Below are 72,089 nucleotides of genomic sequence, written 5' to 3' on the forward strand. Positions count from 1 at the left end.
CCCTAAGTCCCCCTCCCCGCTTGCCTACCTAGGTAGAACCCCCTGGTGTTATGGCCTACATTCCCCAGAGCTCCAACCCCTCTTCCCCACTTGGTAGAGCCCCCTGATGTCATGTACTACCATCCCCAGAGCCCAAGTCTCCGCTTGCCTACCCGGGTAGAGCTCCCTGGTATAATGCCCTACCTTTCTCCCAGTGAAGGCAACAATTTAAGGGGGCCTGGACACCTTCCCCAGAGCGCCCTCCCCACTTGCCTACCTAAGTGGAGCCCCCTGGTGTCATGCCCTACCTTCCCCAGAGCGTCAAGTCCCCATTCTCGCTTGCCTACCTAGATAGAGCCCCCTGATTAATGGCCCACCTTCCCTAGAGACATCAGCCCCCCTCAATGCATGCCTACCTGGGTAGAGCCCCCTGCTCTCATGCCCTACCTTCCCCAGAGCCCACACTACCCTTTGTCTACCTAGGTAGAGCCCCCTGTATCATGCCCTACCCTCCCAATAGCCCCAAACCACACTCCCCGCTTGCCTACCTAGCTAGAGCCCTCTAGTGTTGTACCCTACCTTCCCAAGTGCGCCCAACCCTCTCCCCACTTGCCTACCTAGGTAGAGACCCCTGGTGTCATGTCCTACCTTTACCAGAGCCCCACTCCCCACTTGCCTACCTGGGTAGAGCCCCCTGGTGCCATGCCCTACCTTCCCCAGAACCTCTGGCAACTTGCCCCTTGAAATACAGGAAGTAGCAGCAGCCACCAGCCTACTTTTAAGATATCTGGATGATGCCCCCACCTATGACAGCTATATTCATACATCACATATTTATTAACTGTAAATATGTAAGGTGTTGGGGTGCAATTGACAATCTTGAAACATTTTTACTTACTCAAATAACAATAATATTTATTTAACAATGCAAACAAATGTTTTAGAGTGGAACTATCTGCATGGAACTGGATAACCAACACAGTTATATAAATACACTTTTTACCTCTTTTTATTTTTTTATTTTAAATGACTTAATAATCACTTCTCAAGGTATACTTTCACATACATCTTTTACCCATTGGACTACAAAGATATAAGAAGGGCGCCTCAAAGCACCCTCTGGTTGGTTGCTTTTTGCCAGATACCATCAATGCGTTCCAGTATTTTTTTATATGGGTTTTTTTTTTTTTTTTTTTTATATAGTTTTTATTGAGGTACTAAGAATAGGCAAACAAGCATCACAAACAGACAGAGAACATTGTAATACAATAGATGATAACATTACTTTTCATATTAATATACAATGCCTATATAGAGGTTAGCCTTCCCTAACAAAACCAAAAGGCCACTCATGGACCTTACATGAAAAGGCAAATCTGAAAACAAGGGAAGATATTATTTAATAGGGGGACCACTTTTGGATCCCACTGGGAATACCTCAGATTTTATTTTTTATATTGCTAAGCAATCAGGTAGCATACTATAAATAGCAGGCTGTTATAATATCCAGGGACTCTGTGGAACACCCATGGGCATAAACAAAGTAGTGGTCAATCCAAAGTACTGCCATAATTAAAGTATAACTTGTAGATAAGGGATAAACTCAAAAAGATTAGCAACCACAGAGACAGAGTTATGAAGACATCAAAGGTTAGGTCTATCTACAGTAGCAGAGCAGACTGGGGGACAAACTGTGGCGGTATTAAATAGGGGTCATACATAAGTGCCTGAGGTGTCCTATATTGTTCACAACTAGCACAAAAGGCCATGAGGATAAGGGTATTGTCTTCTTCATGTCTCTAAAGTAGTATTGACAAGTTGGTATACAGGTCTTTAGCCCACTTAGCCAATTATTTATTCATGTCTCCAGTATTGCAGCTAAATGTAAGCCCTGCATATTATGATATATAAAGGACCAGAACATGTACGTATGGCTCTGCACCAGACATCATTCCCCATTCACACATCTAGTCAATATTAAACAACTGTTCCCTGTGGTTAACGTGTATAGACCAATATCTAGCTTATCAGAAATAAGTAAAAATATCATGCAAGCTGTGTAAACATTATGAGTAAGCGAGACAGCAGACCAAATAAACTGTTATTATATACGGATGGGGGGGGGACAAATACGGAGAAAAACCAAGCTACAGAATCTGACCCATCCCAGGATGAAATATTTGATATAAGGACTAAAACAGTTACAGTCCCTCAAAACTCAGGCTTAGGAGCCGCCATTAAAGTTCCTGCGTGGGAGATTTGGACCGGACAATTAAACCTAATGAAAGGGTAAGTTCCCATGCCGGAGTGAATATAAAGGAGCAGTTTCAATGATCAAGAGATATCACAACACTTCACTTGTATAGTCTTCCATATCTCTGTTGCGTACTTGAGCAGTAAATCCTTGAAAGCCCCCAGGGTCAAAAGGCCAGCAAAAGTGAAGTGTGTCCACACGAACAAAAGATTGGCAAAAAGGTCTCTGAGAGATGTCCCGTTCTGCTGCTCTATCTCTCAGCCGCTTTCTTTCCAGAGGGAGGCTATGGTGCGCAACAGAAGATTTCACCGCCATGACACACATCTCTCGAATGGTGCTCATCTCTCGGTAAGCGGGCCTCTTTCCAGATTTCCACCTTTCCCCAGCTGCAACTCCCAGGCCGCACCGCTCCCGGCACATCTCACCAGAATCACTCATGAGTTGCGAATAATGGGTCATCTCTAAACTTGTGGTAGCAGCGGCACCTGCTGCACTCAATGTCCCAGCCGCGGTTTGCTGGAGCCAGGAGACCTGTAATTGTCTCGCACTTGTGACCGGGACAACTTCTGGCCTTTTTTATATGGGTTTTGAAAGGTTTGTTCATGGATACATCTAATAGTTGCAGGATTGATATACAACCCCCAGGAATCACTGCTTGCCTTGTTTCTGTGTAGCTTTGCCTTGACAAATTTGAAGAGGTGACTACAAAACTGGTCCCAAACAAGCAATGATGGTGGCTTAGAAATACTTTGGGGTCTTTTGAGCCAAACTTCATCTATCCAAGCATGTGTGCAATTTCTGTCCGAGGACTGGATTCTGATTTGCTTATCAGTTGAAGAAGGCAGCTAAGTAACGGTGGGGGGAGTTCGGCTGCCATATTTACTGGTTATTAGAGAGGTTAGCGATGCTGATTAGGAAAGAAGCAAGGCGGCAAGGCAGGAGGGGTATAGTGCAGGCGCAACTTCGTTTTTTTTTTCAATATACAATCATGTTAAATGAAGTGTTGACTGTCCCTTTAAATAAATTAACTACAATTAGATAAAATGAAATACAATTAAATAAACTAAACTATAATACAAAAACCCCCCACTAAATTACAGAAAATAAAAAAAAAATTACAAGAAGTTTAAACTAATTACACCTAATCTAAGCCCCCTAATAAAATAAAAAAGCCCCCCAAAATAATAAAATGCCCTACCCTATCCTAAATTACAAAGTAATCAGCTCTTTTACCAGCCCTTAAAAGGGCTTTTTGTGGGGCATTGCCCCAAAGTAATCAGCTCTTTTACCTGTAAATAAAAATACAATACCCCCCCCAACATTACAACCCACCACCCACATACCCCTACTCTAAAACTCACCCAAACCCCCCTTAAAAAAACCTAACACTAACCCCCTGAAGATCTCCCTACCTTGAGTCGTCTTCACCCAGCCGAGCCAAATTCTTCATCCAAGCGGGGCAGAAGAGGTCCTCCATCCGGTTGAAGTCTTCATCCAAGCGGCATCTTCTATCTTCATCCATCCGGAGCGGAGCGGCAGCATCCTGAAGACCTCCGATGCTGAACATCCATCCTGGCAGACGACTTCCCGATGAATGACGTCCCTCGAATTCCGATTGGCTGATAGGATTCTATCAGCCAATCGGAATTAAGGTAGGAAAAATCTGATTGGCTGATTCAATCAGCCAATCAAATTGAAGTTCAATCCGATTGGCTTATCCAATCAGCCAATCGGATTGACCTCGCATTCTAATGGCTGTTCCAATCAGACAACAGAATGCGAGGTCAATCCGATTGGCTGATTGGATCAGCCAATCGGATTGAACTTCAATTTGATTGGCTGATTGAATCAGCCAATCAGATTTTTCCTACCTTAATTCCGATTGGCTGATAGAATCCTATCAGCCAATCGGAATTCGAGGGACGCCATCTTGGATGACGTCATTTAAAGGAACCGTCATTCATCGGGAAGTCGTCGGCCAGGATGGATGTTCCGCATCGGAGGTCTTCAGGATGCTGCCGCTCCACTCCGGATGGATGAAGATAGAAGATGCCGCTTGGATGAAGACTTCAACCGGATGGAGGACCTCTTCTGCCCCGCTTGGATGAAGAATTCGGCTCGGCTGGGTGAAGACGACTCAAGTTAGGGAGATCTTCAGGGGGTTAGTGTTAGGTTTTTTAAGGGGGGTTTGGGTGGGTTTTAGAGTAGGGGTATGTGGGTGGTGGGTTGTAATGTTGGGGGGGGTATTGTATTTTTATTTACAGGTAAAAGAGCTGATTACTTTGGGGCAATGCCCCGCAAAAAGCCCTTTTAAGGGCTGGTAAAAGAGCTGATTACTTTGTAATTTAGGATAGGGTAGGGCATTTTATTATTTTGGGGGGCTTTTATATTTTATTAGGGGGCTTAGATTAGGTGTAATTAGTTTAAACTTCTTGTAATTTTTTTATTTTCTGTAATTTAGTGTTTTGTTTTTTTGTGTTGTAGTTTAGTTTATTTAATTGTATTTAATTTGATCTAATTGTAGGTAATTTATTTAATTAATTTATTGATAGTGTAGTGTTAGGTGTATTTGTAACTTAGGTTAGGATTTATTTTACAGGTAATTTTGTAATTATTTTAACTAGGTAGCTATTAAATAGTTATTAACTATTTAATAGCTATTGTACCTAGTTAATATAAATACAAAGTTGCCTGTAAAATAAATATAAATCCTAAAATAGCTACAATGTAACTATTAGTTATATTGTAGCTATATTAGGGTTTATTTTATAGGTAAGTATTTAGTTTTAAATAGGATTAATTTTTTTAATTGTAGAAATTTTATTTAGTTTCATTTAAATTAGATTTAAGTTAGGGGGGTTAGACTTAGGGTTAGACTTAGGTTTAGGGGTTAATAAATTTAATATAGTAGCGGCGACGTTGGGGGCGGCAGATTAGGGGTTAATAAATGTAGATAGTTGTCGGCGATGTTAGGGACGGCAGATTAGGGGTTAATAAAATTTAACTAGTGTTTGCTAGCTATATTAGGGTTTATTTTATAGGTAAGTATTTATTTTTAAATAGGAATAATTTATTTAATTATAGTAAATTTAGTTCATTTTATTTAAATTATATTTAACTTAGGGGGATGTTAGGGTTAGACTTAGGTTTATGGGTTAATAACTTTATTATAGTAGCGGCGACGTTGGGGGCAGGAGATTAGGGGTTAATAATTGTAGGTAGGTGGCGGCGATGTTAGGGAGGGAAGATTAGGGGTTAATAAAATTTATTATAGTGTTTGCGAGGCGGGAGTGCGGCGGTTTAGGGGTTAATACATTTATTATAGTGACGGCGATGTCCGGTCGGCAGATTAGGGGTTAATAAGTGTAGATAGGTGGCGGCGAGGTTGGGGGGGCAGATTAGGGGGTAATAAATATAATATAGGTGTCGGCGATGTTAGGGGCAGCAGATTAGGGGTTCATAGGGATAATGTAGGTGGCGGCGATGTCCGGTCGGAAGATTAGGAGTTACATTTTTTTATTATAGTGTGTGTAATGTGGGGGGACCTCGGTTTAGGGGTTCATAGGTAGTTTATGGGTGTTAGTGTACTTTATAGCACTGTAGTTAAGAGCTTTATGTTCCGGCTTTAGCCCATAAATCTCTTAACTACTGACTTTTTTTTGCAGTTGGAGTCTTGGCGGTAGGGGCTGTACCGCTCACTTCTTCCAAGACTCGTAATACCGGCATTAGGCAAATCCCATAGAAAAGATAGGATACGCAATTGACGTAAGGGGATTTGCAGTAGCCTCGAGTCGCGGAAAGAAAGTGAGCGGTAGACCCTTTCCTGCCTGACTCTAAATAACAGCGTTAGATAAAAAGCAGCGTTAGGACCCCTTAACGCTGCTTTTTAAGGCTAACGCAGAACTCTAAATCTAGGCGTTATTCTCTACAATGTCACACATAATTCATTTATGTAGAGAACAGCAATATCATCTTATTTTAAGTTGTTATGCTACATTTTAAAGCACTAAGTTTATGAATAGCACTTACTTACAGTAGCAGCACCTGGTACACTGTAAGCAGCTCAAAGTACCCTATAAAAAACTCCTCTGTAAGCAACTCTCCTGTATGCAGTAATATTCTTTCTGCAAATGACTATGCGGTGCAGAATAAAAATAAGCAAGAACCACCTGAGCCAAACAGCTCCCAACTTCTACACTTGGCAAAAATCCAGCTCTACTATGAACGAGCATTTTATTGCGCAATGGTTGTCCTGAGTATTCTGAGTTCTGTGTGCTTCAATTATATGTCCTGGAATACAGGTCAGCATACATATATTGCTGAGTTATTCAGAGCTGGTAGACCATATTATAGCCACTAGTATATATTATCTTCCCATATATAGGACTCATATCAACAGCCTTCTCTACTAAGCTGAGATGTCCCAGTCAGCAGGTGAGTCAGATGGCTGTCAGTTAGATATAAATAAGTATTTTCTTTTCTCCTGAGAACTTGGTTTTAAACTTCTTTTTCTGCTGTAGTCCTGCTTGTTTTTCTCACAAGGAGAGAACACTCTTTGCACCATGTGAGGGACATAAAACTTCTGGAGTACTACACATATAAACTGATATTATATAGTATACAATAATAAAAAGAAAGGGAAGAAAGAAAAGAAAGAAAGATAACAGATAAAAAGTTTTTTTTTTATATATCTTTATTTTATTATCAGCAATAGATCATTAAAGAACAACCAAAAAGAAAATTCATGAAAATTCAAGACAGTACATTATGTATACTTTCAATTTTAACATTACATCAATCAAACACCACAACCTTATTCTCTATCATCATATTGCTGAGATTTTCACTTTATTCAAGGGAAGGAAAGGGAGGAAAAAAAAAAAGAAAAAAGGGGGGGGGATAAAAAGAAAGGAGGAGGGAGGGGGATTAATTCCGCTACTTCCCACCCATTCTACTCATCTTACCAGGCATCAAGTACTACTAACTCTGAGTTTCTAAACGGAAAAATCATGTAATCTATTTCAGTCGTCGGGAATATTTTAATAAAAGCTGACCATTTTTTAAAGAATTGTCTAATATCTGCATCATTATCTATATTGGTGTCTCTTTGTTCCAGCATACACTGCTTCTTAAGGCAGTTTCTAACCTCCGGCATCGAAGGAATCCTATGTTTTTTTCCAATTTTTGAAAATTAAGTATCTGGTAGCTAGAATTGACAAAATTATTAATTTTTCCTGGGGTTGATATTCTTCGCTAACTTTTATACAAAACATAACCTGTGTCAATGTGAGAACCAGAGGGGAAACTTTCAATGAATTGTTCAACCAAAATTCTAATTTATACCAGAGTTGTCTGATTTTCGGGGCATTTCCATAGCATATGCACAAGGTCTGCTGCAGAAAAGGAACATTTAGGGCATTTGTTAAAGTTTACATTATGTAATTTATAACCTTTTTCAGGCGTAAAATACGCTTTGTGCATTTCTTTAATATGTGATTCTCTCCAGGTAGCAGAGAGAGTAGCTTGAGATACTTTACAAATTGATTTTTTTCAAGAATTTTGAGTCTATATTATTAGAAGATATCACGCGGTTCCAGTCTACCACTATTTGTTCTAAACGAGGTGCTTCCTTACAGGCATTTAGAAGAAGATAACAGGGAGTAATTGACATATGCCCACTTTTAATTAACAAAAGCCAGCTATCCAATTTTCCCAAGGCCCAGCACCAGCCTATATCCTTTACCAATTCTAAGACATCGTGCCTTATTTGCAAATCTGCAAAAAATTCCTTGTTAGAAATGTTAAACTCACTTTTCAATTCCTCAAATGTTTTTACACATTTTTTTCCTTGTTAATAAGTTGCTGTACCCTTTTAAGACCCAAATTAGACCATTTTTAAAATATTGTTGAATTGAGGCCAGATTGAAATTTTGGGGTCCCCATTATTGGTAGATACTGAGAGGCTTTGCAATTAACTTTTAACAGGCTCCCTATTTTCCACCAGGCCTTTATTGGATTCAGGAAAGATTTAAGCCTCCTAATTTCCACGGGCAGCTCTTTAGGCTCACAGTGGATAAGCCCTACTGGAAGAAATGGGTTGCTAATACTTTCTTCAAGTGAAGCATTCAAGACATAGTTTTTAGAAAAAATCCAGTCTGTCACTGTACGCGCCAAAAAAAACAAGTTATACAGTCTAATATCTGGTAGAGCTAGGCCTCCAAATTCCTTTGCAAGGGATAGTTTAAATAGAGATATCCTTGATCTTTTCTCCTGCCATATGAATCTTCTAACTGCGGTATTAAGTGAACGGATGTCTTTTTCGAATACTTTAATTGGGATGTTCTGTAAGACATATAACAATTTTGGAAGAAGAACCATTTTATATAATGCTACTCTTTCAGAGATTGAATTTGGTAAATTTTGCCAAATTTTCCATTTCTCTTGTATACTTGCTAAGATTGGAGTTATGTTCAATTTGTAAAGATCGGCAGGATTGACTGGAATTGAGATTCCTAAATATTTAAATGATTCAGAGACCACTTTGAACGGAATATCAGAAAAAGAGTTGCTGTTCTTTCTAAGCCAATATCTCTCTGATTTTGACGAGTTCACCCTGTACCCGGAAAAGGATCCAAATTGTTGGATTATGCGTAAAAGTTTAGGTATATTTATCTTAGTATTGGCAATGTATAATAATATATCGTCTGCGTATATCGCGATTTTCATCTCATGCTTATCTATTTTGATGCCCTCCAGGCAATATCTAACCATTAGTGCTAGAGGTTCTATGGCTACGTCAAAAAGAAGGGGCGAAAAAGAGGGCATCCCTGGCGCGTACCCCTCCTGAGTATAATTTTTGAAGATAGAGCAGTGTTAACTATCAACCTCGTTCGGGGTTCCTTGTACAAATTTTTTATAAAATTAAGAAAATTATCCCTGAATCCAAATTTGTCCAGAGAGTTAAACAAATGAATAAAATACACCGAGTCAAAAGCTTTCTCAGCATCAATTGAAACTATTGCAAGATCTGGGGTACCCTCTGTATGCCCCCTACAACTTACCTCCAAATTCCAAAAATATTCTGTTGTAACCAAAACCTCTCTGATCTTAGATGAAGAGTTCCGTTTATTGAGAAACCCTGCTTGGTCTGGATGAATAATGTTTGGGAGACAGCTCTGGAGTCTACGAGCTAGAATTGAAGTCAGAATCTTGTAATCCGAATTCAGAAGAGCTATAGGACGGTACGACTCCTTGAATGCGGGATCCTATCCCCCTTTAAGCACTAAAGTTGTTTGTGAAGCAGAGAAAGAAGATGGTATAAGTTTACCCTTAATATAAATGTCATTGTAAAGTTTATAGAGATATGGGACGATTTCTTAAAAAAGAATATTAAAAAACTCGTTTGGAAGCCCATCAGGCCCAGCTGCTTTATTTAATGACTGAGAAATAGTTTTTCTAATTTCTTCCTCCGTGATCAGATTTTTAAGATTATTAACTGTTTCTGCTGAGATTATGGGGCAGTTAATTCTGCTTAAAAATTCTTCAGATTGAGCTTCATCAGCAGTTCTCGAAGAATAGAGGTCCTGATAGTAACTTACGATTACTTCAGAGATATCTTCCATTTTCGAGAGAATCTTCCCATTATGTTGAAGTTTGTCTATCAAAGAAGACTTTTTTTCTCTTTTGACCAACATGGCTAAAAGTTTGCCAGATTTATTCCCATAGCGGTACATTTTGGCTTGGAATCTGAAATCTCTTTGTGTTTCTAAATGTAAAACCAAAGTATCCCTTTCATTCTTAGCTTTAATATACTTAGCCCAGTTTAAGGGCGATTTCTCAAGAAGGTAACGGTTATATGAATTAACCACAGAATTGATTGCTTCTTTTTCTCTTACCTTCAGTTTCTTGGTTAACATAGCAGTATATGCTATTGTTTCCCCTCTGAGAACTGCCTTTGCTGCTCCCCAAAAGACTTCCAGGCGGTCAATATAGTTAAGATTAAAATGAACATATTCTTTAAATTTATTAATCAGATACCTTTTAAATTTTAGATCGTTTGCCAAATAGTAAGGAAAAATATATTGTGCAGATGTGTCTTTTGGACGATTTAAATGCACATCCAGAAAAATAGGCGAATGGTCAGACAAGACAATAGGTGTTATTCCTGTCTTTATTTTTATTGTACATAACCGTTCATCAATCAGAAATAAATCTATTCTTGATAGAGTTTTATGCGCCTTAGATAGACAGGTATACTCCCGTACATCAGGATTCTGAAGCCTCCAAATGTCCTTCACCGCTAAATTTTGTTTCATTTTTTAAGAGTTATCTCTCTTGTGTTTTACTTGTTTAGAGCTCTGCCTAACTCTATCTAAAGGGCATTGTGGGGCCATATTATGATTGTCCCCTAGTACCAGATATCTTTCAAAGTAAGAAATTATTTTAGCTTGCAGAATATTCCAAAACTCAGGGTCAAAAACATTTGGTGCATAAATATTACATAATGTGTAAATTTGTTTAGCAATTTTGATTTTCATCATTACGTATCTCCCCTTCGGATCAACCTTGAAGTGTATAATTACAGATTCGACCCTCTTCCCTATCAAAATGGTCACCCCTCTTTTTCTCCTAAAACTAAGTGCAGCAATTATGTCTTTAATCCAGGGAGCCTTCATTTTCATTGTTTCCACCAAATTTAAATGTGTTTCTTGCAGTAACACTATATCTGCTTGCATCTTCCTCATATGAGAGAGAATAGCTTTCCTCTTTATGGGGTTCGAAATACCCCCCACATTCCAAGACACTAATTTAAATTTATCTATTTCTTTTAGCATTTGTCTAAGGAAGAAGAAAAGTTAAAAAAAAAAAAAAAAAAGGGGAGGGGAAGGAAGAAGCACCTCTGTGCTTCTCTCAGCCCAAAAAGATCCCTATATCTAACCTGCATTTCTTTAAAGTAAAACATAAAACAAAAACCACCTAGAAAGGGCCTCTTATACTAGAGAGTCTAATTCAGTTAGAAATTTTCCGGCCTCTTGAGCCTTATCAAAAAAATGCACATCTTCTTTAACAAAAACTTTAAGTTTTGACAGATATATTATTGTTGCTCGATAGCCCTGCTGTATAAATTTTGTACATATCGGTGCCAATTCTCTTATTTTTAAAGCTGTTTCAGCTGAGAAATCCTGAAAGAGGAGAATTTTGGCTCCTTCAATATTAATAGGTTGTTTTTTTCGAAATTGCTGTAGTATATTAATTTTATCCTAATAATTCAAAAATCTTGCTATAACTGGTCTGGGTCTTTTATTACCTCTATTATCTGTCCGGGATGGGCCTATTCTATGCACTCTTTCAACTACTACCTGCGTATGAGGAATACCAAGAGCCTGGACTAGGGTTTCTGTTATAAACAAAGTTAAATTTTCAAATTGTTGGCCCTCAGATATTCCAATAATCCTAATATTATTTCTTCTGGACTGGTTCTCAAGGTCCTCCAATCTCATCTGCATTTTATAAATTTTTCCATTTGCATTTTCTATGTTAGAGCTATAAGAAACAGTTAGGTCCTCAAGATCTGAGACTCTTTGCTCTATTTCTTGAATCCTACTGGAAAATTGTCTGATTTCCTGAGTAAGTACCAAGATATCCCATTTAAGTTCGGTTTTCAGAGTATCAAATTTAGGAGTCAGAGCCTCAGAAATCTTAGTGACCTAATTTTGAATATCCACAACCTCATTTATAGGTGTTAAGTTTGCTGTGACAAGGTGTGTATCTGCAGAGATATCAAGGGTACCTTTAGATTTCTTGTCTCTGTGTCTGCCCGCCATGGCTGGAGAAGGAGTCTTAGTGTGTGAGTGTTAAGGAATCTATCCATGTGCCGAGTGCTTTTAGGAGTGATTAAGTGCGACGTACAATACTATGAATTATATTAGTGAGGGAAAAAAGAAGAAAAAACAAAAGAAAACAACCCACCGAACCTATTAGGGACTAGTGATGTCGCGAACAGTTCGCCGGAGAACAGTTCCCAGCGATCTTAGCTTGTTCGCGTTCGCCGCGGCGGGCGAACATATGCGATGTTCGATCCGCCCCCTATTCGTCATCATTGAGGAAACTTTGACCCTGTATCTCACAGTCTGCAGACACATTTGAGCCAATCAGCAGCAGACACTCCCTCCCAGACCCTCCCAGCTCCTGGGCAGCAGCCATTTTAGATTCATTACAATCCTGCATTCTTAGTGAGAGGAGGGTTAGTGCTGCTGCTGGTGATCCACTACAGTCCTGAAGGACTCATATAATCTCTGCTGTAAGGACAGGACCCCAAAAAGCCCTTTTTAGGGCTAGAACATCAGTCTTTTTTTTCTTCTTTTTTTTTAATCTATTTGCATTTGCCTGCCTGTCAGCCTGTGTGTGAGGGTCACAGCATATACTGTGATTAATTGCTCTGTGCCACCACTGATATCTGGTGTAACATTAGTGTAAATTTAAAAAAAAAAAAACTTTTACATAATTTTGCTAGTGTAATCTAATTTCATTTTCCATCAGGCCTGTGTGTCAGGCCACAGCATATACTGTGATTAATTGCTCTGTGCCACCACTCATATCTGGTGTAACATTAGTGTAAATGTAAAAAAAAACTTTTACATCAGTTTGCTAGTGTAATCTAATTTCATTTTCCATCAGGACTGTGTGTCAGGCCCACAGCATATACTGTGATTAATTGCTCTGCGCCACCACTGGTATCTGGTGTAACATTAGTGTAAATATAAAAAAAAACTTTTACATCAGTTTCCTAGTGTAATCTAATTTCATTTTCCATCAGGCCTGTGTGTCAGGCCACAGCATATACTGTGATTAATTGCTCTGTGCCACCACTCCTATCTGGTGTAACATTAGTGTAAATTTAAAAAAAAAAACTTTTACATAATTTTGCTAGTGTAATCTAATTTCATTTTCCATCAGGCCTGTGTGTCAGGCCCACAGCATATACTGTGATTAATTGCTCTGTGCCACCACTGATATCTGGTGTAACATTAGTGTAAATTTAAAAAAAAAAAACTTTTACATCAGTTTGCTAATGTAATCTAATTTCATTTTCCATCAGGCCTGTGTGTCAGGCCCACAGCATATACTGTGATTAATTGCTCTGCGCCACCACTGGTATCTGGTGTAACATTAGTGTAAATATAAAAAAAAACTTTTACATCAGTTTCCTAGTTTAATCTAATTTCATTTTCCGTCAGGCCACAGCATATACTGTGATTAATTGCTCTGTGCCACCACTCCTATCTGGTGTAACATTAGTGTAAATTTAAAAAAAAACTTTTACATCAGTTTGCTATTGTAATCTAATTTCATTTTCCATTAGGCCTGTGTGTCAGGCCACAGCATATACTGTGATTAATTGCTCTGTGCCACCACTGATATCTGGTGTAACATTAGTGTAAATTTAAAAAAAAAACACTTTTACATCAGTTTGCTAGTGTAATCTAATTTCATTTTCCATCAGCCCTGTGTGCCAGGCCCACAGCATATACTGTGATTAATTGCTCTGTGCCACCACTGATATCTGGTGTAACATTAGTGTAAATTTAAAAAAAAAAACTTTTACATCAGTTTGCTAGTGTAATCTAATTTCATTTTCCATCAGGCCTGTGTGTCAGGCCACAGCATATACTGTGATTAATTGCTCCGTGCCACCACTCCTATCTGATGTAACATTAGTGTAAATTTAAAAAAAAAAAACTTTTACATCAGTTTGCTATTGTAATCTAATTTCATCCATTAGGCCTGTGTGTCAGGCCCACAGCATATACTGTGATTAATTGCTCTGTGCCACCACTGATATCTGGTGTAACATTAGTGTAAATTTAAAAAAAAAACACTTTTACATCAGTTTGCTAGTGTAATCTAATTTCATTTTCCATCAGCCCTGTGTGCCAGGCCCACAGCATATACTGTGATTAATTGCTCTGTGCCACCACTGATATCTGGTGTAACATTAGTGTAAATTTAAAAAAAAAAACTTTTACATCAGTTTGCTAGTGTAATCTAATTTCATTTTCCATCAGGCCTGTGTGTCAGGCCACAGCATATACTGTGATTAATTGCTCCGTGCCACCACTCCTATCTGATGTAACATTAGTGTAAATTTAAAAAAAAAAAACTTTTACATCAGTTTGCTATTGTAATCTAATTTCATCCATTAGGCCTGTGTGTCAGGCCCACAGCATATACTGTGATTAATTGCTCTGTGCCACCACTGATATCTGGTGTAACATTAGTGTAAATTAAAAAAAAAAACACTTTTACATCATTTTGCTAGTGTAATCTAATTTCATTTTCCATCAGTCCTGTGTGCCAGGCCCACAGCATATACTGTGACTAATTGCTCTGTGCCACCACTGATATCTGGTGTAACATTAGTGTAAATTTAAAAAAAAAAACTTTTACATCAGTTTGCTATTGTAATCTAATTTCATTTTCCATTAGGCCTGTGTGTCAGGCCCACAGCATATACTGTGATTAATTGCTCTGTGCCACCACTGATATCTGGTGTAACATTAGTGTAAATTTAAAAAAAAAAAACTTTTACATCAGTTTGCTAGTGTAATCTAATTTCATTTTCCATCAGTCCTGTGTGCCAGGCCCACAGCATATACTGTGATTAATTGCTCTGTGCCACCACTCATATCTGGTGTAACATTAGGGTAAATTAAAAAAAAAAAAACTTTTACATCAGTTTGCTACTGTAATCTAATTTCATTTTCCCTCAGGCCTGTGTGTCAGGCCCACAGCATATACTGTGCCTAATTGCTCTGTTTTCCACCACTCATATCTGGTGTAACATTAGTGTAAAATTTTTTATAAAAAACTTTTACATCAGTCTGCTTGTATAATCTAATTGCAGTTGCCAGGCCAGCCTGCCACTCCCAGCCTCAGTGCCACCACTCATATCTGGTGTAACATTAGTGTAAATTTTTTTAAATTTTTTATTTACATCAGTCTGCTAGTGTTATTTAATTTTAGTTGCCAGGCCAGCCTGCCACTAGTGCCAGCCTGTGTGTCAGGCTCCCAGCATATACTGTGCCTACTTTCATCCTCAGTGCCACCACTCATATCTGGTGTAACATAAGTGTAACTTTATAAAAAAAAAACTTTTACATCAGTCTGCTAGTGTTATTTAATTTTAGTTGCCAGGCCAGCCTGCCACTAGTGCCAGCCTGTGTGTCAGGCTCCCAGCATATACTGTGCCTACTTCCATCCTCAGTGCCACCACTCCTATCTGTTGTAACATTAGTGTAATTTAAAAAAAAAAAAACTTTTACATCAGTCTGCTAGTGTTATTTAATTTTACTTGCCAGGCCAGCCTGCCACTAGTGCCAGCCTGTGTGTCATGCTCCCAGCATATACTGTGCCTACTTCCATCCTCAGTGCCACCCCACCACTCCTATCTGTTGTAACATTAGTGTAAATTTGTTGCCTGCCTGCCTGCCTGCCAGCCAGGGTGTGTGCCAGGCCCACTTGCCAACTAGTGCCACCAATCAGATTTGTTATAACAGTATTGTAAATATTTAAAAAAAAACTTTTTTGACTGTGAAACATCATTCACCTAGTGTACCCAGTCAGGTATGGTCCTCTCTGCCCTGCAGCTCTTTCTTGGCAGGTATCGTACCCTCTGCCTGTCTGCTTCTAGGCAGGAATAAATCCCCCTGCCAGGCTGCTTCTTGGCAGTAATAGATCCCTATGCCTCCAAATAGTGGGACCAGGGCTATCGTGGCTGAGACCAGGGTCAAGCCAGCGGCTGTATCTCCCCCAGCTGGGCTGTTCTCAGTGGACTCCCAGGCAGGTAGCCTCCTCTCTGCCCTGCAGCTCTTTCTTGGCAGGTATCGTCCCCTCTGCCTGTCTGCTTCTTCTAGGCAGGAATAAATCCCCCTGCCAGGCTGCTTCTTGGCAGGAATAGATCCCTCTGCCTCCAAATAGTGGGACCAGGGCTATCGTGGCTGAGACCGGGGTCAAGTCAGCGGCTGTATCTCCCCCAGCTGGGCTGGTCTCAGTGGGCTCCCAGGCAGGTAGCGTCCCCTCTGCCTGTCTGCTTCTAGGCAGGAATAGATCCCTCTGCCTCAATGCACAATTCCAGCAGGTAGCGTTTCCTCTGGTTTCTTATAGGCAGGAATCGATCCCTCTGCCTTGCTGCTCCTTTCAGGCAGGCCAGCTCTTTGCATACAGGCCCAAAGACTCTGTAACAGAATGCAGGGTCAGAGCCTCTGCAACTGGTATACCTGAAAGAATCAGACAGCACAAAAAGGCAATCCCGGACCCCAACCTGTACTCGATTATGCAAAAGGAAGTAACCTTACCATGGGTCCTAGACGCATGTTTTATTGTTATACTCTGTCAGGGAAATTATATAACTATCAATCGTATCAATCAAATATATATTGCATCTATTGATCTCTGTAATTTGTATCTATCAAATGTATATTGCATCTTTAGATCTATGTAATTTGTATCTATCAAATGTATATTGCATCTATTGATGTAATTCGTACCTATCAAATGTATATTCCATCTTTTCATCCATGTAATTCGTATCTATCAAATGTATATTGCATCTTTTGATCTATGTAATTTGTTTCTATCAAATGTATATTGCATCTTTTGATCTATGTTATTCGTACCTATCAAATGTATATTGCATCTATTGATCTATGTAATCTATGGATCTATCTATATCAAATCTATCGATCTCGTAGCCGGACTGTTTTGTGACAGCAACTTGTGTTTCGGCCAAATTTGAAGTAGGAGGACAGACCAAGCATCTTCTTCCATCTCCCTGTTCCGAAAATCAAGGCCATATAGACCTCCCCCGATAGGGGGAGTAACAGGTATTAAACTGCTAAGAATAGTACTACTTAGTGCTTAACACACCACGGGTCCCAGACCGCATGTTTTATTGTTATACTCTGTCAGGGAAATTATATAACTATCAATCGTATCAATCAAATATATATTGCATCTATTGATCTCTGTAATTCGTATCGATCAAATGTATATTGCATCTTTTGATCTGCCTTGCTGCTCCTTTCAGGCAGGCCAGCTCTTTGCATAGAGGCCCACAGACTCTGTAACAGATCTCTCTTGCAGGGAGAGGTGCAGCCAGAATGCAGGGTCAGAACCTCTGCAACTGGTATACTTGATTGTGCAAAAGGAAGTAACCTTACCATGGGTGTCAGACCGCATGTCTTATTGTTATACTCTGTAAGGGAAATTATATAACTATCAATCGTATCAATCAAATATATATTGCTTCTATTGATCTCTGTAATTCGTATCGATCAAATGTATATTGCATCTTTTGATCTATGTTATTCATACCTATCAAATGTATATTGCATCTATTGATCTATGTAATCTATGGATCTATCTATCAAATTGATCGATCTTGTGGCCGGACTGTTTTGTGACAGCCACTTGTGTTTCGGCCAAATTTGAAGTAGGAGGACAGACCAAGCATCTTCTTCCATCTCCCTGTTCCGAAAATCAAGGCCATATAGACCTCCCCCGATAGGGGGAGTAACAGGTATTAAACTGCTAAGAATAGTACTACTTAGTGCTTAACACACCACGGGTCCCAGACCGCATGTTTTATTGTTATACTCTGTCAGGGAAATTATATAACTATCAATCGTATCAATCAAATATATATTGCATCTATTGATCTCTGTAATTCGTATCGATCAAATGTATATTGCATCTTTTGATCTGCCTTGCTGCTCCTTTCAGGCAGGCCAGCTCTTTGCATAGAGGCCCACAGACTCTGTAACAGATCTCTCTTGCAGGGAGAGGTGCAGCCAGAATGCAGGGTCAGAACCTCTGCAACTGGTATACTTGATTGTGCAAAAGGAAGTAACCTTACCATGGGTGTCAGACCGCATGTCTTATTGTTATACTCTGTAAGGGAAATTATATAACTATCAATCGTATCAATCAAATATATATTGCTTCTATTGATCTCTGTAATTCGTATCGATCAAATGTATATTGCATCTTTTGATCTATGTTATTCATACCTATCAAATGTATATTGCATCTATTGATCTATGTAATCTATGGATCTATCTATCAAATTGATCGATCTTGTGGCCGGACTGTTTTGTGACAGCCATTTGTGTTTCGGCCAAATTTGAAGTAGGAGGACAGACCAAGCATCTTCTTCCATCTCTCTGTTCCGAAAATCAAGGCCATATAGACCTCCCCCGATAGGGGGAGTAACAGGTATTAAACTGCTAAGAATAGAACTACTTAGTACTTAACATTAACAACACACCACGGGTCCCAGACTGCATGTCTTATTGTTATACTCTATCAGGGAAATTATATAACTATCAATCGTATCAATCAAATGTATATTGCATCTATTGATCTATGCAATTCGTATCTATCAAATGTATATTGCATCTATTGATCTATGCAATTCGTATCTATCAAATGTATATTGCATCTATTGATCTATGCAATTCGTATCTATCAAATGTATATTGCATCTATTGATCTATGTAATTCAGATCTATCAAATGTATATTGCATCTTTTGATCTATGTAATTCGTATCTATCAAATGTATATTGCATCTATTGATGTAATTCGTATCTATAAAATGTATATTGCATCTTTTGATCCATGTAATTCGTATCTATCAAATGTATATTGCATCTTTTGATCTATGTTATTCGTATCTATCAAATGTAAATTGCATCTTTTAATCTATGTAATTCGTATCTATCAAATGTATATTGCATCTTTTGATCTATGTAATTGGTATCTATCAAATGTATATTGCATCTATTGATCTATGTAATCTATGTATCTATCTATCTATCAAATCTATCGATCTTGTGGTTGTGCAAATGGACTGTTTGCGGTGCGTTAAACGGGGAGTTTGGTCTGTCACTGTGAAGCGGGCGTAACCCTTATACTACCTGATCGATACAACATCATACCTGAGCACGTTATTCAAAACAATTTAGGAATGTTAGGTGATTTATGCCCTTTATGGCTTAAAACCAGACTCTGCATCAACTATGTAATTTTCCATGGGAGTTTTGCCATGGATCCCCCTCCGGCATGCCACAGTCCAGGTGTTAGTCCCCTTGAAACAACTTTTCCATCACTATTGCGGCCAGAAAGAGTCCCTGTGGGTTTTAAAATTTGCCTGTCCATTGAAGTCAATGGCGGTTCGCCCGGTTCACGAACATTTGCGGAAGTTCGTGTTCGCCGTTCGCGAACGCAAAATTTTAGGTTTGCGACATCACTATTAGGGACTACTCTACCAGACAATGGCAGTGCTAGCACCGAGACAGTACCATGCCAGGCAATCAGAAGTTAGCCTATCCTATTAGACAGATATAGGCACACTATTAGTTTTCCCAAGTTTGCTATAATATATATATTTCTTGCCTAAAAAAAGTAAACTGACTGCAATAGCAAAATTATACTTTTATGGCCAGTAAACCTAGTTGCCAAAACCTGAATTGATTTTAGAGTCCACAGTTTCCGAATCAGTCAACTGATCACAGATTGATCCCTATTTGGCAATAGTTACAATCAATTGCCAGCTGGGATATGATCCACAAAAACCCATATCCTCTGTTCCTATATAGCAGAGGCCTAAATGAGCAACCAATAGAAAAATTAGGTCCAGCACAATTCTAATACTCATAGAAAAGTTATTCATTTAGTTTACAATATTAGGAAAAAAAATTAAGACATTTTAGTCTCAACAATTTCCCCAAGTGCCTTAACATACAGTTTTTCCACACAACCAGTCATATCACCTATACCTTAGTCCGTGAGCTGAGTCCACGGACTTTACATTTGCAAAATATATATATAGCCAAAATAAATAAATAAATAAATAAATATATATATATATCCTTAGAAGAGACTTTTATCCATTTACAAAAAAAACTTCAGTTGAATTGAAAAAATCTAAGCTATATCTTATAACATCTAACATAATTTATATGAAGGCTGATATTTATGAGAGGGCTGACAATCGCTTTGACATGTTCAACAGTGGTAATAGACATAAACAGTTTCCCCAGTGTATCTTTCTTTAGAGGAGAGCAATTTCCTCTGAGAGGAACCTCGCTTCTCCAGATGAAGGGAAAGAAGGAGGGGAGAGAAGGCCAGCCGAAAAAGTACCATATAAAGTATCCTCTTTTATATAAATAAGGGAAATGCTTCTGCTGGGTTGGATTCAACCAACCAGTTATTATCTCTCCTTATAGCTTCTTGTGTAAGCAATGAAACAGAATTGAGGTTCAATTATACAGTCCAGCTCTGTGAGTCTTGAATCCTTGATAAAAGTTACAAAAAATTACTTCTGTAAAGAGCAGTAGCTTGCATATCCCAATTAGTTACGGACTAGAAGAATTTAATCTGCCTCAAAACAAGGTGTAATAGGATATTATATCTCTTTGTTATATGGCTACATTGCAGATTATACATTTTTATGCCCTCAAGGAGCTTTCAAAAATGCCGGCTTTATATATTTCAGCTATAGTTCAATATCTATATATTGCCGACCCATGTAAAATTCCCCAAGCGTTGTATAATGGGTCCCAGCTCCCTCCTTCATTGTAATTCAGGCTTCCCCTCCGCCATAGAGAAAAAAAATGAGAAAGTCTATGAATCACTCACCTCGTCTCATAAGGGCATCCATAGATGGTACAAACACGCTTGCTGAGGTTTTTATGCGGGGCTCCAAGGGATGTAAACAGAGAGTGAAGAGCTTCTTATGCTTTATGTCACGGTCCACATCCAGCCTACTTCCTCCCGCGCAGCACCGGTGGGAGAGTCGCCGGCTCTCTACACAGGACTCCACCGAAAACAGAGAGCTCTCTCAGCTCTACAAAGATACCCACACAGGGTTCACCTCCGACCACACAGCACCAGTGGGGGAGGAGGGGGAGCAATCGCCGGCTATCCGCACAGGACTCTCTCAGAGGACACCCGCTGAAGATGGAGAGCTCTCGCAACTACACAGTATCACCCACACAAAACTCACCTCCCCCCGCGCAGCACCAGTGGGGGAGGAGGAGAAGCAGTCACTCGGCCCAGACACAGCTCCAGAAAAGACCAGGGAACACCAAAACCCTCCTCCGAGCACGGATCTCGGCACTCCGTTCTTGACGCCAATGAGAGGAGGGGAGAATGTAGATTCTAATAGTAGTCCCTAGGATGCTCAGGGAGTTACGTAACTCTTCTCGGTCAGTACAGCGAGCCCCGCACTGGGTTTGCCGCCTCTCCTGCAGCACCCTTGAGAGAAAAGGAAAAAGTAGGTACAGAAAAGTTCTTGGTAGCAGCTTATCTGCTTACTGTTTTTGGTTGAGCAGGGTTACAGGTCTTTACAGGGCTGAAAGAGCATCAGCACATTGGGATGGAGTTCCACTGTAATTGTTCCAGCAGCATTGGATCAGGCTATCCAAGGAGCTGCCCCAGAATTCGGGGCAAGGCGCGAAAAACCACCACCATCAGCTATAGGACTACAGTACAAGCACTCAGCATCATGCACTAAGCTCCTCCTCCGGAACCTGTCCCAGTAATTTATTTTTTAATATACTTTTCCTTTGTCACTTGAGTGTATTTAATATTGGTATATTACACTGTATATCAAATTTTCAGCAAAATTATACGTTTTGCAGTCCGGCTATAGCTCTGAAAAATTGTCCATTGCGTGCGGAATATGCAGGTCTGCCATATTACAAATCGCGGTGGTTCGGCTATACCGCTCGCATTTTAGCCTTTATGCAACTATCCATTCCATACTAAAAAAAATGGCTTTTGATTGCAGGATTTTCATTGCACCTGTATTACAGGTTGTGTGGTCCGGCTACTACGCTAGCCTTATAGCTTATACCGCCGCAATCCATTCTGCTATCTGAGACCAGTAGTTATGGATTTTGGGAAACAAAAATGTTTCACAAAACTCTTAACAAAAATGTTACAAAGCACACTAACACCCATAAACTTCACTATTAACCCTTAAATTGCCACCCCCACATTGCAAATATTATAATAAACCTATTAACCCCTAAACCGCCACCCACCCACATAGCAAACACTAAATAAACCTATTAACCCCTAAACCGCCCCCCACATCGCTACTACTATAATAAACCTATTAACCCCTAAACTGCCGGCCCCCCACATCGCTACTACTATAATAAACCTATTAACCCCCCTAAACCACTGGCCCCCCAGGGCCATGTTTAACCCCTGCACACTGCGCAGCTGTGGCTTCAAAGCCAGTTACATGTTTTTGGCGCACAGCTACACATGGCATGGTGAAGTGGTGCTATTGATGGGTCTCTGGGTGAGTGCGGCTGTGGAGTCTGTCATCTCGGTCTGTCATTCTGTGACAGTGAGTGAGGATGCTGGTCAGGAGGGTAATTAAATCAGTGAGGTAAGTGATTCACATGTTGATATGATATTGTTTCCTGATCTATTGGGGGAAGGGCAGCAGTAGCCAGGGTACAGGGAGCAGGGAGGGTGGATGCGTGTTTCACTAACACTCTCAGTGCTCTGACCAGCGTTTCACTAACACTCACTCTCAGTGCTCTGACCAGCGTTTCACTAACACTCACTCTCAGTGCTCTGACCAGCGTTTCACTAACACTCTCAGTGCTCTGACCAGCATTTTACTAACACTCTCAGTGCTCTGACCAGCGTTTCACTAACACTCTCAGTGCTCTGACCAGCATTTTACTAACACTCTCGGGTCAAAAGTCACTCACTGTGCTCAGCTGCCTGCACTGTTTGACACTCAGTTCAGAGATTATTTCATGGACATAGGGTAAGGAATGCAAGCAAGAGCCGATACTGCCGTTCTTCATTAAGAGCTAAAATACAATGTGATATAATGTACTGCAGTGCTTGGGAGCACAACATTTTTTTTAGCAGCCTCTGTGCTGTAACTTAGCTGGAAGGCTGTGATAACATCTTAACTGCTGCCATAGCTGCCAGGCTGTAGACTTACCCATCTTATTTCATACAGCCTGCTATAAAAACCTAAAAATCTTTGTATTATCCCTAATTGATTTCTTATTATTCCATGTACATCTCTAAGATTTATTTATATAAATATATATATATATAATCACAATACAGTGTTTACCCTCCTTGGGACATCTGCCTGGGTGCAAACATGCAATGGATACTCCTGGAAAAACAGATGCACTCTCAGGTCTTTTTCAGTGAAGAAAATCTTTAATGTAACGTTTTCAGGGACTTCCTCCCCGTCATCAGCATAAATTTTGTGTCAAACAAACAAACATTTAAATCAAAACATGTGATTAAACAATTTCATATACCTGTGTTGAAATCAGTGAGCTGGCGCCTAAACAGTGCATTTGGAGCGCATCTCCTGCGTTCCACTGTGTGCTAACCGGAACTAACTATACTTCCTGTGTTTCCGGCTAATGAAGTCAATAACTGAAACAATAAAAATGTTACATAAGGCTGTGTTTCAATAAAATTATTATGTAGTACATATCTTGAAAGAACTTAAATGTACATTGGTTGTTGCATTAATGTGTTAAAAATTGTGATATCACTTAAATCCGCTAGATGCTATTGTGTGTCCCTCTGTACTTGTTACAAAGTTAACGTGCAACACTTTTTTTTCATTTCTTTATGCGACTCGCATATCTCTATTTGTAAGCATTTAAGCTTGCCATTGAAGTATCTCCTATGCCCAAAAAGCTTGTACTATTAATTGTCTTGCTGATCGTCTGATTAGTTTACTTATGTTGCTATGGTAACCGACTACTGCCGGGTCTACTTGGCGCACTGATCTATGATGGTATTTTGCACTCTAAAGACCGCTTGTAGCAGAAAAGCTCTACCCAATAGCAGGGGTTGGACCAACGTCCTCACATAATAAATGACATGGTTCCTTTTGCTACTGTGTGTGAGTATATTATACCAGCTTAAGCTATTAGTGGCAACTTGGGCACAGTAGAAACGAATCGTTAAGCTAAGACTTCAACATATTAAAAGGGGCATAAGAGAAAATAAATGTAAAAATAAAAATAAATAGAAAAACAAACATCATATATGCACAACTAAAAAATTCAGTATTTAACAATATTTCTATGGTTTACACTACATGTATGTCCCATAGTTTAGTGGACTTAATTAGATGTCAAAAATGTCAAAATGTGCAATTCGCACTCAGTGCTGGCTCTGTACTTCCTATTCTCCGTGGTGGTCAACTGACATGCTGTACCTGCATGCAGGTCTACATATAGACTAGATCCCAGTCTCAGATGTATTGTATGTATGTCCATCCATGTTAGCTATAAATGAGGCCTTTCATTAGATTTCATCATTCCTTAGTTACATTTTCCTTTAGTTACATTTTTCTTAGGTATAAATAAATCTTAGGCATGGAATAATGAAAAATTAATTAGGGATAAATACAAACGCCTAGTTTTAGAGTTCTGCGTTAGGGTTTGTTACGGTTGCCTCCAGGCTGGCTGGAAGTTGGACCGTAGAAAAGGATGCTCCTAGCGCTCACTAAAGGATCATCAGCACCGTAGACACTATAATTACTGCGTAGCCACCATCAGTAATGCAGACTCTATGAACCACCGCTGCTGGGCTGGTATCTCGCCATCTGCTCTGTGCCCTGGACCTACGACCAGGCTCCAGTAGGTGAACCTCTTCCTTCTGTAGCAATCCCTGTAGCTAAGGGAGTATATAGAGCATAGCAATCCCTGTAGTGATTATAAGCTGTCCCCTACAAACATGAGTCAAAGCTGCAAGTTAGAGGGTCAGAATAGGTCTCATGTGCTGGAACACACAGCCTGGTTTTTATTGAGGTTACATGCAAAAAAGACACTCTCAGGGGGAGGCATAAAATCCCCAATCACACATTTGATGCATTTAGATAGCGAGACAACGCCCTTTTACAGGCCACAACAGCAGATAACATTACACACAAGAAAACAATGCAGTCCACCTTATCACTACTAGCATTCTGATTAGACAATGGGAATGTTTTTCACTAAACTTAATTAGAGCTGATCCCAGCAAACTTGTATTTAGAATGCTTCTTGAAGCTGAACAAAGTTATCTCTTTAGTTCTGACCGAAGGGTCTGTCACATAGCACTTAATGGCACACAATGAAAACCAATGCCTCTGTAACAGTGCTCCCCCTCTGTGGAACACTCTGCCTGTGTGGCACCTGACTCAGCAAGTCCCATTCACTGAACCAAGTGGGAGAAATCTAGGGACAAGCTATTTTACAGGTCTGGGGACATAGTCTTAAAGGGGCATTGTTCACCAGTCAAGTCACAATATGTCCCCAGACGGTTCTTAAAGGGCCATACACACCCAATAAAAGTTAATATGTTCTCAGGGGCACAATCTTCCAGGGGCCATAGTCATGAGGAAGGAGGCTGGCAAATAGGCTTCTCCACGATCCATGGAAGCAGGGCAATTTTTCATTTAAAGGGCCAGTTACAAATAGCAGTTTGTAACATATCTCCCCTTTTGGAGGGAGACTAACCAGGCATCTGACCTTCTGTCGGTCAGTGCCTAAGTTAGTCTCGCAACCCACCCACAAATAAACATTAGCAGCAAAGTAGCCCCCCCACAATACGTAGTACTGGCCTGTAGGTTCCAGGTTGTAGGATGAAAGTGTAGCATCCTCGGCCTTCCTGGCGCAGCTGGGCAAATAGCTGATGGTACTTGGGGGGCAGAGGCCAGCGGCACTCTGCCCTGGTGCCAGCGCTTCTGCTGGGGTGAGGGGTTTGCAGGCCAGTCCTGTAACAAGGGGGTCTGTAGGGCAGAGGCCAGCAGCGCTCTGTCCTGATGCCAGCTCTTCTGCTGGGGGAATTGGGGCATAGTCCTGCCCGGTGGCAAAGGGAACGTGGGGGTCAGTGGGGGTTAACATCTCCACTGTTAACCCTGGGACCAAGTTAGGAGTTAGCTGGGGAGGGGGAGATTGGCTTACCTCCTCCTCCTGATACTCCGGCGGCCGTTGGGAAGGGAGGTCGATGCTCTCCGCTTCCTGTGGAACATGCTGCGGCTGGGGAGAGAGACCGTTTGTCTCCTCTCCCTGGAAGGCACACTCCGGCTGGGGAGGGAGGTTGATGCTCTCCCCTCCCTGTAGCTGGGTGTGTCGCTGGGGATCTGGGCCGCCTGCCCAGCATCCCTGTAGGGCTGGTAGAGAGACTGCGGTCCCATCTCCACCTGCCTGCTGGGGGTCCTCCCAGGACCAGTCTATGAGGCCTGCTGCCTCTGTTATCTCTGGTTGGGGTTGGGGAAGGAGACCGGTTGTCTCTTCCCTCTGCACGGTATACTGCTGCTGGGGAGGGAGGTCGCTGCTCTCCTCTCCCTGTGGAACATGCTGCGGCTGGGGAGAGAGACCAGGTGTCCATACCCTCAAAGTCCACAGTTGGCGCTCAAAGGCTCGTGCCGCTTCGTTCTCCGTATCCAATTCCCGGATGATGCGACTGACTACCTCCTGCGCAGGGTCTGGACCATATCGGACTAGCCGCCTCTTTACCTCTGGAACGAAATCCGCGCCCTCATAGCGACGGATCCGGTTGAGGTGCTCTTCACATGGTTCTGACCAGTATCTTGTCAGCTCCATGCTGCTGTAGGTAGGGACGCTGCGCAGTGGCTAGCGTTGCCCTCAATAACTCTCCTACGATACCAGTGTTGTTGTGGTGCTGCTCCTTGTGCTAGGACGCGATCCCACCGCTGCCGCCAAATGTTACGGTTGCCTCCAGGCTGGCTGGAAGTTGGACCATAGAAAAGGATGCTCCTAGCGCTCACTAAAGGATCATCAGCACCGTAGACACTATAATTACTGCGTAGCCACCATCAGTAATGCAGACTCTATGAACCACCGCTGCTGGGCTGGTATCTCGCCATCTGCTCTGCGCCCTGGACCTACGACCAGGCTCCAGTAGGTGAACCTCTTCCTTATGTAGCAATCCCTGTAGCTAAGGGAGTATATAGAGCATAGCAATCCCTGTAGTGATTATAAGCTGTCCCCTACAAACATGAGTCAAAGCTGCAAGTTAGAGGGTCAGAATAGGTCTGATGTGCTGGAACACACAGCCTGGTTTTTATTGAGGTTACATGCAAAAGACACTCTCAGGGGGAGGCATAAAATCCCCAATCACACATTTGATGCATTTAGATAGCGAGACAACGCCCTTTTACAGGCCACAACAGCAGATAACATTACACACAAGAAAACAATGCAGTCCACCTTATCACTACTAGCAGTCTGATTAGACAATGGGAATGTTTTTCACTAAACTTAATTAGAGCTGATCCCAGCAAACTTGTATTTAGAATGCTTCTTGAAGCTGAACAAAGTTATCTCTTTAGTTCTGACCGAAGGGTCTGTCACATAGCACTTAATGGCACACAATGAAAACCAATGCCTCTGTAACAGTGCTCTCCCTCTGTGGAACACTCTGCCTGTGTGGCACCTGACTCAGCAAGTCCCATTCACTGAACCAAGTGGGAGAAAGCCAGGGACAAGCTATTTTACAGGTCTGGGGACATAGTCTTAAAGGGGCATTGTTCACCAAAGTCACAATATGTCCCCAGACGGTTCTTAAAGGGCCATACACACCGAATAAAAGTTAATATGTTCTCAGGGGCACAATCTTCCAGGGGCCATAGTCATGAGGAAGGAGGCTGGCAAATAGGCTTCTCCACGATCCATGGAAGCAGGGCAATTTTTCATTTAAAGGGCCAGTTACAAATAGCAGTTTGTAACAGGGTTAAAAAGCAGCGTAAAGGGGTCCTAAAGCTGCTTTTTAACGCCCGCTGGTATTTAGAGTCAGGCAGGAAAGGGTCTACCGCTCACTTTTTTTCCGCGACTCGAGTCTACCGCAGATCCCCTTACGTCAATTGCGTATCCTATCTTTTCTATGGGATTTGCCTAACGCTGGTATTACGAGTCTTGGAAGAAGTGAGCGGTAGACCCTCTACCGACAAGACTCCAACCGCAAAAAAAAAGTCTGTAGTTAAGAATTTTATGGGCTAACGCGGGAACATAAAGCTCTTAACTACAGTGCTATAAAGTACACTAACACCCATAAACTACCTATGAACCCCTAAACCGAGGCCCCCCACATCGCAAACCCTATAATAATTTTTTTTAACCCCTAATCTGCCGTTCCAGACACTGCCGCAACCTCATTATAGCTATGAACCTCTAATCTGCTGCCCCTAACATCGCCGACACCTGTATTATATTTATTACCCCCTAATCTGCCCCCCCCAACGTCGCCGCCACCTACCTACACATATTAACCCCTAATCTGCTGACCCGACATCGCCGCCACTATAATAAATGTATTAACCCCTAAACTGCCGCACTCCCGCCTCGCAAATACTATAATACATTTTATTAACCCCTAATCTGCCCTCCCTAACATCGCCGCCACCTACCTACAATTATTAACCCCTAATCTCCCGCCCCCAACGTCGCCGCTACTATTATAAAGTTACTAACCCCTAAACCTAAATCTAAACCTAACACCCCCCTAACTTAAATATAATTTAAATTAAACGAACTAAATTTACTATCATTAAATAAACTAATCCTATTTAAAACTAAATACTTACCTATAAAATAAACCCCAATATAGCTACAATATAACTAATAGTTACATTGTAGTTATTTTAGGATTTATATTTATTTTACAGGCAATTTTGTATTTATTTTAACTAGGTACAATAGCTATTAAATAGTTAATAACTATTTAGTAGCTACCTAGTTAAAATAATTACAAAATTACCTGTAAAATAAATCCTAACCTAAGTTACAAATACACCTAACACTGCACTATCATTAAACTAATTAAATAAATTACCTACAATTATCTAAACTAAAATACAATTAAATAAACTAAACTATAGTACAACAACCCCCCACTAAATTACAAAAAAAAAAATATTACAAGAAGTTTAAACTAATTACACCTTTAAACTAATTATACACTAATAGCCCCCTAATAAAATAAAAAAGCCCCCCAAAATAATAAAATGCCCTACCCTATCCTAAATTACAAAGTAATCAGCTCTTTTACCAGCCCTTAAAAGGGCTTTTTGCGGGGCATTGCCCCAAAGTAATCAGCTCTTTTACCTGTAAATAAAAATACAATCCCACCCAACAATACAACCCACCACCCACATACCCCTACTCTAAAACCCACACGATCCCCCCTTAAAAAAAACTAACACTACCCCCCCTGAAGATCACCCTACCTGGAGCCGTGTTCACCCAGCCGAGCACCGATGGGCCAGAAGTGGACATCCAGAGCGGCAGAAGTCTTCATCCGATCGGGGCAGAAGATGTCCTCCAAGCGGCAGATGTGTTCATCCAACCGGCATCTTCAATCTTCAATCAACCGGAGCGGAGCCATCTTGAATAAATCCAACACGGAGCCATCCTCTTCGTACGATGTCCTAAGGCCGAATGAAGGTACCTTTAAATGACGTAATCCAAGATGGCGTCCCTCGAATTCCGATTGGCTGATAGGCTTCTATAAGCCAATCGGAATTAAGGTAGGAAAAATCTGATTGGCTGATGCAATCAGTCAATCAGATTGAAGTTCAATCCGATTGGTTGATCCAATCAGCCAATCGGATTGACCTCGCATTCTATTGGCTGATCGGATTTGCATCAGCCAATCAGATTTTTCCTACCTTAATTCCGATTGGATGACGTAATTTAAAGGAACCTTCATTCGGCCTTAGGACATCGTACGAAGAGGATGGCTCCACATCGAATGGATTCAAGATGGCTCCGCTCTGGTTGATTGAAGACTGAAGATGCTGGTTGGATGAAGACATCTGCCACTTGGAGGACCTCTTCTGCCCCGTTCGGCTGAAGACTTCTGCCGCTCCGGATGTCCACTTCTGGCCCATCGGTGCCCGGCTGGGTGAACACGGCTCCAGGTAGGGTGATCTTCAGGGGGGGTAGTGTTAGGTTTTTTAAGGGGGGATTGGGTGGGTTTTAGAGTAGGGGTATGTGGGTGGTGGGTTGTAATGTTGGGGGGGGAATTGTATTTTTATTTACAGGTAAAAGAGCTGATTACTTTGGAGCTATTGTACCTAGTTAAAATAAATACAAAGTTGCCTGTAAAATAAAAATAAATCCTAAAATAGCTACAATGTAACTATTAGTTATATTGTAGCCATATTAGGGTTTATTTTATAGGTAAGTATTTAGTTTTAAATAGGATTAATTTATTTAATGATAGTAAATTTAGTTAGTTTAATTTAAATTATATTTAAGTTAGGGGGGTGTTAGGGTTAGACTTAGGTTTAGGGGTTAATAACTTTATTATAGTAGCGGTGACGTTGGGGGCTGGAGATTAGGGGTTAATAATTGTAGGTAGGTGGCAGCGATGTTAGGGAGGGCAGATTAGGGGTTAATAAAATGTATTATAGTGTTTGCAAGGCGGGAGTGTGGCGGTTTAGTGGTTAATACATTTATTATAGTGGCGGCGATGTCCGGTTGGCAGATTAGGGGTTAATAAGTGTAGGTAGGTGGGGGGGCAGATTAGGGGTAATAAATATAATATAGGTGTCGGCGATGTTAGGGGTAGCAGATTAGGGGTTCATAGCTATAATGTAGGTTGCGGCAGTGTCCGGAGCGGCAGATTAGGGGTTAATAATAAAATGCAAGTGTTAGCGATAGCGGGGGCGGAAGATTAGGGGTTAATAAGTGTAAGGTTAGGGGTGTTTAGACTCTGGGTTCATGTTAGGGTGTTAGGTGTAGACTTAGAGAGTGTTTCCCCATAGGAAACAATGGGGCTGCGTTAGGAGCTGAACGCTGCTTTTTTGCAGGTGTTTGGTTTTTTTCAGCCAGCTCAGCCCCATTGTTTCCTATGGGGATATCGTGCACAAGCACGTTTTTCCAGCTTACCGCTACAGTAAGGGTTGAATTGGAGCTAAATTATGCTCAATGCTCCCTTTCCTGAGTCTAACGCAGCCATTCAGACAACTCGTAATACCAGCGTTGGCTTAAGGGTGCGCTGGAAAAAAAAGCCTTGTTAGCACCGCGGGTCTTTACCGACAAAACTCTAAATCTAGGCGAAAGATTTTTACGTTTTTTTACAGCAGGCTGTATGAAATAAGCTGGGTATATATATATATATATATATATATATATATATATATATATATAATTGTGTTTATTTGTCTCTATTATATATATATATATATATATATATATATATATATATATATATATATATATATATATATATAAATATATATATACACAGTATGTGTGTGTGTGTATATGTACACACACTCTCCAAAGGGTTTCCCTCTGTGGAAGTTTGGAATGTTGGGAGGTATTTGTATGTGATGTGTGTATCTGCATGTATGTGAATGCTGTGTAGTGTATGTATGTGGGGTGTATATGTTGTGTGTCTGAATGGATGTATATGTGGTGTGTGTATGTTGTGTGTCTGCAATCTGCATGTATGTGGGATGTGAATATTGTGTGTCTGCATGTATCTGCTGTGTGTATGTTGTATGTCTGCATGTATGTGTACGTGATGTGTTTATGTTGTGTGTCAGCATGTATGTGCAGTGTGTATGTTATATGTCTGCATGTATGTGATGTGTTTATGTTGTGTGTCTGCATGTATGTGCTGTGTGTATGTTGTATGTCTGCATGTATGTGATGTGTTTATGTTGTGTGTCTGCATGTATGTGCAGTGTGTATGTTGTATGTCTGCATGTATGTGATGTGTTTAAGTTGTGTATCTGCATGTGTGTGCTGTGTGAATGTTGCATGTGTGCATGTATGTAATGTGTTTATGTTGTGTGTCTACATGTATGTACTGTGTATATGTTGCATGTGTGCATGTATGTGATGTGTGTATGTTGTGTGCATGTATGTGATGTGTGTATGTTGTGTGCATGTATGTGCTGTGTGTATGTTGTATGTCTGCATGTATGTGCGCTGTGTATGTTGCATGTCTGTGGTGTTTATGTTGTGTGTCTGCACGCATGTGAATGCTGTGTATGTTGTGTGTCTGCCTGTACAAGTGTATGCTCACATACTTTGCCTAAACTAATGAGAGTTCCATTTTCCCTTTATTTCTGCCACAAGACCCTACTATGATTTAAATCTAATATGTGTGCCTTATTCCAAGTATGTACAGGGAGTGCAGAATTATTAGGCAAATGAGTATTTTGACCACATCTTCCTCTTTATGCATGTTGTCTTACTCCAAGCTGTATAGGCTCGAAAGCCTACTACCAATTAAGCATATTAAGTGATGTGCATCTCTGTAATGAGAAGGGGTGTGGTCTAATGACATCAACACCCTATATCAGGTGTGCATAATTATTAGGCAACTTCCTTTCCTTTGGCAAAATGGGTCAAAAGAAGGACTTGACAGGCTCAGAAAAGTAAAAAATAGTGAGATATCTTGCAGAGGGATGCAGCACTCTTAAAATTGCAAAGCTTCTGAAGCGTGATCATCGAACAATCAAGCGTTTCATTCAAAATAGTCAACAGGGTCGCAAGAAGCGTGTGGAATAACCAAGGCGCAAAATAACTGCCCATGAACTGAGAAAAGTCAAGCGTGCAGCTGCCAAGATGCCACTTGCCACCAGTTTGGCCATATTTCAGAGCTGCAACATCACTGGAGTGCCCAAAAGCACAAGGTGTGCAATACTCAGAGACATGGCCAAGGTAAGAAAGGCTGAAAGACGACCACCACTGAACAAGACACACAAGCTGAAACGTCAAGACTGGGCCAAGAAATATCTCAAGACTGATTTTTCTAAGGTTTTATGGACTGATGAAATGAGAGTGAGTCTTGATGGGCCAGATGGATGGGCCCGTGGCTGGATTGGTAAAGGGCAGAGAGCTCCAGTCCGACTCAGATGCCAGCAAGGTGGAGGTGGAGTACTGGTTTGGGCTGGTATCATTAAAGATGAGCTTGTGGGGCCTTTTCGGGTTGAGGATGGAGTCAAGCTCAACTCCCAGTCCTACTGCCAGTTTCTGGAAGACACCTTCTTCAAGCAGTGGTACAGGAAGAAGTCTGCATCCTTCAAGAAAAACATGATTTTCATGCAGGACAATGCTCCATCACACGCGTCCAAGTACTCCACAGCGTGGCTGGCAAGAAAGGGTATAAAAGAAGAAAATCTAATGACATGGCCTCCTTGTTCACCTGATCTGAACCCCATTGAGAACCTGTGGTCCATCATCAAATGTGAGATTTACAAGGAGGGAAAACAGTACACCTCTCTGAACAGTGTCTGGGAGGCTGTGGTTGCTGCTGCACGCAATGTTGATGGTGAACAGATCAAAACACTGACAGAATCCATGGATGGCAGGCTTTTGAGTGTCCTTGCAAAGAAAGGTGGCTATATTGGTCACTGATTTGTTTTTGTTTTGTTTTTGAATGTCAGAAATGTATATTTGTGAATGTTGAGATGTTATATTGGTTTCACTGGTAAAAATAAATAATTGAAATGGGTATATATTTGTTTTTTGTTAAGTTGCCTAATAATTATGCACAGTAATAGTCACCTGCACACACAGATATCCCCCTAAAATAGCTATAACTAAAAACAAACTAAAAACTACTTCCAAAACTATTCAGCTTTGATATTAATGAGTTTTTTGGGTTCATTGCGAACATGGTTGTTGTTCAATAATAAAATTAATCCTCAAAAATACAACTTGCCTAATAATTCTGCACTCCCTGTATATACAGTATGTGCTTTCCAAGATAGCTGTTTGAAGCAAAAATGCTTCTAGTAAACGTTATTGCTAGCCTTTAGCGGCATACACACATATGGTTTAAGGCCCCGTGCACCAGTATTCAAACCCTACACTTTCTCAGAGAGTCAGCAGGGACACAACACACACCACCGCAAGGTCTCTGAGCTTAAATACTGGTGCACGGGCACTCACAGCATATGTGTGTATGCCACTGAAAAACAGTAATAACTTTTACTCTAAGCATTTTTGATAATGGAAGTATACTGCAAAAATGCTTCTACTCAAAATTGAAATGAGCCCATGCATATTTAAAGTTTGACCTTTCTATCCCTTTACATCTATATAGTTGCCTTTTTCCAAGATGGCAAACTGTAGCTTATATCTAGATAGCTGTCTGTGCCTCTTTCTAAGATGGTTACCTGTGCCTTACACATACATTATTATAAATAAGAAAGGGGGGGGGGGGGTGGGCTGCTTTGCCTTAAAATGCCTAAGCCTATTTTTGGTCCCAGTCCGGCCCTGTATATCGAGGACGCAGATTCAGGTATATCCCGCTTGCTTGCTTGTCATTACATACTCCACATGTTTGAGGTTTAATCTTGTGAGTAGCACTGAGAGAGGAATTTGGGCTACGGTTTTATGTGTACCATTTTGTATTAAACATGCTACACTTAGTCCTTTTGTGCGTTCTCTCCTTCTTTAATTATCATATAAATTAACCTAACATTCGGCTAAATTACGAGTTTTTGTCGGTAATGGTGTGCGGGGCTAACAAGCCTTTTTTTCTCACCGCTCACTTAAGACAACGCTGGTATTACGAGTTTTCTTCAAGCCAGCGTTAGCCTCAGAAAAGTGAGCGTTGAGCAAAATTTAGCTCCACGTCACACCTCAATACCAGCATTGCTTAATTCAGCGGTGAGATTTCCCCATAGGAAACAATGGGGCTGAGCTGGCTGAAAAAAAACCTAACACCTGCAAAAAAGCAGCGTTCAGCTCCTAACGCAGCCCCATTGTTTCCTATGGGGAAATAAAATTTATGTCGACACCTAACACCCTAACATGAACCTCGAGTCTGAACACCCCTAATCTTACACTTATTAACCCCTAATATGCCTCCCCCAACATCGCCGCCACCTACATTATATTATTAACCCCTAATCTGCCGCTCCGGACACCACCGCCACCTACATTATACTTATGAACCCCTAATCTGATGCCCCCAACATCGCCGAACCCTACATTTTATTTATTAACCCCTAATCTGCCCCCCCAACGTCGCCGCAACTATATTAAATTTATTAAGTCTAACCCTAACCCTCCCTAACTTAAATATAATTTAAATACATCTAAATAAAATAACTACAATTAACTAAATTATTCCTATTTAAAACTAAATACTTACCTGTAAAATAAACCCTAATCTAGCTACAATATAACTAATAGTTACATTGTAGCCATCTTAGGGTTTATTTTTATTTTACAGGCAACTTTGTATTTATTTTATGTGAATAGGGGTGGGGAGCGCTATAATAGCTGTGAGTATGGACGTGTCTGTGACTGGGTAGCTGAGTGCGTCTCAGAAATATCTCTGATATACATTTTTATTAATCTGTGATATATCAGGACAGTTTGTCCAATGATCTTAGTGAGTGGGTGGGAAGCGTTACACTAATTTGTGAGAGGGTGAACGTGTTTAGTGCGTCTGTGTTACTACAAAGAACAGTTGGTCTGTTATGTTCCTATATCAGGACAGTGTGTCCAATTATCTAGAGAGTGGGTGGTGGGCTTTGCGCCAATAGTGAATGTGAGCGTGTCTGTTATCTCTATGTACTTTGAAGGGCAGTATATATATTTTGCTCCTTAATTTGTGTCAATGTCTCTTTAAGTGCCTAATATTCAATATGTTGATTGTGCTTATCCTACTTACAAGTGTTTAAAAAAATGTTTCAGATGTAATTGTAGAGGCATATATTGGCCATTAAATCAGTGTAATGTTAGTGTAAAAATGATATATATATTGTGAGATGAGGAAGAGAAAATTGTGATAACACACAAATTCAGTTGCACATAAAAATAAAGTTTTACTTCTAAATATCGTACAAATACAATGTTAAAACTTGCAGTTCATATGTGATACATATGGGATTGATAGCAATATGTTGCAATATAACAATAACAATTGCAATTTTAAAACATTCGTTAAGAAATGCTGCTCTTATAGGAACAAAGTATTAACTATAAAAAATGCTGTATGTCACTTAAGCAACGATTGCAATGTTACTTGCAGACTAATCAGTAAGCAGTTAAGTTGTGGCCACAACTCTATGAACCAGTTTAAAAGGGGATATATACGATTATCCAAAAAAATATGGTGTCTTATCCTCCGTATTGGTGAAAGTCAAGTTTCACTCTCCCTAACCGGACCTCCGATTGCTCTTACCTCTTTCCCTTTTCGGATCTGTGGGTCTTGGAATGGTTGCTGAGGTATCTCTTTTACCTTTGGAGAGGAAAGGAAACTCGTCCTGTGTTGGCGTCTCTCTGTTAGATTTCCCGGCAACTCGCTTCTACCCAAACACGTGTTGTGTCCGTTCCACGTGACCATGGAGGGCCAATCAGGTAACCGGATCGTGGGGGGAGTGTGTCTTCTTCGTGCTCAGTACTTCTCAGGAGCCTGTATATCCACACTGGATTGTCTTTATGTCTACGCATTTCAGCGCTTCACTGCGCCTTTATCAAGACTTCTAGTGTGTGTGTGTATAACTTGGCTCTTTTATTGCTCCGGTGGGGCCGCAAAACTCCTCCCATTTTTCTCCTTTATGTCCTTAACTTCTGTGCTTATTTACAAAGGCCTAGATTTAGAGTTGGGCGGTAGCCGTGAAAACCAGCGTTAGAGGCTCCTAACGTTGGTTTTTACCGCCCGCTGTTATTTGGAGTCAGTCAGGAAAGGGTCTAACGCTCACTTTGCAGCCGCGACTTTTCCATACCGCAGATCCCCCTACGCCATTTGCGTATCCTATCTTTTCAATGGGATCTTTCTAACGCCGGTATTTAGAGTCATGGCTGAAGTGAGCGTTAGAAATCTAACAACAAAACTCCAGCCGCAGAAAAAAGTCAGTAGTTAAGAGCTTTCTGGGCTAACGCCGGTTTATAAAGCTCTTAACTACTGTGCTCTAAAGTACACTAACACCCATAAACTACCTATGTACCCCTAAACCGAGGTCCCCCCACATCGCCGCCACTCTATTAAAAATATTTAACCCCTAATCTGCCGACCGCACACCGCTGCCACCTACGTTATCCCTATGAACCCCTAATCTGCTGCCCCTAACACGCCGACCCCTATATTATATTTATTAACCCCTAATCTGCCGCCCCCGCTATCGCTGACACCTGCATATTATTATTAACCCCTAATCTGCCGCTCCGTACACCGCCGCAACCTACATTATCCCTATGTACCCCTAATCTGCTGCCCCTAACACAGCCGACCCCTATATTATATTTATTAACCCCTAATCTGTCGCCCCCAACGTCGCCTCCACCTACCTACAATAATTAACCCCTAATCTGCCGACTGGATCTCACCGCTACTATAATAAATGTCTTAACCCCTAAAGCTAAGTCTAACTCTAACCCTAACACCCCCCTAACTTAAATATAATTTAAATCTAATGAAATAAATTAACTATTATTAAATAAATTATTCCTATTTAAAGCTAAATACTTACCTGTAAAATAAACCCTAATATAGCTACAATATAAATTATAATTATATTGTAGCTATTTTAGGATTAATATTTATTTTACAGGCAACTTTGTAATTATATTAACCAGGTACAATAGCTATTAAATAGTTAATAACGATTTAATAGTTACCTAGTTAAAATAATTACAAAATTACCTGTAAAATAAATCCTAACCTAAGTTACAATTAAACCTAACACTACACTATAATTAAATTAATTAAATACAATACCTACAATTATCTACAATTAAACCTAACACTACACTATCATTAAATTAATTAAATACAATACCTACAATTATCTACAATTAAACCTAACACTACACTATCAATAAATTAATTAAATACAATACCTACAAATAAATACAATGAAATAAACTAACTAAAGTACAAAAAATAAAAAAGAACTAAGTTACAAAAAATAAAAAATATTTACAAACATTAGAAAAATATTACAACAATTTTAAACTAATTACACCTACTCTAAGCCCCCTAATAAAATATCAAAGCCCCCCAAAATAAAAAAAATGCCCTACCCTATTCTAAATTAAAAAAGTTCAAAGCTCTTTTACCTTACCAGCCCTGAAAAGGGCCCTTTGCGGGGCATGCCCCAAAGAATTCAGCTCTTTTGCATGTAAAAAAAAAAACATACAATGCCCCCCCCCCCAACATTACAACCCACCACCCACATACCCCTAATCTAACCCAAACCCCCCTTAAATAAACCTAACACTAAGCCCCTGAAGATCTTCCTACCTTATCTTCACCTCGCCGGGTATCACACCGATCCGTCCTGGCTCCGATGTCTTGATCCAAGCCCAAGCGGGGGGCTGAAGATGTCCATGATCCGGCTGAAGTCTTCATCCAAGCGGGAGCTGAAGAGGTCCATGATCCGGCTGAAGTCTTCTATCAACGGCATCTTCAATCTTTATTCTTCCGGATCCATGTTCATCCCGCCGACGTGGAACATCCATCTTCACCGACGACTTCCCGACGAATGACGATGTTAGGGTGTTAGGTTCCTTTAAGGGACGTCATCCAAGATGGCGTCCCTCGAATTCCGATTGGCTGATAGCATTCTATCAGCCAATCGGAATTAAGGTAGGAAAATTCTGATTGGCTGATGGAATCAGCCAATCAGAATCAAGTTCAATCCGATTGGCTGATCCGATCAGCCAATCAGATTGAGCTCGCATTCTTTAGGCTGATCGGAACAGCCAATAGAATGCGAGCTCAATCTGATTGGCTGATCCAATCAGCCAATCGGATTGAACTTGATTCTGATTGGCTGATTCCATCAGCCAATCAGAATTTTCCTACCTTAATTCCGATTGGCTGATAGAATCCTATCAGCCAATCGGAATTCAAGGGACGCCATCTTGGATGACGTCCCTTAAAGGAACCGTCATTCGTCGGGAAGTCGTCGGTAAAGATGGATGGATCCGCGCTGGAGGTCTTGAAGATCAGCTGGTCGTCATCGGATTGAAGAACAAAGAATATGCGGCTTGGATGAAGATGTTTGCCGGTCCGGATGTCCTCTTCTGCCCGCTTGGATCAAGACTTCAGCCGGAGGATGGACGTCACTCTTCAGCCCCCGCTTGGGCTTGGATCAAGATTTCGGAGGCTTGGATCAAGACTTCGGTGGACAGATCGGTGAACCTGGCATGGTGAAGATAAGGTAGGAAGATCTTCAGGGGCTTAGTGTTAGGTTTATTTAAGGGGGGGTTGGGTTAGATTAGGGGTATGTGGGTGGTGGGTTGTAATGTTGGGGGGGTATTGCATGTTTTTTTTTACAGGCAAAAGAGCTGAATTATTTGGGGCATGCCCCGCAAATGGCCCTTTTCAGGGCTGGTAAGGTAAAAGAGCTTTGAACTTTTTAAATTTAGAATAGGGTAGGGCATTTTTTATTTTGGGGGTCTTTGTTATTTTATTAGGGGGCTTAGAGTAGGTGTAATTAGTTTAAAATTGTTGTAATATTTTTCTAATGTTTGTAAATATTTTTTTATTTTTTGTAACTTAGTTCTTTTTTATTTTTTGTACTTTAGTTAGTTTATTTAATTGTAGTTATTTGTAGGTATTGTATTTAATTAATTTATTGATAGTGTAGTGTTAGGTGTAATTGTAACTTAGGTTAGGATTTATTTTACAGGTAATTTTGTAATTATTTTAACTATTTTAGCTATTAAATAGTTATTAACTATTTAATAGCTATTGTACCTGGTTAAAATAAATACAAAGTTGCCTGTAAAATAAATATTAATCTTAAAATAAAATAGCTACAATATAATTATAATTTATATTGTAGCTATATTAGGGTTTATTTTACAGGTAAGTATTTAGCTTTAAATAGGAATAATTTATTTAATTAGAGTTAATTTATTTTGTTAGATTTAAATTATATTTAATTTAGGGGGGTGTTAGTGTTAGGGTTAGACTTAGCTTTAGGGGTTAATACATTTATTATAGTAGCGGTGAGATCCGGTCGGCAGATTAGGGGTTAATAAGTGTAGGTAGGGGGAGGCGACGTTGGGGGCGGCAGATTAGGGGTTAATAAATATAATATAGGGGTCGGCGGTGTTAGGGGCAGCAGATTAGGGGTACATAACTATAATGTATGTTGCGGCGGTGCACGGAGCGGCAGATAAGGGGTTAATAATAATATGCAGGTGTCAGCGATAGCGGGGGCGGCAGATTAGGGGTTAATAAATATAACATAGTGGTCGGCGATGTTAGGGGCAGCAGATTAGGGGTACATAGGGATAACGTAGCTGGCGGCAGTGTACGGAGCGGCAGATTAGGGGTTAATAATAATATGCAGGGGTCAGCGATAGCGGGGGCGGCAGATTAGGGGTTAATAAGTGTAAGGTTAGGGGTGTTTAGACTCGGGGTTCATGTTAGGGTGTTAGGTGCAGACATAGGAAGTATTTCCCCATAGGAAACAATAGGGCTGCGTTAGGAGCTGAACGCTGCTTTTTTGCAGGTGTTAGGGTTTTTTTCAGCTCAAACAACCCCATTGTTTTCTATGGGGGAATCGTGCACGAGCACGTTTTTGAAGCTGGCCGCGTCCGTAAGCAACGCTGGTATCTAGAGTTGCAGTGGTGGTAAATATGCTATACGCTCCTTTTTTGGAGCCTAACGCAGCCCTTCTGTGAACTCTAAATACCAGCGGTATTTAAAAGGTGCGGGAGAAAAAAAGCCAGCGTAGCAAACGCACCCCTTTGGCCGCAGAACTCTAAATTTAGCCGAAAGTGAATTCATTTTTACATAAAATAAAGTATATGTGTAGTTTGATAGATTACATACATATTCACATTATAATTCCAAATATTACTTCAGATTGAGATCTACAGTCACTCATCTAGATTATTTAGATAACATGCTTCAGAATGTTAGCTGCAATATCTCTCCCAGATTTATTTATAGATCTATCCTTCAGATATTATAATACTATAAGAAAACCATCAATTGACTAGAAAAATGTATATATCTATAAACATAATAAATCTAATACATTTTTTTGTGATTATGGACCTTTCAAATTTAATATCAAAAAGGGTTTCGCAGTGTGTGTCCCAAATTCCTTATACTAATTTTGTGGTGTCATATATGTCTGGCATCCTTCCATCTATACATTATTAATAGATATAAATATAAAACTTATATCACTCCTAACATAATTATATATATAAAAAAAGGGAAAGCATAGAGATATTTACTCGATTCCCTATACATTTACTAGTTGTATGTACATCTCATTTGTATTTTTATTCTTAAATATATTTCCTATTAAGTTAAATATGTGATTCTATTTATAAATTCTTTATATATTCTTGTGGACTGGGTCCTAGTATTTAATATTTTCCCCATTGTGTGTATTTTTTAATAGATCTTATATAAAGAATTTATATAGAATGTACGGGTCGATCAAACTAACAATTTTATCTCCATATTTTAGAAAGCAGGTATCAATATGGGTATATGTATCATTTTCCATATGGGTTATCTATATATATTGGTATACTCTTTGTACTTATTGATATATCTTTGTACTCATTAATGTCAGTTGGGCTAAATGTATAGTCTTATATTCCTTATGTATTATATTAAATGGTTATATGAGTACTTACTTAATATTTCGTATATCTCCACCTGTGTATACCATTTTCTTATACATAATATTATTAATTAATTGTGAACTTCATAACTGTTATGTTTTGATTGTACATTTAAATAAATGGATTTAGGTCCAGTTCTGCATTGAGGCCATTGGGGGTCAAGGTGTTGAAATTAAAAATTAATTCTGCTTCTTTGAGTAATAGAATTTTTTCTATATCTCCTCCTCTGTTGTCTATTACTTTTTTTATGCCCCAATATTTAAATCCTATTGGTTTTTTATTATGTACCTCTGTAAAATGTTTGGAGAGTAGGTGTTTACAATTACCCCATTTTATATTTAAGAGATGTTCTCTTATCCTGTCATGTAGCGGGCGACTAGTTTGACCCAAATATTGCAGGTTGCATTGGCATTGCATTAAGTAAATTATATTTTTATCCGAACATCTAATTGTCTCTCTTATGGGATATTCAAAATTATTATTTGTAGATCTAACTTTTTTTATCTTTTATTCCATATTTAAAAGCTTTGCAGCTGTTACATGGGAAGAAACCTTGTAATTTATTTCCTAGTAGATCTTGATCTCTTGATTTTGTAATTTTATTGAATTGACTTGGTGCTAATATGCTTTTCAAGTTTTTTGTCTTCCTAAATATTACAGTTGGGTGTTCGTCTATCACATCGGTTAGAAGAGGGTCTTTTCTAATTAAGTGCCAATGTTTATTTAGGATCTTTTTATCATTTTATGGTCATCATTATATTCTGTTATAAAGGATACTTTATTATGTAAATGTGTTCTTTCTTCCTTTTTGTAGTCTCCATATATTTTAATAATTCTTTTCTATCTTTCTTACTTGCTTGGATTTTTGCTTCTTTTATTATAGATTCTTTGTATCCTTTCTCCTGAAATTTCCTTTCTAATTCATTTGCTTGTTTTTGAAAAGTGGTGTCTTCTGAACAATTTTTTCTAATTCTGTAAAATTGTCCTTTGGGTATATTGTTAATCCATTGTTCTAGATGACAACTGTTTGGGTGTATGTAGTTGTTAGTGTCTGTCAGTTTGAAGTATGTTTCTGTGATTATCTTATTGTCAATAATGTTTATTTTCACATCCAGAAAATGTATACTCTCCTTACTATATTCATAAGTAAAATTAATATCCCAGGTATTACAGTTTAGGTCCTCAAGAAATAATTCCAGAAGTCCATGGTCTCCCTTCCAGATTAGGAAGATGTCATCTATGAATCTTCTGTATAGCACGAGGTTTGCACCCCATGGGGAGTGTAGAATATGTTCTTGTTCGAACCTCCCCATGAATAAGTTGGCATAACTGGGTGCAAACCTTGTGCCCATTGCTGTATCTTTTTGTTGTAAGTAGAATACTTTGTTAAAATTTAAATAATTATTTTCCAGAATGAATTGTATGCAATCTATAATAAATTTAGTTTAAGGTGTTTTCATCTCATAATCTGAATCTAGGTAGTATTTTGATGCTTCAATACCTAGTTGGTGTTTCTTTTGGTATATAATGAATTTACATCACAGGTGACTAATGTATATTCATTTTGCCATGTTGTGTTTGTGATTGTATTAAGAAAATCTGTTGTGTCTTTGAGGTATGCTGGTAAAGATTGTACATATTTTTGTTAAAATTTATCGACGTATTGTGACAAATTTGAAGTCAGGGAGTCAATCCCTGAAATGATGGGGCGGCCTGGTGGATGGTCTAATGTTTTATGTATCTTGGGGAGGTAGTAGAATACTGGTGTTTTTGGGTATGTGATATTTATGAATTGATATTCTTGATTGTTGATGATCCCTTCTGTTTTTGCTTTATTTATAATTTTTTCAAATTCTTTGATTTGTTTTTGAATAGGATTAAATGGTAATTTTTTGTATGTATCTACCACCCCTCCCCCTTTATCTGCTTGTTTTATCATTATTCTTGGATCATTTTTAAGATGATTTATTATGGATCTTTCTTTTCTGGTTAGGTTTGGTAGTTTTCTTTTATTGATTTCACATTTTTGAATATCTTCTTTTATTAGTTTTTCAAATATTTCAATATGTTTTCCTTTATCTTGTGTTGGATAATATTGTGATTTAGGTCTAAGTGTTTGTTGTATAAATGTATTCACCTGTATCTGTTTGTGTTTGTCTTTCTAGGGGACAAATGTCTTTCTAGGGGACAAATGTCTTTTAAAAGTTAGTTTACGTATTAATTGGTTTGCATTAATCAGGGTATTAAATTTATTCAATCTTGTGGTTGGAGCAAAGGATAATCCTTTGTCTAAGATTTCTTCCTGTTCTTTGTTCAACGATATTTTACTCAAATTGAATATACCTTTTGTGTGTGTGGAAGTATCTTTGAATTTTATCTGGATCTCTTGTGATTTGTCGGAGATTTTGCCCCCTCTTCCTCTACAACCTCTAGTCTTCTTTTCTTTTGATTTTTTTTTAATCTCTCTTGATTTTCTTGTTGTAATAGTTTGGATGTGGTTGGGTGTTCCTGACTTATCTCTAAAAAATGATTATTCTCATTTGTATTTCTACTTTCATTTTTCAGTATATCGTATCTATTACTTAGCTTAATATTCCAATCTGAGTTATCTGTATCCCTTGTTTCTTCTATATTGACTAGTATAATTGGGTTTAAATTCTTCGTAATTATGATATCTTCGATCTTCTCTTTTATAATGTTGGTTGGTTGTCTTATACCTATTTCTCTCCCAATATTGTCCCTTGTTCCAGTTATCTGTAAATTGTTCTCTATTCCTCCAATGTGTTGTGTGATTAATTCTATTATTTTCATAGTTAAATCTTTCTCTTTGATTTCTATTTCTCCAGTTTTGGGTGTTTCCCTTTTGTTGGTTATAATCATAGTCAGCCCTACCTCTTAGATTTGTATTAGTCCAATTCGGGACATTCCTCCTTTCTTGAATAGTGTGGTCCCTATTCTGATATTCATAATCGTCTACATTTGACCATGTGTTATATTTGTCTCTATTGGACCAGGTGTTATGCTGATGTCTACTGTCATCATTACTGTGGTTTCTATTGTATCCATTGTCATCATTATTATAATTTGTATTATAACTAGTTTCTTTATATCGTTCTCTGTTGGGATGATTATACCTCTTATTAGTTTTTCTCCAATCTGAATTGAAAAAAATGTTGGGTTTTTTGTTAGATTTCTTGAATAAGTTATTATTTTTATTTAAGTTTTTGTTCACTACTTCCATATCACCTTCTTCGTTCTCTATATCAGTGTCGTCATCTTCAATATTCATGAACTGGTTTAATATTTTTATTATAATCTGACTCATCTCTTTCTAATTTTTTCTTTTTATTCAGGTTTATACTCGCACTTAGATCCTTAATGTTTTTTATAATTGTTTGTTGTCTTTCTTTAAATTTTGCATCTTCGTAATGGGGTTTGAGTGTTTCTTTAAAGTTGTTAATTTTTAGGGAGACATTCTCTAATGTTCTAGTACGTGCTAGGGGGAGTGAAACTTGACTTTCACCAATACGGAGGATAAGACACCATATTTTTTTGGATAATCGGATATATCCCCTTTTAAACTGGGACATAGAGTTGTGGCCACAACTTAACTGCTTACTGATCAGTCTGCAAGTAACATTGCAATCGTTGCTTAAGTGACATACAGCATTTTTTATAGTTAATACTTTGTTCCTATAGGAGCAGCATTTCTTAACGGATGTTTAAAAATTGCAAATTTTATTGTTATATTGCAACATATTGCTATCAATCCCATATGTATCACATATGAACTACAAGTTTTAACATTGTATTTGTACGATATTTAAAAGTAAAACTTTATTTTTATGTGCAACTGAATTTGTGTGTTATCACAATTTTCTCTTCCTCATCTCACGATATATATATATCATTTTTACGCTAACATTACACTGATTTAATGGCCAATATATGCCTCTACAATTACATCTGAAACATTTTTTGAACACTTGTACGTAGGATAAGCACAATCAACATATTGAATATTAGGCACTTAAAGAGACAGTAACACGTTCACACTCACAAATTAGTGTAACGCTTGCCACCCACTCAGTAAGATCATTGGACAAACTGTCCTGATATATCACAGATTAATAAAAATTTATATCAAAGATATTTCTGAGACTCAGCTACCCAGTCACAAATAGACACGTCCATAATCACAGCTATTATAGCGCTCCCCACCCCTATTCACACAATTGTATTTTGATCCGATATTGGGAGGATATCGGTATTGGGGTAGCATTGTGGGTTGAATAGGTCTGGCATTAGTATAACCACACACACCTTCTTTCTGATATATCGTTTTTCTCCTGTTTGGTGTATACTACAGCCTGATATGGACATATTTAACTTAAGAGAGAATTTACTATCTGAGATTTCTAATATAACTATAGATAATAGTTTGGATACAATACATACAGACATACAGGAAGATATGATAGAATTAGAAAGTATAATGATGAGGGAAATCAAACAAAAAGTAGAGATCACTTGTATGGATAAATACATCAAATCAAATATGGTCCCAAGAGGACTTAGACTAAAAAAGAATTGCACATTTAATCTAGAAGAAGACCATGAAAATGAATGGTTTAAAATTCTTGAAAGAGCATCACTAGATTTAATGCAAGTAATCATTAAAGAACGTACTAGAACATTAGAGAATCTCTCCCTAAAAATTAACAACTTTAAAGAAACACTCAAACCCCATTACGAAGATCCAAAATTTAAAGAAAGACAACAAACAATTATAAAAAACATTAAGGATCTAAGTGCGAGTATAAACCTGAGTAAAAAGAAAAAATTAGAAAGAGATGAGTCAGATTATAATAAAAATATTAAACCAGTTCATGAACATGAAAAAGAAACTAGGGATAATACTGAAGATGACGACACTGATATAGAGAATGAAGAAGGTGATATGGAAATAGTGAACAAAAACTTAAATAAAAATAATAACTTATTCAAGAAATATAGCAAAAAACCCCAACATTTATCCAATTCAGATTGGAGAAAAACTAATAAGAGGTATAATTATCCTAACAGAGAACAATATAAAGAAACTAGTTATAATACAAATTATAATAATGATGACAATGGATACAATAGAAACCACAGTAATGATGACAGTAGACATCAGTATAACACCTCCAATAGAGACAAATATAACACATGGTCAAATGTAGACGATTATGAATATCAGAATAGGGACCACACTATTCAAGAAAGAAGGAATGTCCCGAATTGGACTAATACAAATCTAAGAGGTAGGGCTGGCTATGATTATAACCAACAAAAGGGAAACACCCAAAACTGGAGAAATAGAAATCAAAGAGAAAGATTTAACTATGAAAATAATAGAGATAATCACACAACACATTGGAGCAATAGAGAACAATTTACAGATAACTGGAACAAGGGACAATATTGGGAGAGAAATAGGTATAACACAACCAACCAATATTATAAAAGAGAAGATCGAAGATATCATAATTATGAAGAATATAAACCCAATTATAATAGACAATATAGAAGAAACAGGGATGCAGATAAATCCGATTGGAATATTAAGCTAAGTAATAGATACGATATACTGAAAAATGAAAGTAGCAATACAAATGAGAATAATCATTTTCTAGAGATAAGCCAGGAACACCCAGCCACATCCAAACTATTACAACAAGAAAATCAAGAGAGATTAAAAAAATCAAAAGAATAGAAGACTAGAGGTTGAAGAGGAAGAGGGGGCAAATCTCCGACAAATCACAAGAGATCCAGATAAAATACAAAGATACTCCCACACACACAAAAGGTATATTCAATTTGAGTAAAATAACAGTGAACAAAGAACAGGAAGAAATCTTAGCCAAAGAATTATCCTTTCCTCCAACCACAAGATTGAATAAATGTAATACCCTGATTAATGCAAAACAATTCATACGTAAACTAACTTTAAAAAGACATTTTTTTAAAAAAATCCCCAAGAAAGACAAACACAAACAGATACATGTGAATACATTCATACAACACTTAGACCTAAATCACAATATTATACAACACAAGATAAAGGAAAACATATTGAAATATTTCAAAAACTAATAAAAGAAGATATACAAAAATGTGAAATCAATAAAAAAAAACTACCAAACCTAACCAGAAAAGAAAGATGCATATTAAATGAACTTAAAAACGATCCAAGAATAACGATAAAACAAGCAGATAAAGGGGGAAGGGTGGTAATATTAAATACTGAGGATTATATAATAGAAGCTAATAGAATATTAGGAGATGTAGATACATACAAAAAATTACCATTTAATCCTATTCAAAAACAAATCAAAGAATTTGAAAAAATTATAAATAAAGCAAAAACAGAAGGGATCATCAACAATCAAGAATATCAATTCATAAATATCACATACCCAAAAACACCAGTATTCTACTACCTCCCCAAGAAACATAAAACATTAGACCATCCACCAGGCCGCCCCATCATTTCAGGGATTGACTCCCTGACTTCAAATATGTCACAATACGTCAATACATTTTTACAAAAATATGTGCAATCTTTACCATCATACCTCAAAGAAACAACAGATTTTCTTAATACAATCACAGACACAACATGGCAAAGTGAATATACATTAGTCACCTGCGATGTAATTTCATTATATACCAATATAAAACACCAACTAGGTATTGAAGCATCAAAATACTACCTAGATTCAGATTATGAGATGAAAACACCTCAAACTAAATTTATTATAGATTGCATACAATTCATTCTGGAAAATAATTATTTCAATTTTAACAAAGTATTCTACTTAAAACAAAAAGGTACAGCAATGGGCACAAGGTTTGCACCCAGTTTTGCCAACTTATTCATGGGGAGGTTTGAACAAGAACATATTCTATACTCCCCATGGGGTGCAAACCTCGTGCTATACAGAAGATTCATAGATGACATCTTCCTAATCTGGAAGGGAGACCATGAACTTCTGGAATTATTTCTTGAGGACCTAAACTCTAATACCTGTGAAATAAATTTTACTTATGAATATAGTAAGGAGAGTATACATTTTCTGGATGTGAAAATAAATATTGACAATAAGATAATCACAGAAACATACTTCAAACCGACAGACACTAACAACTACATACACCCAAACAGTTGTCATCTAGAACAATGTATTAACAATATACCCAAAGGACAATTTTACAGAATTAGAAAAAATTATTCAGAAGACACCACTTTTCAAAAACAAGTAAATGAATTAGAAAGAAAATTTCAGGAGAAAGGATACAAAGAATCTATAATAAAAGAAGCAAAAATCCAAGCAAGTAAGAAAGATAGAAAAGAATTATTAAAATATATGGAGACTACAAAAAAGGAAGAAAGAACACATTTACATAATAAAGTATCCTTTATAACAGAATATAATGATGGCCATAAAATGATAAAAAAGATCCTAAATAAACAATGGCACTTAATTAGAAAAGACCCTCTTCTAACCGATGTGATAGACGAACACCCAACTGTAATATTTAGGAAGACAAAAAACTTGAAAAGCATATTAGCACCAAGTCAATTCAATAAAATTACAAAATCAAGAGATCAAGATCTACTAGGAAATAAATTACAAGGTTTAATCCCATGTAAAAGCTGCAAAGCTTGTAAATATGGAATAAAAGATAAAAAAGTTAGATCTACAAATAATAATTTTGAATATCCCATAAGAGAGACAATTAGATGTTCGGATAAAAATATAATTTACTTAATACAATGCCAATGCAACCTGCAATATTTGGGTCAAACTAGTCGCCCGCTACATGACAGGATAAGAGAACATCTCTTAAATATAAAATGGGGTAATTGTAAACACCTACTCTCCAAACATTTTACAGAGGTACATAATAAAAAACCAATAGGATTTAAATATTGGGGCATAAAAAAAGTAATAGACAACAGAGGAGGAGATATAGAAAAAATTCTATTACTCAAAGTAGCAGAATTAATTTTTAATTTCAACACCTTGACCCCCAATGGCCTCAATGCAGAACTGGACCTAAATCCATTTATCTAAATGTACAATCAAAACATAACAGTTATGAAGTTCACAATTATTTAATAATATTATGTATAAGAAAATGGTATACACAGGCGGAGAGATACGAAATATTAAGTAAGTACTCATATAAGCATTTAATATAATACATAAGGAATATAATAAGACTATACATTTAGCCCAACTGACATTAATGAGTACAAAGATATATCAATAAGTATGAAGAGTATACCACTTTATATTGATAACCCATATGGATACCTGCTTTCTAAAATAAGGAGATAAAATTGATAGTTAGATCGACAAGTACATTCTATATAAATTCTTTATATAGGATCTATTAAAAAATACACACAATGGAGAAAATATTAAATACTAGGACCCAGTCCACAAGAATATATAAAGAATTTATAAATAGAATCACATATTTAACTTAATAGGAAATATATTTAAGAATAAGAATAAAAATGAGATGTACATACAACTAGTAAATGTATAGGGAATCAAGTAAATATATCTATGCTTTCCCTTTTTATATATATATATATATATATATATATATATATATATATATATAATTATGTTAGGAGTGATATAAGTTTTATATTTATATCTATTAATAATGTATAGATGGAAGGATGCCAGACATATATGACACCACAAAATTAGTATAAGGAATTTGGGACACACACTGCAAAACCCTTTTTGATATTAAGTTAGAAAGGTCCATAATCACAAAAAATTGTATTAGATTTCTTATGTTTATAGATATATACATTTTTCTTTTCAATTGATGGTTTTCTTATAGTATTATAATATCTGAAGGATAGATCTATAAATAAATCTGGGAGAGATATTGCAGCTAACAATCTGAAGCATGTTATCTAAATAATCTAAATGAGTGACTGTAGATCTCAATCTGAAGTGATATTTGGAATTATAATGTAAATATGTTTTTTTAGTAACAGAGAACTTCCCAAGCTGTCAAATGTGGTCACACACGATATCTTAACTTGGTTAATGTAAATATGTATGTAATCTATCAAACTACACATATACTTCATTTTATGTAAAAAATGAATTCACTTTGTAAATAAGCACAGAAGTCAAAGAAATAATAATTTATAAGAACATGCCCTTTAAGGAAATAAAGGAGAAAAATGGGAGGAGTTTTGCGGCCCCACCGGAGCAATAAAAGAGCCAAGTTATACACACACACACTAGAAGTCTTGATAAAGGCCCAGTGAAGCGCTGAAATGTGTAGACATAAAGACAATCCAGTGTGGATATACAGGCTCCTGAGAAGTATTGAGCACGAAGAAGACACACTCCCCCCACCATCCTGTTACCTGATTGGCCCTCCATGGTCACGTGGAACGGACACAACACGTGATTGGGTAGAAGCGAGTTGCCGGGAAATCTAACAGAGAGACGCCAACACAGGACGAGTTTCCTTTCCTATCTGTAAATTGTTCTCTATTCCTCCAATGTGTTGTGTGATTAACTCTGTTATTTTCATAGTTAAATCTTTCTCTTTGATTTCTATTTCTCCAGTTTTGGGTGTTTCCCTTTTGTTGGTTATAATCATAGTCAGCCCTACCTCTTAGATTTGTATTAGTCCAATTCGGGACATTCCTCCTTTCTTGAATAGTGTGGTCCCTATTCTGATATTCATAATCGTCTACATTTGACCATGTGTTATATTTGTCTCTATTGGACCAAGTGTTATACTGATGTCTACTGTCATCATTACTGTGGTTTTTATTGTATCCATTGTCATCATTATTATAATTTGTATTATAACTAGTTTCTTTATATCGTTCTCTGTTGGGATAATTATACCTCTTATTAGTTTTTCTCCAATCTGAATTGGATAAATGTTGGTTTTTTTTTGTTAGATTTCTTGAATAAGTTATTATTTTTATTTAAGTTTTTGTTCACTATTTCCTTATCACCTTCTTCGCTCTCTATATCAGTGTCGTCATCTTCAATATTCATGAACTAGTTTAATATTTTTATTATAATCTGACTCATCTCTTTCTAATTTTTTCTTTTTACTCAGGTTTATACTCGCACTTAGATCCTTAATGTTTTTTATAATTGTTTGTTGTCTTTCTTTAAATTTTGGATCTTCGTAATGGGGTTTGAGTGTTTCTTTAAAGTTGTTATTTTTTAGGGAGAGATTCTCTAATGTTCTAGTACGTGCTAGGGGGAGTGAAACTTGACTTTCACCAATACAGAGGATAAGACACCATATTTTTTTGGATAATCGGATATATCCCCTTTTAAACTGGGACATAGAGTTGTGGCCACAACTTAACTGCTTACTGATCAGTCTGCAAGTAACATTGCAATCGTTGCTTAAGTGACATACAGCAATTTTTATAGTTAATACTTTGTTCCTATAGGAGCAGCATTTCTTAACGGATGTTTAAAAATTGCAATTTTTATTGTTATATTGCAACATATTGCTATCAATCCCATATGTATCACATATGAACTGCAAGTTTTAACATTGTATTTGTACGATATTTAAAAGTAAAACTTTATTTTTATGTGCAACTGACTTTGTGTGTTATCACAATTTTTTCTTCCTCATCTCACGATATATATATATCATTTTTACGCTAACATTACACTGATTTAATGGCCAATATATGCCTCTACAATTACATCTGAAACATTTTTTTGAACACTTGTACGTAGGATAAGCACAATCAACATATTGAATATTAGGCACTTAAAGAGACAGTAACACGTTCACACTCACAAATTAGTGTAACACTTGCCACCCACTCACTAAGATCATTGGACAAACTGTCCTGATATATCACAGATTAATAAAAATTTATATCAAAGATATTTCTGAGACTCAGCTACCCAGTCACAAATAGACACGTCCATACTCACAGCTATTATAGTGCTCCCCACCCCTATTCACACAATTGTATTTTGATCCGATATTGGGAGGATATCGGTATTGGGGTAGCATTGTGGGTTGAATAGGTCTGGCATTAGTATAACCACACACACCTTCTTTCTGATATATCGTTTTTCTCCTGTTTGGTGTATACTACAGCCTGATATGGACATATTTAACTTAAGAGAGAATTTACTATCTGAGATTTCTAATATAACTATAGATAATAGTTTGGATACAATACATACAGACATACAGGAAGATATGATAGAATTAGAAAGTATAATGATGAGGGAAATCAAACAAAAAGTAGAGATCACTTTTATGGATAAATACATCAAATCAAATATGGTCCCAAGAGGACTTAGACTAAAAAAGAATTGCACATTTAATCTAGAAGAAGACCATGAAAATGAATGGTTTAAAATTCTTGAAAGAGCATCACTAGATTTAATGCAAGTAATCATTAAAGAACGTACTAGAACATTAGAGAATCTCTCCCTAAAAATTAACAACTTTAAAGAAACACTCAAACCCCATTACGAAGATCCAAAATTTAAAGAAAGACAACAAACAATTATAAAAAACATTAAGGATCTAAGTGCGAGTATAAACCTGAGTAAAAAGAAAAAATTAGAAAGAGATGAGTCAGATTATAATAAAAATATTAAACCAGTTCATGAACATGAAAAAGAAACTAGGGATAATATTGAAGATGACGACACTGATATAGAGAACAAAGAAGGTGATATGGAAATAGTGAACAAAAACTTAAATAAAAATAATAACTTATTCAAGAAATCTAGCAAAAAAACCCCAACATTTATCCAATTCAGATTGGAGAAAAACTAATAAGAGGTCTAATTATCCCAACAGAGAATGATATAAAGAAACTAGTTATAATACAAATTATAATAATGATGACAATGGATACAATAGAAACCACAGTAATGATGACAGTAGACATCAGTATAACACCTGGTCCAATAGAGACAAATATAACACATGGTCAAATGTAGACGATTATGAATATCAGAATAGGGACCACACTATTCAAGAAAGGAGGAATGTCCCGAATTGGACTAATACAAATCTAAGAGGTAGGGCTGACTATGATTATAACCAACAAAAGGGAAACACCCAAAACTGGAGAAATAGAAATCAAAGAGAAAGATTTAACTATGAAAATAATAGAGATAATCACACAACACATTGGAGGAATAGAGAACAATTTACAGATAACTAGAACAAGGGACAATATTGGGAGAGAAATAGGTATAACACAACCAACCAACATTATAAAAGAGAAGATCGAAGATATAATTACGAAGAATATAAACCCAATTATAATAGACAATATAGAAGAAACAGGGATACAGATAACTCAGATTGGAATATTAAGCTAAGTAATAGATACGATATACTGAAAAATGAAAGTAGCAATACAAATGAGAATAATCATTTTTTAGAGATAAGTCAGGAACACCCAACCACATCCAAACTATTACAACAAGAAAATCAAGAGAGATTAAATAATCAAAAGAAAAGAAGACTAGAGGTTGTAGAGGAAGAGGGGGCAAAATCTCCGAAAATCACAAGAGATCCAGATAAAATACAAAGATACTACCACACACACAAAAGGTATATTCAATTTGAGTAAAATAACGTTGAACAAAGAACAGGAAGAAATATTAGCCAAAGGATTATCCTTTCCTCCAACCACAAGATTGAATAAATTTAATACCCTGATTAATGCAAACCAATTCATACGTAAACTAACTTTAAAAATAATTTTTTTTAAAAATCCCCTAGAAAGACAAACACAAACAGATACATGTGAATACATTCATACAACACTTAGACCTAAACCACAATATTATCCAACACAAGATAAAGGAAAACATATTGAAATATTTGAAAAACTAATAAAAGAAGATATACAAAAATGTGAAATCAATAAAAAAAAAAACTACCAAACCTAACCAGAAAAGAAAGATGCATATTAAATTAACTTAAAAACGATCCAAGAATAACGATAAAACAAGCAGATAAAGGGGGAAGGGTGGTAATATTAAATACTGAGGATTATATAATAGAAGCTAATAGAATATTAGGAGATGTAGATACATACAAAAAATTACCATTCAATCCTATTCAAAAACAAATCAAAGAATTTGAAAAAAATATAAATAAAGCAAAAACAGAAGAGATCATCAACAATTAAGAATATCAATTCATAAATATCACATACCCAAAAACACCAGTATTCTACTACCTCCCCAAGATAAAAAAACATTAGACCATCCACCAGGCCGCCCCATCATTTCAGGGATTGACTCCCTGACTTTAAATATGTCACAATACGTCGATAAATTTTTACAAAAATATGTACAATCTTTACCATCATACCTCAAAGACACAACAGATTTTCTTAATACAATCACAAACACAACACGGCAAAATGAATATACATTAGTCACCTGCGATGTAAATTCATTATATACCAATATAAAACACCAACTAGGTATTGAAGCATCAAAACACTACCTAGATTCAGATTATGAGATGAAAACACCTCAAACTAAATTTATTTTAGATTGCATACAATTCATTCTGGAAAATAATTATTTCAATTTTAACAAAGTATTCTACTTACAACAAAAAGGTACAGCAATGGGCACAAGGTTTGCACCCAGTTATGCCAACTTATTCATGGGGAGGTTTGAACAAGAACATATTCTATACTCCCCATGGGGTGCAAACCTCGTGCTATACAGAAGATTCATAGATGACATCTTCCTAATCTGGAAGGGAGACCATGAACTTCTGGAATTATTTCTTGAGGACCTAAACTGTAATACATTTTCTGTATGTGAAAATAAACATTATTGACAATAAGATAATCACAGAAACATACTTCAAAACAACAGACACTAACAACTACATACACCCAAACAGTTGTCATCTAGAACAATGGATTAATAATATACCCAAAGGACAATTTTACAGAATTAGAAAAAATTGTTCAGAAGACACCACTTTTCAAAAACAAGCAAATGAATTAGAAAGGAAATTTCAGGAGAAAGGATACAAAGAATCTATAATAAAAGAAGCAAAAATCCAAGCAAGTAAGAAAGATAGAAAAGAATTATTAAAATATATGGAGACTACAAAAAAGGAAGAAAGAAAACATTTACATAATAAAGTATCCTTTATAACAGAATATAATGATGACCATAAAATGATAAAAAAAAATCCTAAATAAACATTGGCACTTAATTAGAAAAGACCCTCTTCTAACCGATGTGATAGACGAACACCCAACTGTAATATTTAGGAAGACAAAAAACTTGAAAAGCATATTAGCACCAAGTCAATTCAATAAAAATACAAAATCAAGAGATCAAGATCTACTAGGAGATAAATTACAAAGTTTATTCCCATGTAACAGCTGCAAACCTTGTAAATATTGAATAAAAGATAAAAAAGTTAGATCTACAAATAATAATTTTGAATAGCCCATAAGAGAGACAATTAGATGTTCGGATAAAAATATAATTTACTTAATACAATGCCAATGCAACCTGCAATATTTGGGTCAAACTAGACGCCCGCTACACGACAGGATAAGAGAACATCTCTTAAATATAAAATGGGGTAATTGCAAACACCTACTCTCCAAACATTTTACAGAGGTACATAATAAAAAAACAATAGGATTTAAATATTGGGGCATAAAAAAAGTAATAGACAACAGAGGAGGAGATATAGAAAAAATTCTATTACTCAAAGAAGCAGAATTAATTTTTAATTTCAACATCTTGACCCCCAATGGCCTCAATGCAGAACTGGACCTAAATCCATTTATCTAAATGTAAAATCAAAACATAACAGTTATGAAGTTCACAATAATTTAATAATATTATGTATAAGAAAATGGTATACACAGGCGGAGAGATACGAAATATTAAGTAAGTACTCATATAACCATTTAATATAATACATAAGGAATATAATAAGACTATACATTTAGCCCAACTGACATTAATGAGTACAAAGATATATCAATAAGTACGAAGAGTATACGAATATATATAGATAACCCATATGGATACCTGCTTTATAAAATAAGGAGATAAAATTGATAGTTAGATCGACCCGTACATTCTATATAAATTCTTTGTATAGAATCTATTAAAAATACACACAATGGGGAAAATATTAAATACTAGGACCCAGTCCACAAGAATATATAAAGAATTTATAAATAGAATCACATATTTAACTTAATAGGAAATATATTTAAGAATAAGAATAAAAATAAAAATGAGATGTACATACAACTAGTAAATGTATAGGGAATTAAGTAAATATCTCTATGCTTTCCCTTTTTTATATATATAATTATGTTAGGAGTGATATAAGTTTTATATTTATATCTATTAATAATGTATAGATGGAAGGATTCCAGATATATATGACACCACAAAATTAGTATAAGGAATTTGGGACACACACTGCAAAACCCTTTTTGATATTAAGTTAGAAAGGTCCATAATCACAAAAAATTGTATTAGATTTCTTATGTTTATAGATGTATACATTTTTCTTGTCAATTGATGGTTTTCTTATAGTATTATAATATCTGAAGGATAGATCTATAAATAAATCTGGGAGAGATATTGCAGCTAACAATCTGAAGCATGTTATCTAAATAATCTAAATGAGTGACTGTAGATCTCAATCTGAAGTGATATTTGGAATTATAATGTGAATATGTATGTAATCTATCAAACTACACATATACTTTATTTTATGTAAAAAATGAATTCACTTTGTAAATAAGCACAGAAGTCAAAGAAATAATAATTTATAAGAACATGCCCTTTAAGGAAATAAAGGAGAAAAATGGGAGGAGTTTTGCAGCCCCACCGGAGCAATAAAAGAGCCAAGTTATACACACACACACTAGAAGTCTTGATAAAGGCGCAGTGAAGCGCTGAAATGCGTAGACATAAAGACAATCCAGTGTGTATATACAGGCTCCTGAGAAGTATTGAGCACGAAGAAGACACACTCCCCCCACCATCCGGTTACCTGATTGGCCCTCCATGGTCACGTGGAAAAGACACAACACATGATTGGGTAGAAGCGAGTTGCCAGGAAATCTAACAGAGAGACGCCAACACAGGACGAGTTTCCTTTCCTCTCCAAAGGTAAAAGAGATACCTCAGCAACCATTCCAAGACCCACAGATCCGAAAAGGGAAAGGAGGTAAGAGCAATCGGAGGTCCGGTTAGGGGGAGTGAAACTTGACTTTCACCAATACTGAGGATAAGACACCCTATTTTTTGGGATAATCGGATATATCCCCTTTTAAACTGGGACATAGAGTTGTGGCCACAACTTAACTGCTTACTGATCAGTCTGCAAGTAACATTGCAATCGTTGCTTAAGTGACATACAGCATTTTTTATAGTTAATACTTTGTTCCTATAGGAGCAGCATTTCTTAACGGATGTTTTAAAATTGCAATTTTTATTGTTATATTGCAACATATTGCTATCAATCCCATATGTATCACATATGAACTGCAAGTTTTAACATTGTATTTGTACGATATTTAGAAGTAAAACTTTATTTTTATGTGCAACTGAATTTGTGTGTTATCACAATTTTCTTTTCCTCATCTCACGATATATATATATATCATTTTTACGCTAACATTACACTGATTTAATGGCCAATATATGCCTCTACAATTACATCTGAAACATTTTTTTGAACACTTGTACGTAGGATAAGCACAATCAACATATTGAATATTAGGCACTTAAAGAGACATTGACACAAATTAAGGAGCAAAATATATATACTGCCCTTTAGAGTACATAGAGATAACAGACACGCTCACATTCACTATTGGTGCAATGCCCACCACCCACTCACTGATATAGGAACACAACAGACCAACTGTTCTTTGGAGTAACACAGACGCACTAAACACGTTCACACTCACAAATTTGTGTAATGCTTGCCACCCACTCACTAAGATCATTGGACAAACTGTCCTGATATATCACAGATTAATAAAAATTTATATCAAAGATATTTCTGAGATGCACTCAGCTACCCAGTCACAAATAGACACGTCCATACTCACAGCTATTATAGCGCTCCCCACCCCTATTCACACAATTGTATTTTGATCCGATATTGGGAGGATATCGGTATTGGGGTAGCATTGTGGATCGAATAGGTCTGGCATTAGTATAACCACACACACCTTCTATCTTTGTATTTATTTTAACTAGGTACAATAGTTATTAACTATTTAATAACTACCTAGTTAAAATAAGAACAAATTTACCTGTTAAATAAATCCTAACCTAAATTACAATTACACCTAACACTACACTATAATTAAATTAATTACATAAACTAACTACAATTAAATTAAATTAAATAAAGTACAAAAAAACCCACTAAATTACAGAAAATAAAAAAATAATTACAATTTTTTTAAGCTAATTAAACCTACTCTAATCCCCCTAATAAAATAAAAAAGCCCCCCAAAATAATAAAATTCCCTACCCTATACTAAATTACAAATAGCCCTTAAAAGGGCCTTTTGCGGGGCAAAAAAGACCTTGAGACGTCTTCACCCAGCCGGGCACAAGTGGACCTCCAGAGGGGCAGAAGTCTTCATCTGATCCGGCCAGAAGAGGACATCCAGACCGGCAGAAGTCTTCATCCAGGCAGCATCTTCTATCTTCTTCCATCCGGAGTGGAGCGGGTCCATCTTGAAGACATCCGACGCGGAGCATCCTCTTCCATCCGACAGCGACTGAAGAATGAAGGTTCCTTTAAGTGACGTCATCCAAGATGGCGTCCCTTCAATTCCAATTGGCTGATAGAATCCTATCAGCCAATCGGAATTAAGGTAGGAAAAATACTATTGGCTGATGCAATCAGCCGATAGAATTGAAGTTCAATCCTATTGGCTGATCCAATCAGCCAATAGAATGCAAGCTCAATTCTATTGGCTGATTGCATCAGCCAATAGGATTTTTCCTACCTTAATTCCGATTGGCTGATAGGATTCTATCAGCCAATCAGAATTGAAGGGACGCCATCTTGGATGACGTCACTTAAAGGAACCTTCATTCTTCAGTCGCCGTTGGATGGAAGAAGATGCTCCGCGTCGGATGTCTTCAAGATGGACCCGCTCCACTCCGGATGGAAGAAGATAGAAGATGCCGCCTAGATGAAGACTTCTGCCAGTCTGGATGTCCTCTTCTGGCCGGATCGGATGAAGACTTCTGCCCCTCTGGAGGTCCACTTGTGCCCGGCTGGGTGAAGACGTCTCAAGGTAGGGTGATCTCAAGGGGGTAGTGATAGTTTTTTTTAAGGGGGGATTGGGTGGGTTTTAGAGTAGGGTTGGGTGTGTGAGTGGTGGGTTTTAATGTTGGGGGGGTATTGTATTTTTTTTACAGGTAAAAGAGCTGATTACTTTGGGGAAATGCCCCGCAAAAGGCCCCATAAAGGGCTATTTGTAATTTAGTATAGGGTAGGGAATTTTATTATTTTGGGGGGCTTTTTTATTTTGTTAGGGGGATTAGAGTAGGTGTAATTAGCTTAAAAAATTTGTAATTATTTTTTATTTTCTGTAATTTAGTGGGGTTTTTTTTTATTTAGTTTATTTAATTGTAGTTAATTGTAGTTAGTTTATGTAATTAATTTAATTATAGTGTAGTGTTAGGTGTAATTGTAATTTAGGTTAGGATTTATTTTACAGGTACATTTGTACTTATTTTAAATACAAAGTTGCCTATAAAATAAATATAAATCCTAAGCTAGCTACAATGTAACTATTAGTTATATTGTAGCTAGCTTAGGGTTTATTTTATCGATAAGTATTTCGTTTTAAATACGATTAATTTCTTTAATTGTAGTAATTTTATTTCATTTTATTTAAATTATATTTAAGTTGGGGGGTTAGACTTAGGGTTAGACTTAGGTTTAGGGGTTAATAAATTTAATATAGTAGCGGTGACGTTGGGGGCGGCAGATTAGGGGTTAATAAATGTAGATAGGTGTCAGCGATGTTAGGGACGGCAGATTAGGGGTTAATAAAATTTAACTAGTGTTTGTGAGGCGGGAGTGCGGCGGTTTAGGGGTTAATATTTTTAATTAAGTGTTTGCGATGTGGGGGGGCTCGGTTTAGGGGTTAATAGGTAGTTTATGGGTGTAAGTGTACTTTTTAGCACTTTAGTTAAGAGTTTTATGTTACGGCGTTAGCCCATAAAACTCTTAACTACTGACTTTAAAATGCGGTAGGAGTCTGGACAGGAGAGGGTCTACCGCTCACTTTTTCCAGCAATTGTAACACCGGCGTTAGGAAAATCCCATTAAAAAGATAGGATACGCAATTGACGCAAGGGGATTTGCGGTATGCGAAAATCGCTGTAAAAAAAGTGAGCGGTACACCTGTACCTGCCTGACTCGTAATACCAGCGGGCGTTAAAAAGCAGCATTGGGACCCCTCAACACTGCTTTTTAAGGCTAACACAAGACTCGTAATCTAGGCGATTGCTATTTAAAAAAAAAAAAAATGAAAAAACCTAAATTACAATATTAATAAATCCAAACACTACGAAAAAAACAAACACTAAATTACAAAAATTAAAAATAATATAACATTACAAAAAACAGTAAGATTACAAAAATAATAAACAAAATTATCCAAAATAATAAAAATTAAACCTAATCTAATAGCCCTATAAAAACAAAAAAGCCACATCAAAATATAAACACCCCCAAATCTATCAATAAACTACCAATAAGAGGGCCTTTTGTAGGGCCCTAAGTTAAACAGCTCTTTTAAATAATACAATTACAAAGTCCCCCGAAAAGTACAGCCCCCACCCAACCAACCCCCCAAAATAAAAAAAAACCTAAGTCTAAAAAAAAGCCTAAGCTACCCATTGCCCCTAAAGGGGCATTTGTATGGGTATAGACCTTAAAAGGGCAATCAGCTCTTTTGTGGCCATTAAAATAGAAAAGCCCTAATCTAAAAAACACTAACCCCAGAAAATCTACTCACAGTTCATGAAGTCCGGACATCCATCTTCATCCAGGCAAGAAAAAGTCTTCACCCAGGCGGCATCTTCTATCTTCATCCCGGTGGCGTGGAGCTATGACGGCACGGAGCTGACCAGGACCAGCAGCGGCAATGACATCCAGCGCGGAGCCTCCTCTTCATGCGATCACCGCCACACACTGAAGCTTGAATGCAAGATACCCCTTTTATATTGGGGTACTGTTGCATTCCTATTGGCTGAAAAAAAGAATTTAAGCAGCTTTCATCCTATTGACTGATTTGAAATTTTCAGCCAATTGGAATGTAACGGTACCCCAATCTAAAAGTGGTACCTTGCATTCAAGCTTCAGTGTTTATCACATGAAGAGGAGGCTCCACGCTAGATGATGTTGTCGCCGCCGGTTCTGGTCAGCTCCACGCCACCGGAATGAAGATAGAAGATGCCGCCGCGATGGAGGAAGATGAAAAAAATAATTAATTCATAAACTAGGTTCAAGATTCAGTAGAAAAATTCTGAATGTATAAATTTAAAATGTAATTCAAATACTTGATTTATTTGTATATACTGGTTTATAATTAATTGCTGATAAAATTTTTGAAAAAGTCTAATATAGTGTATCTTACCCATTATAGTTTCCTGTCACTGAGCTTTACTTTGTTAAAGGTTGAAAGATCAACCACAAGAAATTTTCGAAAAGGTTTTTTTTTTTTTTTAATGTTATTACCATAATTATAAGACGCAGTTGTTTTATATACAAAAATAAAGACAGACGGCCAGATAACCAGTTTTGCGGTAAGAGGGGTGCGGTGATAACTTGCACGTTATTGTCACCGCTCACTTTCCTACAGCGCTGGTATTACAGGTTTTTACAAACCCGGCATTAAAAGGCAAGAAGTGAGCGTAGAGCAAAATTGTGCTCCATACCGCACTCCAATACCAGCGCTGCTTAAGTCAGTGGTGAGCTGGTTGTATGTGGTCGTGCACGATTTCCCCATAGACATCAATGGGGAGAGCCGGCTGAGAAAAAGTCTAACACCTGCCAAAAAGCAGCGTAAAGCTTTGGTAACGCAGCCCCATTGATTCCTATGGGGAAACACATTTTATGTTTACACCTAACACCCTAACATGAACCCCAAGTCTAAAAACCCCTAATCTTACACTTATTAACCCCTAATCTGCCGCCCGACATCGCCGACACCTATATTATATTTATTAACCCCTAATCTGCCGCTCGGACATCGCCGCCACCTACATTATACTTATTAACCCCTAATCTGCTGCCCCCAACATCGCCGACACCTACATTATATTTATTAACCCCTAATCTCCTGCCCCCAATGTCACCGCAACCTATCCACACTTATTAACCCCTAATCTGCCACCACCAACACCGCCGCCACTATAATAAACATATTAACCCCTAATCTGCCGTCCCTAACATCGCCGCCACCTACCTACATTTATTAACCCCTAATCTGCCGCCCCCAACGTCGCCACCACTATATTAAATTTATTAACCCCTAAACCTAAGTCTAACCCTAACCCTAACAGCCCTAACAAATTAATTAAAATAAATCTAAATAAAACTTACTATTAATAACTAAATAATTCCTATTTAAAACTAAATACTTACCTGTAAAATAGCTAAAATAAATACAAATTGACCTAAATTTTGACAAAAAAAACCTAACCTAAGTTAAACTAACACCTAACCTAACCCTACAATTAAATAAATTCCCTAAATACCCCCTAAATACTCCCTGAATACAATTAACTAAATTCAAAACAATTAGCTAAATTACAAAACCCCCCCACTAAATTACAGAAAATAAAAAACAAATTACAAGATCTTTAAACTAATTACCCCTAATCTAATAGGCCTATCAAAATAAAAAAGCCCACCCAAAATAAAAAAAAAAACCCTAGCCTTTTGCGGGGCATTGCCCCAAAGAAATCAGCTCTTTTACCTGTGAAAAAAAATAGAAACAACCCCCCCAACAGTAAAACCCACCACCCACATAACCAACCCCCAAATAAAACTCTAACTATAAAAACCTAAGCTCCCCATTTGCCATGAAAAGGGCATTTGGATGGGAATTGCCCTTAAAAGGGCATTTAGCTCTATTGCACCCAAACCCTAATCTAAAAATAAACCCACCCAATACACCCTTAAAAAATCCTAACACTAACCCCCGAAGATTCACTTACCGTGAGAAGTCTTCATCCAAGCGGCAAGATGTCCTCAACAAAGCCGGCAGAAGTGGTCCTCCAGACAGGCAGAAGTCTTCATCCATCTTCTATCTTCATCCTTCTGACGCGGAGCGGCTCCATCTTCAAGACGCGGAGCATCCTCTTCAAACGACGTCTTCTTCGAAATGAATATCACTTTAACTGACATCATCCAATATGGAGTCCCTTAGATTCTGATTGGCTGACGTCGTTTGAAGAGGATGCTCCGCGCCGGATGTCTTGAAGATGAAGCCGCTCTGCGTCGGAAGGATGAAGATAGAAGATGCCATCTGGATGAAGACTTCTGCCCGTCTGGAGGACCACTTCTGCCCGTCGGGAGGACCACTTCAGCCAGCTTCGTTGAGGACATCTTGCCGCTTGGATGAAGACTTCTCCCGGTAAGTGAATCTTCGAGGGTTAGTGTTAGGATTTTTTAAGGGTGTATTGGGTGGGTTTAATTTTTAGGTTAGGGCTTTGGGCAGCAATAGAGCTAAATGCCCTTTTCAAGGCAATGGGGAACTTAGGTATTTTTAGTTAGGGTTTTATTTGGGGGGTTGGTTGTGTGGGTGGGGGGTTTTACTGTTGGGGGGGTTGTTTGTATTTTTTACAGGTAAAAGAGCTGATTTCTATGGGACAATGCCCCGCAAAAGGCCCTTTTAAGGGCTATTGGTAGTTTAGTTTAGGCTAGGGCTTCTTTTAATTTTTTTTTTTGGGGGGGGGGGGGGTTATTTTGATAGGGCTCTTAGATTAGGTGTAATTAGTTTTTTATTTTCTGTAATTTAGTGTTTGTTTTTTGTGATTTAGCTAATTTAATTTATTTAATTGTATTTAATGTAGGTAATTTATTTAATTGTAGTGTAGTGTTAGTTGTTATTGTAACATAGGTTAGGTTTTATTTTACAGGTAAATTTGTATTTATTTTAGCTAGGTAGTTATTAAATAGTTAATAACTATTTAGTAACTATTCTACCTAGTTAAAATAAATACAAACTTGCCTGCAAAATAGAAATAAACCCTAAGCTAGCTACAATGTAACTATTAGTTATATTGTAGCTAGCATAGGGTTTATTTTATAGGTAAGTATTTAGTGGGTAGTAATAGGAATTATTTAGTTCATGATAGGAATTTTATTTAGATTTATTTTAATTATATTTAAGTTAGGGGGTGTTAGGGTTAGATAATTAGGGGTTAATAAATTTAGAATAGTGGCGGCGACGTTGGGGATGGCAGATTAGGGGTTAATAAATGTAGGTAGGTGGCGGCGATGTTGGGGGCAGCAGATTAGGGGTTAATAAATATAATGTAGGTTGTGGCGATGTCCGGAGCAGAAGATTAGGGGTTAATAAGTATAATGTAGGTGGCGGCGATGTTTGGTGTGGCAGATTAGGGGTTAATATCTAACTAGTGTTTGCGAGGCGAGAGTTTAGGGGTTAATATGTTTATTATAGTGGCAGCGATGTCGGGAGCAGCAGATTAGGGGTTAAAAAATGTATTATAGTGTTTGCGATGCTGGAGGGCCTCGGTTTAGGGGTTAATAGGTAGTTTATGGGTGTTAGTGTACTTTTTAGCACTTTAGTTATGAGTTTTATGCTACAGCGTTGTAGTGTAAAACTCATAACTACTGACTTTAGAATGCGTTATGGATCTTGTCGGTATAGGCTGTAACGCTCACTTTTTGACATACCGGTGCTATGGAAGTCCCATAGAAAAAGGGTTTACGAAGTTTAATAAGTCGGTTTGCGGTAAGGCCAACCAAGTGTGCGGTACACCTATACCTGCAAGACTCGTAATAGCAGCGGGCGTAAAAAAGCAGTGTTAGGACCTGTTAACGCTGCTTTTTTACCTTAACGCACAACTCGTAATCTAGCCGCTAGTTTTTTGCTTTTTAACTTTAACCTAATTAACATATGTATTTTACTGAACCATGAGGACCCAAATGTTCACTCTGGTCTCAACAGGGTTGTCCAGTATTTACCTTGAGGGGTATATTAAATATTTGAAGCCTATCACAGTACCTTCATTGTTAGTGATAGCAATATATGTATTAAACAAGACAGTTAACTAGTATGATTTAAGTAACACATGGTGGAATCACTTTCTATGAAGTATATTTCAGATCTGGTATATATTAGATTACAAAAACAACAGTGGTGTCTCTGTCCATGGCTGAAAATTATTTTTTGAAGCCAGTTAATGAGCATGTAATTTTATGGATGAAGACCTTAGGTGGAATAAGTGATTAGTTAAAGTGACAGTCAAATCAAAATTAAACTTTCATTCATATAGGGCATTCAATTTTAAACAACTTTCCAATTTACTGTTTTAATCAAATTTGCTTTGTTCTCTTGGTATTCTTTTTTGAAAGCTAAACCTATGTATGCTTATTTCTAAAAACTTGAAGGCTGACTCTTATCTCAGTGTATTTTTGACAGTTTTCACAGCTAGACAGTGAAAGTTCATGTGTGCTTTATAGATAATATTGTGCGTAATCACATTGAGGTAATCACAAAGGTAAAATGTATATTAATATTACAGTGTTGGTTATGCAGAATTTAAAAATTATGGACTAGACCGTCCCTTTAAGAAGACATATATGGGGTTAAATAGAATATGTACCGGTAACTAAAGGAGGGCATTTGTTCACTCTGTCATTAAAATGTCCATGGAAGGGGCGGAGCCTGCAGCCAAAGCAGCAAGTCATGTATTGCAGAGGCTCCTGACTTTATTTCACTTTTCAACATATTAATTCAATTTTCTTGCAAGATTTTTATTGGGATTATGAAGATAACTACATTGTGTAATGAGCTATAGCTGAGAACTTGGTTGGAAACCTAATTATAGCAGTTTGGCACAGTGATCTGCACTGACGGGCCTATCTTTGATATGGAGAGGGTCACCTATGCTGCGATGCAGGCCCTATTTGCGGAGTTTGAACAGAGGGTTGCTTACTAGATTTGATTCCCTAATACTAGCCGTGGGAGCGGCATGCCCGATAACAACCACCCGATCCTGCTATCGTGGAGGGGGGAGGCCCCAATGGACAGCTCGACGCCATGCAGCTGTATACGGAGGGCATTTCTTTCATCCCCGCTCGCCTCAGAGAGAGGCGAAATCAGAGCGGAATTGTAGGAGATGGGTCAAGCAGCGCCAGTGGATCGTCTGAAGGGCTACACCGCAATCTACAGGCACCCAAATCTGCCACCAATGTGCACAAAGAAGGCCCCTACTCACTGTGAGGTGCGGGATCTGACGCCATTGTTGGGGGGAGATGTGGGCGGGAGTGCGGCTGGTTCCCGCGATCAGGACACTGCCGATAAGTACACGGGAGATGGCAGACCAGCTACCATCTTCCTGATCTGAACCCCATTCAGCCTGGGACTGGGAGATGCGGCACCTCACAGCTCTGCTCTTGAAGATAGCCTTGCAGCTTAAGGCCTCACTATACCGAGGACACCTGGAATTCTGACACCTTTCTGACATGTTGGAGTCGGGTGAGGTATTGAGCATAACAGGGGATGCAGCTTGCCCAGCCTTCGTGTGGCACTCTGCACCTACAGTGTACTCCACATTGAGTATAGAGTACTGACGCTACCAGGTGATACACTGGGGCTGCAGCTGTGGATTATGCGCTTATGAATAAACTTTGTCTCCAGATTTACAATTCTACAGGATATTACACTTTCTTTTTCTTCTGTGACATCTTGTAAATAATCATAACCCTATAACAAATATATCTGTGATGATGTAGTAGGCTTCGCGCCTATAGCCCTAGTATCTATATTTCCATGTTTCACTGTCTCTATTAGCCTGGATGTCCATGGCTGGGTTGCTAATCCTGGTGTAGCAGCATATGTGCACTTTCTCACAGTTCAGTTACTTATGACGGCCCTAGGGCCTGAGACATAGATTTGTAACGTGGTTCCCTATTTGCTCCACTCTGGAAGGCAGCTTATTTCATTTGCAGTACTACAGCCGCCTATGTATTCCCTTTACGGATCACTAGCCAGAATTCCAATAAATGTTTAAAGCTTATCATTCAGCTTAAAAACCATGCTCCCTCCTTCCCCCCCTCCCCCATTCATCCCCTCCTCCCCCAATCATCCCCTCCCTCTTTTCCCCCCTCCATCTTTCCCCCCTCCCCCTTTCCCCCTCCCCCTTTCCCCCCTCCCTCTTCTTATCCTCTCTCCCTCTTTCCCCCCCTTCCTCTTTCCCCCCCTCCCTCTTTCCCCCCTCACTCTCTTTTCTCCCTCCCCCTTTCCTCCCCTCCCTCTATTTCCCCTTCCTTCCCCCCTCCTCTTTTTCCCCTCCCTCTTTTCCCCCCTCCCCTTCCCCCCCTCCCTCTTTTCCCTTTCTCTTTTCCCCCTCCCTATTCTTCCCCCCTCTTTCCCCCCCTTCCTCTTTCCCCCCCTCCTTCTTTCCCTCCTCCTTCGCCCCCTTTCCCTCCTTCCCTCTTTCCCCCCTTCCCTTTCTTCCCCCTTTCCTCTTTTTCCCTTCCTCTTCCCCTCCTTCTTTTCCCCTCTCCCACTCCCTCCTTCCCTTCCCCTCCCCAACCTGTTCTTTCCACTTCCTTCCCCCCCTTCTCTCCCCTCTTCCTCTCCCCCCCTTTTTTTGATGTGTGGGAAGGGGTGAATAACTTATCCTCCACACCCCTTTTTGGCAGAGTTAGGTAGTCTCTGCCCTGTCCGTAAAGCCCTTACCATATCCTAAACCTATATGAGTGTGGAAAAGGGCTCTCCGGATGTTTACAATAAATAGATTTGTTAGGATTGTTTTATGTGTCTAATGTCTACAGACTGTTTGTTATCATAATCTTAATATTGATGTTAGCTTGTTTATATGTTTGACATATGTGTTAGAATTGCTGATATGATGATCAAGGTTCGAAGATTTAGAGAGATTAATATATGCGATTCCCATGTATTTTCTCCAGCTAGATTACTCATTTCCCTGAACTTGCAATCTTAGATACATAGTCTTACTTATCTTGCACTAGCTATCCTAGGGTGACTAGCTACATTTACTTTCCTACTAATATATAGAGTTATGTGAGAAGCAGTCACTACAGTTTTATTTTTTTTCTGACACAGAGTTGAGAACTTGTGTATTCGGTGTGTGTGTCTAACCATGTTTGCAGTAGTAGCAGAAGCCCATATCAATATAATACCTCTATCAGTTTACCGAGTTGGCTATATTACATTAACTAAGAGTAGCTTAAGTACATTGCTGTGCTTCTATATTTTGATATTATTTGCAGATTCTCAACTCTGCCGCTATTTCATACACATTGACACTAGTCTCTTTGAAATTAGCTTGTTTTTAGGTCCTCAGTGACTGGCTAAGGTTTTTGGTCCCTTCAGTGGACCTGTTTGCTTGGAGGACATTACGATCCAACAAACAAAAATGAGGTAACCAGAATATCATACCCTGTTGGTTTGATGCTTGTTGATGTTTCCACATGATGTATTGTATTTGCTTGATATATGTTTATCCCTACAGGATGTGTACAAATTGTATCTTTTCCGATATGACTGTATTGTAAAAGCTATTTTTACCTCAATAAAAATACATTAAAAAAAAAAAATGTCCATGGAATGTGCTTTCCATGAGATGCCCTCAGACTATTATTATTATTATCATTTATTTGTATAGCGCCGCCAAATTCCGTAGCGCTGGACTATGCTTTATATTACTTAAAGAGACAGAAACACATTGAGATTTGTATATAAAGTGAGATGAGTTTAAGGCCTGTAGTATAATATGGAAACAAACACATTTTTTATGTTTTTAAAAATATTTATTGATTTCACTACACCAGATGGAAGTTTAATCAGTGCTAAAAAATCAATACAGTTGTCTGATAGGTGTTGAGTTCTCAGACCTATAAAACAAGAGAGAAAAAATAATATGATTAGAAAAATGAATTGTCATTTTATTTGATATAGTTACAATTAGATGAATATCACAGACACATGGAAAATAGTCTAATACCTTTCTTAGGAGATCTTCTTTACTTTCCCTTTCAGGAACCCATAATCTGGTTTGGGCACCTTGACGTACTGTCCTCCACAGGTCTTATCATGTTTAGATTTTCTAATGGAAGACAGAGATGGTGCCTGGCGATTTGTCGTCCCCACCTCATAGCCAAGGAATGGTTCCTTTGCCTGACAGGGCCCATCACATCGCCACCAGAGGTCGCTGTACAACTTTACTTCATCGTGGAAGTCATGATGGATCTTTAAAAAAACATAAAAAGGTTACATATATGTTATTTTACAAACCAAAGTAAAGCAGAAACAAATAATGGTTAAAATGGTAATTTATTAAAGTGGAATGGAAGAGTTAATAGTAGTTATGATGTAGGAGAAATACTAAAATTACAGCCTAAGGGTTAACTAGAACAATGTAGAACAAAGGTAGTTTAATGGTAAAATACCATTTGTACAGGGAGAAAATAAGTAAGAATTTTATGACTAGGCAGAATCGAATAGCTTTACATGCTGTAAGGGGGTGCTGGTCTGAGAATAAGCTGTAGCTTCTGTTGGCCGGAACTAAGCAGCTGTTTCGCTACCTGAGGAGCAGATCCTATGATTACGGAGGGTGGTAATAATATTTTATAAAGTGTATTTGTAAAAATAAAATTATCAATGTTCAGCCTATGGTATATTTGCATATAGATGTAGCATATAAAATGTGTGTAAAAATAAAATAAAGGTCAAACAAGAATCAACACTCACTGAGATATTACAACGACCTAGTTGGTTGATCCTTTCCATATGTTTGCAGAATTCGTCCCCATGATCATCATTATCCTGTATGTTCTGTGTTGTTATATAGGCATGAATCATTTCATGTAACAAAGTCTGTTAATTACAAAGAAGTTGGTTAATTACAGCAGAGTTATTTTTGTTATCATTTTACAACTGATGCTGATGTCACAATTAATTATTGTATCTGTACAACTGTATCTAAAAAGAATTGTAACTGGTATTTTGTAGATAATCTATGTACTTCTGCCCCAGTCACAGCCTTTGATTAGACTGTACACTATAAGCTTTAGACATAGGCATTTTGATGCTTTGTTAGTATCTGAATGCAGAAGAAGACATATCATATTATTATTTATTACCCATCACTATTGTATAATATTAGAAATTCCCATTAGTTAATGAGCAATGGAAGTAAACATATATTAGAACATTTTTCATGCATTTAATAGAGCACATTATCAGTATTTCTTGGTTATCAAATTCTAAAAACTGATTATTTTTTAATAAAAAACAGACAGACAGACGTGAAGCTCATACGCCCCAATACTTATAAACAAACTAAATGACAGACGTTATTGCTAATTGCTATAACTTATATTGTATTATATTATAATATAACTTATTATTTACCTGCACCAGGTCCTTCCTGGGCCTATACTTGAGCAATAACTCACTCAGCAGTATAAGGGCTAGGCCATTGCTTTTCTTATAGCAGAATTTCCCTGAGCACCTGTAATAAATCATTACATTTTAGGATCCTTTCTATATATTTTTTTGTTTATACTTTTCTTATATAACGTAACAGAACCATTACAAAACTAACTAATTTTAAAGATCAGACATAGACTCCACTGGTAAGAGAGTATATTATCTGTATATGGTGATCTGGTATGGGATTGAGTGATTATATATAAGTTATACAATAGGTATTAATTCTATTTATGTTGATGGTATTTTGCTGTCAGAAAAGCTGTTTATTTTGAGATTATTTACGTAGAAAACAGAAGTTGAGAATGATTGGGTCAGAGTATATGGCCATAATAACAACACAGTGCTATAAATATTTTTTACTT

Source organism: Bombina bombina, chromosome 4, assembly GCF_027579735.1.
Source record: "Bombina bombina isolate aBomBom1 chromosome 4, aBomBom1.pri, whole genome shotgun sequence".
NCBI classification, from domain to species: Eukaryota; Metazoa; Chordata; class Amphibia; order Anura; family Bombinatoridae; genus Bombina; species Bombina bombina.